The sequence below is a fragment of the Thermobia domestica genome, chromosome 10 (assembly GCF_964235325.1).
Source record: "Thermobia domestica chromosome 10, izTheDome1.hap1.1, whole genome shotgun sequence".
In the NCBI taxonomy this organism is placed as follows: domain Eukaryota; kingdom Metazoa; phylum Arthropoda; class Insecta; order Zygentoma; family Lepismatidae; genus Thermobia; species Thermobia domestica.
Genome location: NC_137463.1, coordinates 211,496,163 through 211,568,251, shown reverse-complemented (window position 1 = coordinate 211,568,251; position 72,089 = coordinate 211,496,163). Strand labels below are relative to the sequence as shown.

The window sequence follows — 72,089 nt, the reverse complement described above, 5'->3', positions numbered from 1 at the left end:
TTTCAATGTTTCGACTTACAGCGTCCTATTTTCATCGATAATGAATATTTCAGGAATGTTTACATCTTGTGTCTTTATCTTGATATCCTAAGGAATTACTTGTTATTGTACTTCTATACAATGAATTGCTAATAGGATTTTGTTTTAGGCATACGTTAGTTAAATCACAATTCGAGATGGCGAATGTGAATGTTACGATAAATATACATGTGTCATTGATGAACATGTTGAAGTATACTATTGCAGACTTTGTGGACATTACGGAAGTGCCGATGAGCATCCATTACGCCCAGGCTAGGCGTTTGTTTACGATGGAATTTTGCATCATGAGAGATGATTGCATTTATAACATGCCTATATATTGTTGTCATGCATTGTTGATTTTGTGTTAACAAAATTTTACTATCCTATTATAAGCATTAGGGGTTGGACTTTAAGAATTTCCTTGGAAGTATTCAAGATCACTATTCCTTTACACTCTTATATTTTGTTTTGAACATGATTATGTTCTACTGGCGTCTTGTGTAACATCTCACTACCCCATAAAGACTAATGAATATTCTTTTGTATGTATTTTTCGATAATGGTTAACTAGTTTACTTTAATAAGACTAACGAACTGTTTAGATGGAACCTGGCATCTTCATCAGTTAATGGATGAGATTAGTTAAAACGATTCAACGAGATATATACGTACTGGCATGCGAACTCGTAGAGTGTTTTGGATACACTTGGATGAAGAAATAACTCGTAAATGTTTTTCAAAAGAATTCTTCTTTGTTGAGGGTATATATATGTGTGTCTTACCCATATTTTGGGAATTTAAATTTTTTGTTTACTAGTATGCAAGATTTTGTGTTCTCAGTTCACACAAAATTATCTCACGAATGTTTATTCGTCTAAACCTTCATTCAGGATTGTTAAGATTTAACATCCGTGTACAGGTGAATTAACCTATATTTTACGATTATTCATAATCTGATTAATAAATCGATTTTTTTTATTCTCTTTGAAGTTAACATACTCACTCGATATATTCCAGTATTTTGAAAATATTTAGTGTTTTTTATTATTACATTTTATCTATACTTGTCAACTTTTATTTAAATATGTTAACTATTCAAGCATGAATACTTTTGAGAAAAAAAAAACTGACGAACTAAATATAGATATAAAAATAAATAAATAGAAACAAAACTATATAGCCCTATAAACATTTTCACATATACAGGTGAAACCACGTGTTCGTTTTCACGTAATCAGTTTAGCCCAAAGTGTTATACGCATCACAAACAAATAGTGAATATACCAAAGCATATTTTAAAGCAAATGTTCACAGTGAAGCGAGAATATTTATTCTCAGTGTTGAAAAAAAAAATAGAGGTTTTCACTTATGTGCTATAATTGTCTTCGTACCCCATAACCCCAATTGTCAAGAAGACTGGATTTCACCGATTGGAACTTTCCTCGCAGAAGAAAGAAGAAAGAAGAAAGAAGACATCTGGATATGGAATTTTCAGGAACATCTCATGGAATCTGGAATCAACTGATAGTCATGCATCTGGATCAACAGTGTTCTAAACGAAATAAATAGCCCTAGTAATTCATAGTGAGAAATCAATATTATTTTCGTTATTCACTGCGAATAGTATTCATCGAAAACAGTGTTACCAGTGTTTCCCCCCATAATCCTCCATACCCAGTGAACCAAGAACAGTGTTGCCAACTCCTTATTTTGGAAAAGAAGCCACAACCTCCAAACTTGTTTCCCCATGTGTGTTTACTCAGGATTCTCAACACATTACTTCGCCAACTCGTAATGTGTTGTTCCCATTCGGATCGCCAAGTTGTGACCGTCTGCCCGGCCACAAAACTATGTTTTTGGATGACCAGTGTATTTCTTTTTAAGTTTTATTCATGCAACGAAATTATTATTTTACTCAACTAAAAGCTATTTCTCTTTTGGTGAGAATTTCAACTCGTTCTGTGTATGCAGGTGTTCTTCAGTCGTTCTTATCGCTTCTCACGATAGAACAAAGAAGTTGTTGTTTTCCAATGCAACGCTCATCGTCTCAACAGAGTATTTCGTCGTAGCAAACTTATTTTTTTCTTTCTGTAAAATAGTTTCCAACTTATAGTCTTCGTCACCATGACTGTTTTGCATATACGTTTTTCTTAATTACATTTATTAACATTGGGAATATTTTTGGATACGAAGTTGATATTGTGTGTGAATGATATTGTATTTATCGTGTTCTCATGCTTTCGCATTACGTCATCCGTCCTACCGTGAGAACAAATGTTCCTATCCTGCAGGAGTCGTAGGTGGGATGACTCATACACACAGTTACAATCGTTCACTTTTTTTCCACTGAAGAATTTTACCTATAACAGCAGTGCATAAAAATCTATAACCATGGGAAGAATTTATTAGTTAAGACTGCTACACTTTTTCAACTATTATTTCAAAGCTTCTTTCCCACGGGATCAAATTAAATGTTGCCAGTATTCTTTATTATAAATCGACACATTGGCAATGTCTATGAATGCGGCAAACATTAACATTCCCTTTATTATTTTACATAGTGCATTGTCAACCCTGAGTATCGAACTTGGGTTATTCCCAAGTGCGAGCAGAAGCAAGAAGTTAGCAAGGAGAATCCGTTGTAGGAAGAGTGTGGAAAAGTTTGCTGGAGAAAAAGGCAGTACAAGACATCGTATAGAAGGATAGTATGAAGAATTTTCAGTGCTACATTAATATACATATAGGATGTGAAACAAGATAAATACCTTCTGGAGATGTAACGTCTTTTAGGAATCAAGATACCTCTATCAGCAGTATTCCCCCTTTTTCCCTCGTCATTATCACATAGTGAAAATCTTAGCATAATACGAAGAGTGAATATATAGTGCTAGTGATATTCAAACAAGGGCTATGTTTCTAGTGTTCATATAGAGTGTGTGCATATTTACATTTACCATGCAGTGTTAAAAGTTTATTCTTCATTTTGCTTATTCGATTGCCGTAGAGCAATTTCTTCTGTTTAAGCATTTAGCTCTGCCAAGTGAGAATTTTGTGTGTTGTTAATATATATATATATTTTTTGTTCCGTACCCACATATATCTATACTCAATAAATTGGAATTTACCTAAGTAAATATCACCGTCTTCATTCATGTGTGTGTGAATTCCCGCGAGCAGACGGCTTGCCAGTTACGTGTATGTATGCGTGTGCATACGCAAAAGTAAGTATAACACAACTTGAGTCTCAAAAGCATCAACGTGGCTCATGTCAAATCACTGTTCACATTTCAACATTATCAATCTGCGCCCAACAGAATATGAGCCTGGACCAGGATTGTTATCAGCTGTTTTCTTAGGGAGTTCTTCGTGAGCCAGCACCCAAGGGAAACGGTAGGTAGCAAAAGTTAGTACAATCTATGTTAGACCAATCGTTCTGAAAATGCTTAAATAGGGGAACGTCCGGTCCAGATGCAAACGAAACACAACACTTGTCAAATACACATTTTAAAACCAATTCATAAATGTAGTGTCTACAAGGAAGGTATAGATCATTTTGGAGCATCTGCTCTAGCAGAATGAAAGCACCGTTCCCATGACACCTATTGTAGGGAATAGTGTGACAACAAACTGCCTGCACGAACTTTACCAAGTTCCATTCTTCAAGCTAATGAACTGTATTGGAAATAATATGTTCGTTCTCCTCTTCATGATGACAAACTGAGAACACCAATTAGCCTCTCATGAGCATCTCCTGTAATAAATATTGATAACCCGTCGATAGTCTCTCTACCAGTCAAATTCGGCAGTAGTTTACCGTCTCATTGCACAACTAACGCACTTGATGCACTCCAAAATTGTTTTTGTTGTCTTATGCAACTTCGCTACGGATTTTCTCTCAGCATCGATGCATATTTATTACTAGTTCCTTTACCTTATGGCCTAATGTTTCTGTCGTCGCTGTCAGAATATGTATTCTCGTTCTATCAGTGGACTTGTATCGATCAAGAGAAGCAACCTGTCTTGGAGTTTTAAAATTAGTTTTTCCCCTTTTACATCTCTTGCAGGGTCCGGGCGCACACAGGCACATATTTACATTTTATCTTACATACTCAACTGGGTTTTCCTATTCATTTCTTGAAATGCTTACCTCCGTTTATTTTGATGTAAAATTCATACAAATCATTTTCAGAAGTGCATTTTTCTTTTGCGTTCCTCTTTCTAATGAAGCCGCGCATATCCCTCTTGTTCTTTTCGAGCCAAACTCATGTTTTTACATTTAGTTGTGTAAGAGTTATTACTTGTGAAAAAGAGAAATATTTTCACAGGTAATAATTCTTAAACGACTAAAGCTATCTTTAAAATAGTGCCAGATTTATCTTTCTGGTGAAACGTCACCCAAAACGATATGCCATATGACCCTCTTCCTATTTGAAAATTTTGATCTGAATCCAAGATGGCGGACTTCAAGATGGCCGCTGTGACAATACTATACAACATTAGATGTGTTTCTTCCTCTAGTTCCATTATCCAGGGTATTTTTGCGTTCCCTTAAGCCGTTTCTAAATTACAAGATTTTATTCTAGATTTTTCCCATATATTATGAACTGTAATCGGATTTAAAATTTTAGGTCGCTTGGGGCACCATTTAACATTATTCAATGAAGTTAATTTTTTCCCTTCCTTAATTTAGTCCCATATGGAACCTTTTTAGAGGGTGAGTCCAAAGAAATTAGGAAATCAAAAATTAAGGACCACCCTAATATATATATATATATATATATATATATATATATATATATATATATATATATATATATATATATATTGTATATACGAACACTGTTAGATGTCAGATATCCTGCAACGGTATGATGTAACATCTAACAAGGAAGGGTCACGCAGTGGCTCCGCTGAGATCCGAACGAGACAATTGTGTTTGCATTTGAAATGTTATAACTATATGAATCCCAAAGTTATACGTGCCACCGGGAGGAATATCGTGAGTTACAACATATTTTGTAATGTAAGAACTACAAAAAAATTACATGGCAGAATAGTTTGAACCGACTCATTTGTTCGGAAACGGTTGGGTAAGTGGAAAACTTGGCCAACACGTATCCCATCATTTTCAACGACAACCTTTTTGGGGTAAAAAAAACTTTGTCCCAGGGTCCTCCGCAGGGTCCCAGACGGGGTCCAACTCAAAATTTTCAAATGGCAAGGGGGGTTAAGTGGCACATCATTTGAAAGCTGTTGTAAAATGAAAGAAAATGCAGCAGGTCTCGACTCTCTACAACAACCCTGTGCAAAATGGCGACGGGTCAAAGTGTAAACAAAAACTTAATTGAAAAGTCCATGGTCACCCCTATAAATCGGAAATGGTGAGACAAATGTGGAAACAGAAAAGGATGTGTGGTATTATTTTCAAAGTATAACGATTTAAGTGAAAACGTCTTGTCCCAGGGTCCCCACATGGTCCCAGGTGGGGTCCAACTAAAAAATTTCAAATGGCAAGAGAGGTAGGACATCGTTCGAAAGCTCTTGTTAAGTGAAAGAAGATGGAGCACGTCTCAACTTTCTACGACAACCCTGTCCAAAATTGCGGTGGGTCAAAATGTAAACAAATTGGAAAACAATCCAAGATGGCCGCTTAAAACCTATATCGAAAGGATAAGCATACCAAACTGCTGAAGCTAGGAAAACAAATTTGGCATTAATTTGATTAGTAAGTGACTAAAATATGCAAAATGTTCAAAAACGCGACATCTTGAGTTCAAAATGCCGCACTATGTATCGAACGCATATCCAGCTCACATCACTGGTGTTGGAGAAGTGAACGTTTATGGTTAATAGTCCACAAAATATCAAAGAGTATAATCTGTAATCCAATATGGCTGCCAGCGTGAAAAATGAGTTTGTATATAAACATGTTATTTCTTGGAATACTGTGACCAAGCCAACAAAGTTTGACGCAGTTCGATGTACTGAAATGACTTACATATGTTTGGTACTACTTGCCAATCTTGCAAATGATTTTTTTTATTTGGTATTGTTTGAAGTATTGAGATCAAACCAACGAATGACATACAAATGTAACCATCACGAATACGTTACAATAGAGCCCCCAACTTACTGGTGCAGCAAGTTCTTTCTGTATGAACTACGTATGACAAAGTTAGAAAAATACCCGAAGGTATTCAACTTTTTTTTTCTTTTTTTTACTATGAGTATGAAGTCATAGTTGTGTATTCATCGCATATTCGTTATATTCAAGTAAATAATGCCGAGAGAACCGTGACGAAGTGCATTAAGAAGAAACCATATATATATGTTGTTACCGAATGAAATAATAGTTGAAGTGAATCTAAATTCAATTGTTGTTTAGTCTTCCTAGTATTTCTAAATACATAATAGAGAAAAATAGAGATTTAGATTTCTACTGTTCTGAATGACAGGTTTTAAGCACCTTGGATTCAAGGTGGCCATATTTTTCAATTAAGCTTTTATTTACATTTTGACCCGCCACAATTTTGGATAGGGTTGTCGTAGAAAGTCAAGACTTGCTCCATCTACTTTCATTTAACAAGATCTTGCAAACGATGAGCTTCTTAACCTCTCTTGCCATTTGAAACCTTTTATTTGGACCCCACCTGGGACAAGACGTTTTCACTTAAATTGTTGTACTTTGAACATAATGCCAAACTCCCTTCCTACTTTCAAGTCTCACCATTTCCGATTTATAGGGGTGACCATGGACTTTTCAATTAAGTTTTTGTTTACATTTTGACCCTCCGTCATTTTGCACAGGGTTGTTGCAGACAGTCGAGACTTGCTGCATTTTCTTTCATTTTACAACAGCTTTCAAATGATGTACCACTTAACCTCCCTTGCCATTTGAAAATTTTGAATTGGACCCCGTCTGGGACCCTGCGGGGGACCCTGGGACAAAGTTTTTTTTACCCCAAAAAGGTTGTCGTTGAAAATGATGGGATACGTGTTGGTCGAGTTTTCCACTTACCCAACCGTTTCCGAACAAATGAGTCGGTTCAAACTATTCTGCCATGTAATTTTTTTGTAGTTCTTACATTACAAAATATGTTGTAACTCACGATATTCCTCCCGGTGGCACGTATAACTTTGGGATTCATCTAGTTATAACATTTCAAATGCAAACACAATTGTCTCGTTCGGATCTCAGCGGAGCCACTGCGTGACCCTTCCTTGTAAGCAGGAAAAGTATGCTCCATGGTAGTTCATGGATAACGTATGCTCCGTTCTGATTTCTATAATAAACATAAGTATTCCGTGTATTTGTACAATATAATGCTGTCCTGATAAGGATTTTTCTGTGCATAAGTCCCCATAAACGTTATTTTATGTCTCAAACGATATGCTATACAAAAGCACAACAGCGAGAAAGGCAATTGTGCCCATAAACCTTCTCTACGACTCATACGTAGGTTTACCCATATGATAAATTTCCGCGCTGAAACTAACTTCGCAGCTAAAGAATCAGTATAGAGTATAGAGTATATTACGATACAAAATTCCATATTTTCGGTATATTGGACACATTTTAGATTTGATAGTGTTCTGGTGAAATATTTCTGACTCTGATTTCTTCCATATTTCTAAGACTGTCTAATATCTTTAGTTAATGCATCCGTAAAATATATACTTACCTAATACTAATAAGTTTCCATCATACGGAAAACAATCAGTCCTTATTTGATTCTTTTGAAGTGTAAATCTTCATTATTAGTAGGCCTACACAATGGATTTACAACATAGCTAAATCAACCACTATAATTAAAATTAACATTTTGTCATATATATATTTATTCCAAATAACAATAAGAGAAATTCTTATGAAGATTTGACTATTTGATTAAGTCCAAATTGGAAATTTTGTGGCTCATAACTCAGGAACTGAAGGTCTGGACACAATAATATTTCATACTAAGCTCGCCAAGTACTACCACAAACCAGTGGCGGATTCAGGGGGGGGGGCGATTGGAGTGATCGCCTTCCCAGAAGATTAAAATTTATTATATATATATGAATAAAACTCGTCCCAGAGTTTGGAGCTCTTAAATGTAGCTTTAAGTAGTAGTATCACAACCACCGACCCCCCCAAATGTCCGACCTGGATCCGCCCCTGCCACAAACCATGTTAAATTTGGCAAAGAACGATTCAGTTTCATTTAGGGGTGCTTCAGTACTCAAACGAATCCCATAATTTTTCTGGGGGTGCTCATTACCCATAAAAAGCACAGAGGAGAAAGATAAGAAAAGAGAAAATGAAAGAAGGAAAAAGCAAATGGGGGAATATTCTTATCTTTCGCCGTATTTTCTTAATGATAATAGAGCCATTTTTTTCATAAAGCGGAGAGTGATGAATATAATTTTGAAGAGAGACTTTACCAGAGATGAAATTCCATAACACTGAGGATCGAAAAGTGCCAAAATCCTTATCACTGTATTTATTTTCCTCGATGAGGCGACGATTCCATTTTTAAATTAGAAATTGATTGAGGGCTTCTCCATGCTATTTACAGCTAAAATGTCCCACACTACTTACGTCGCAAGGACTTTAATTTTTTTGAACTAACGGCAAGCTTTTAATTTCATATTACTGCATTGCGTACATGCGCTTAATTGTTCTTCTATTTAAATAATTTTATTTTGCTTTCTTTCCTTTTAAAATCTATAAATCCAAAGGATTATATTCAGAATAACGTGGCAAAAACTACGAGAGGGAATATACACCCCACATCCACAATTTTGAACTATCAAATTAAACACTCTGATTTTCAAAACTCGGCGCTCCTAGTTTCATCAATCGCGTACGACATACAATGTGATTAGTTGTATTTTTATATTGTGAAATCAAATGATGGATAATAAAAGTTATTGTGTTGGTCAGAATATCGGCATAATTTGGCCAAGGTGAAATTCTGATTGAAATTAGAAAAATTGACGAAATGAACATATATATAATACTCTTAATTATATAAAGGCAACCAAAAAAGTTATGCCGCTTTTTGTGAAGGTTTGTGTTCAATTGTTCCTCACATCTTGTGTTGAATGCGAATGGGGATAAGGCGGAGGTCAGTTCTTGGTGTGGGTATATCCAACGTACTACCTGGTTGTGGCAGTTCATTTACACCGTGAACTTGCGTAAGGACAGAGTGAACATGGAACCTCCACAGAGCATCATAAGGGCGTGCATGCTGTACGAGTTCGAACTAAGGTCAAACGCCACAGCAGCGGGGTGGAAGATATGCCAGGCCTTTGGTGAAGGTGTTATGACTACGCGGACAGTGCAACGATGCATTAACAAGTTCAAGGTTGGTGACGAAACACTCAAAGACGCACCACGTACCGGAAGACCAACACATGTTAAAAATGAAGATCTTCAGGTAGCAATTCAGGTGATCAGTGGCCAGACATGTGAGAAACTGGGACTACAATTCAGTGTGAGTGGAGAAATCATTCGGCAGCACCTCTATCAACTTGGAAAACACAAAAAATTGGATCTGTAGGTCACACATGATTTGACGCCGGCCAGAAGGCAACGCGAGCAGATACCTGTGTTTCTTTGCTGTCTCATCTGAGGAAGGAGCCACTTCTGGACAGTGTGTTGACATATGTTGAGAAGTGGTTCCTTCACGAAGCTCCACAACGCCGTCATCATTGGTTACCACCTCAAGAATCGGTTCTAAAACAGCCGAAACCAGCACTGCACCAGAGCGGCATTGTGGATCGGGAACTGCTACCAACTGGTCAGAGCATCAGTGCGACTCTATACTGTCATCAGTTGAGCACTGTTCAAGAGAAACTCAAAACTCTGGAGCCAGCATTTCTGAATCGCAAAGGGGGTTCTCCTGTTACAGGACAACGCTAAGCCCGATGTGGTTAGCACGACCTGCGACACCATTCTACGCCTTGGATCGGAAACACTATTGCACACGTCATACTCTCCCGGACATTGCAGCATCCGATTATCACCTGTTCCATTCCTCGGACAATCACGTTAGAGCATACCTGTTCTAATCCATAATAGAGATGCAAAATACACTTGATACCTTCTCCGCTTCACAGCCCACCAAGTTTTACCGCGATGGAATCCATGGCCTTCCAGAACGTTGGCAGACGGTCGTAAATGCTGATGGGGACTATTTTTGATCTTCCAGGTACATCTTCGGTGACATATTGATGCTCGAAGGTGGTGAAGGAAAAGCGTTAGAACTTTCTTGGTTACCTTTATACTATATTCACTATTTAGCGAGGGCAATTAACCAAAATACGAATAAACTGATTTGATGATTAACCATGCAGAGGTGAGTATTTCTTTGTAAACTTTATAGTGATTTTTAACATCGCCCTCACTCGTTCTCGCCATCAAAATATATTGCCGCCCTCACTCTCAAACTAAATTCTCGCTCTCACCTTTACTTGTCCTTGCTCTCAAAATAATTTCTCGCTTACACTTTCGCTTGCCCTCGCCCTCAAAATATGATCTCGTCCTCACTTTCATTCGCCTTCACCCTCACCTCACTCACCCTCACCCTCATTTCCTGAAAAGTTCAGGAAATGATAGTGAGAGTGATCTTCACGAGGGAAAATAAGTGAAAGTGCCCATCTCTGTAACTTGGCTGTATGTAAAAACAAGTAAGTTTATCGCGAAATGATGGGAAAATTACTACCACAAACCCTTACTATTGCCAAGAGAAGAAAGAAAAATGGGCAGTAGGGATGGTACCGAGATCGAGACGGCCTTTTATTTACCGAGACGAGACCGAGACCGAGACGGAGCTCTATACATCGAGACGAGACCGAGACGAGACTTAGGTCAGTCTCGAAAGTCTCGGTCTCGTCTCGAATATTGATATAGACAACTATTAAGATTTACCTTTACTCAAAATTTCTTTCGTTGCCGTATTAGGTAATATGGGAAGAGTTGACTAATGTTCAGTGGCGTATTTAGGGGATGGCTATCGGACTGAAGCCCCTCCCGAAATAGATTTGTGATCATTTTTTCGCATTGCACGTACAACACAAATATTTCTTACTCGTTCTCAAGCCTCTCCCGAAACAAAATCCACTGCTGATGTGTATAGTCATCTCTGTCTCTCTCTCAATATATATAGAAGTAGGATTGAAGCCCATTTTATACAGTGTATAGCTGAGCATCAAGGGGAGGTATAACCCCTTTAACACTCCCCTTGGATCCTCGCAGTATATCATATCTAATATAAGTAAAAGAAAGTTTGTTTGTCTGTGTGTCTGCGTGCCTGTCTTTCTGATTGTCTGTGTGCGGCCTGGAGATTACACGAGAGTCCAAGAGTTACGAAATTTGGGTGACAAGTATCATGTCCCAGGCCTCAGACCAAGAAGAAGCTTTTTTTTTTTTTTTTTTTTTTTTGAATCAGGAGGGGCGTTTACCGGGACATGTAAAAGTAGTAGAAAATGACCGATATTAGTGTCGAATACATAGTTATCGCAGTCGCTGAGATCAATGACGATACTTCCATTAACGACGACTTTCAAAGTCAGCTAGCTACCAGCGCATGCGGGCCGTGGTTCACTTGCGGGGGAGGGGAGTACCGAGACGTAAAAATAATACAAAATGACCGATATTAGTGCACTGAGAAAAATCCATTATCCGGACAGCGGTATATTGTACAAATACAAGGATTCGTTATGTTTACTAAGGAAATCTGTACGGAGCGTACTTTATCCATATGCTACACAGGTACTGCCTTTTACCCGCTTAGATATTACATCATGTCGCTGCAGGATGTCTGACTTCTAACAATCTTCTGTATTTTACATACATATACGTATGTTAAATACTTCAGCTATATGTTATATACGTCCATCTGTGTGTGAGATCCAGGCCGCCTATAGACACCTCTTTCTTTCGCCATGGCTGACGTCATTGAACTACCGTCTTTTGCTTGCGAAACGAGGTTGTTTACAAACGGAAAAGAAGAGAGGAAGGAAAAATGCTTGGGTAAGTACACTAGTTAACTATTACTTTAGTTAAATATTCCATTAATTATATATTCTTTTAGTGTAACTTGCTTTAATATAGTACTAAGTAAGTAATGTAGTTTACGAATACAATTCTTACTATTGTAAAACTCGTTAATGATTGAGGACAATGGAATGGGTGAATCTGAATTTTGAGAAATTTTTGAATATTAATGTTTTGAAACATTTTACATTTCAAGGTAGCAAAATGAATGTTATGTGTTTATTCATTCCGTTTTATATGTGACGATTTATTACTTGGTGCAGATTTACTACAGGGCTGCTTAACATAATTGCTAATAAACCGTTTTCAGCGCGAAAATTCCCTTGTGTAGTGAAGATTTAGGATTTAGATTTCTGGGCTTTCGGCATCAATGGCCTTGTTAGCCCGTCGCATATGAGGGATGACTTCCCTCGGTGATCACACTATCCGGGGAAAGGAAGGGAAGAATGGATTGGGGAAAAATGGGGCCGCGGTGGCTCAGTGGTAGAGCGTTCACCTCTGGTGCTTGGGGTCCCGGGTTCGATCCCAGCTCCCGCCAAGTGAACTTTGTGGTGGACAAACACCGTGTGCGTGGGTTTTCTCGGGGTTCTCCCGTTTCCTCCCACTTTCTTCATTCCACCATTTCATACATTACTCATTATCACCGTCTCCTTATCCTAACCGGCATAACCGTGGGACGTTAAACTTAAAGATTTCATTTTTTATTAATCTCAGCATTTTATAGTGTATTCTTAAGCTTAAGGTGATGTATAATTAAATTTTGAATTCAGTTAACTTATTTTGTTTCTCAGATTGTTTTTAAAATGTATGTACAATTGTTTATGTTCATTCTCGAGAGTTTAAAGTGACGTATAGTTATTAAACATAGTATTTAATATTGTACTCTTAACGTGGAAGTGATATACAGTTAACTTTTGAATTCAGTTAACATTTTTCTTTCTGAAATTGCTTTAAAAAGTATGTAAAAACGTTTTTATTTTCTTTCTTGAGTGCTAAAAGTGATGCAAAGTTATTAAGCTTACTACTTTATATTGTATTCTCAACCCTAAACTGATACACAGTGCGTTTTTGAATAAATTGTCAAGTTATTTGAGTGATGAACACTGGTAGAAAATCCTGACTACTACTGGAACATTTTGATTTTAAGGTGACGACTACTGGTGCAAGGATTTTAAAATATTGTTTTTCCTTCAAGGGCTACTCCTTTTTGAATTCTGACTACATGGTCACTATAGGAAGGATCAGTGAGTCTTTCCAACTATGGTACAGCTCCGACAGATTCACGATGCTCAGAGAAGAGACAAAATAGTATGTTTTCAAACTTAAAGTGAGAACCACTGGCGTTTTTACCTTGCTATGCAAAAGTAAGTGAGTACTCCAATGGGGTTCCAATGCGGTACCTAATTTCTGCATTTTAGATATATGGAAATACATGTCTCTAAAATGTAAAGAACTGATTTTTTTAGGGGGGGGGGGAATAAACTATAGGTATGTGGGGCTTGGATACTTGACGCTATAATTCGGAAATTGAATTAAAATATGACTAACGGCTATCAAGATGTTGTCAAATAAAGGGAGGACCAACACAGTTAAGGGGTTTTCGTGTTAGATGCTAAAATTTCCGAAATCGGTCATGGAAAGTTAATAAACACCAGTAGCAATTTCATCTTAAAGTAATTAGATATCTTCATGGGGTGTTAGAACATCATGGAGTCTACCAAAATTAAATTTTAAAAGCTTTTGAAAATATAATCTGACATTTGTAAACAGTATTTGAAATATGTATTTACCCAAAACTTCCAGCTAGTACATCTAACATCTGGAGAAACACTGTGAAATAAAAGCTTGAAATTTCGGAAACAATTATTGGTCGCAACAAAATTAAATAAGATGGTACTTCTATGGGTTAAATCAGTACCTCAGTACAATTTCGATCGAAAGATTAGTTCAGTCCTAGGTTTTCTTCAGGCAATTCCAATGGTTCATCGAGCTGTACAAAAGAATGAAAATTCGCTGTCAATATCTAAGATAGTAACCAAGATAAAAGGAATTATATATTTTATGGCGTAAAAATAGAGATCTTTATATATTTGTACTTTTGGGTCTTTCCTATAAGAAAAAAAAATCAGAAAACTACTGTATATACCTTAATAGACAATTCAATGGGCGGGGACACAGTAGCTTAGTGGTAGGGTGTTTAACTAATCTTTTTTTTTTTGCAGAAACTATTGGAGTATTCACTTAACCCGTAGAGATACGATCATACTTAACTCCCTATTTAATTTTAAAATTAAATAAAAGGAAATATTTCAGTGTAGCGACCCACGATTATGCATTTTAGTCTCAGGGAGATTATGATTAAAGCAAGTGAATGTTGTTGACAGAATTGATGGAATGCAAAGGTGGGAGGAGAGTACCCCGAGAAAACCCACGAATACGATGTCCACTACAAACTGACTTGGCCGTGGATCGAACCAAGAACCCAATACACCAGAGGTAAGCACTCTACCACTAAGCCACTGTGCCCCCGCCCATTTAATTGTCTATTAAGGTATATACGGTTGTTTTCTGAAATTTCTTCTTCTTACAGCAAATACTCAAAAGTACAAATCCATGTGGGTCTCTATTTTTACGACGTCATAAAATACATAATTCCTTATATCTCGCTTGCTATATTAGATATTGACAAAAAATGTTCACTTTATTTCAGAGCCCGATGAACGCTTGGAATTGTCCAAAGAAAATTTAGAGCTGAATTAATCTTTCGATCGAAATTGTACTGACGAGTCTGAGGTTCTCACTTAACCCATATAAGTACCATCTTATTTAACTTTTGTTAGGATCAATAATTGTTTTCTGAAATTTCAAGATCTAATACGCTTTTATTGTATGGTGTCTCTCTAGCTGCTAGATGTACTAGCTGGAACTTTTAGGTAAATACATATTTCTAATACTCTTTACAAATGTCAAAATATATTTTACAAAACTTTTAAAATTTAATCTTGGTAGACCCCATGATGTTCTTAAACTCCATGGAAATACCTAATTATTTTAAGATGAAATTGCTACTGATGCTTATTAACTTTACATGACCGGTTTCGGAAATTTTACCACCTAACACGAAAACCCCATAACTATATGGATCCTCCCTTTATTTGACAATATCTTGATAGTCATATTTTAATTAATTTTCTAAATTGTACTGTCTAATATGCAAGCTCCACGTACCTATGGTGTCGCTTTTTATTTCACCATATTTCGGTAACTGTTAGGCGTACCGACTTGCGGTTTCGGTAAACACACACCTCTAACGTTCTTTAAAACGTTATTAAGACATATTTTAGAATATTTAGAAATGAGAGTTCTGGGAATATCATGGTACCCGAAAACCCCCATCAGGGCGTGTGTGTAGTGTATTTAATTGAAACTACTTTTGAGGTTGTTGTAAGCCCTCGTAATTACGTTTCCGAAACTGCACCATCTAGTACGCAAACTCCACAGTTCTGTAGTGTCGCTCTTTATTTTCCCATATCTCGATATCCATAAGGCTTACCGAGTTGAGGTTTTCGGTAAACAGATGTCAGTTCCTTACATTTTAGAGACATATATTTTCATATATCTAAAAAATACAGACATTAGGTACCCCATGGTAGCCCGAACACCATTGAGGTACCCACTTACTTTTGAATGGTAATACATTTTGAGTTGTTGTTCAGCATCAATAAACACTTCATAGTTTTTCTACGTGCAACCCAAAAGTCCATACCTGACCGAACATATTTTGTCCATTTAATCTCAAAAATGTTAAGATACTTTGTATTGTTAAGTACAACCAAATTAAGCACACTGAATATAACATTTTAAATATTTTCTGATTTTTGTTGCAGGTATTTCGTGCATCAAACCAGAATTCTGCTTGAAAGACAGTCAAAAGAAGCAGTGTAGGTTGTGGCTAAAAGTACGCCCTTTCTGAAGACAGACTCAGTTGTACTTACATTATTTTGTACGAATATATAACCCTAATAAAGATACTGTACTACAAATTATTTCTTTCTTCCATAAATTATAATAAAATATTATCTCTGTTTAAAGAAAATGATAGTTAATGTTAAGTCATTTTAATTCTTTTTCTCTGTAATAAGAACATTATCCCTAGCAATATTTTTTATCTTTGTGCTATTGCGATTGGATGAAGTAAAATTCTATACGAAGCACTATTATTTCAGACATGCATTAATAACTAATGTATTGTTCTGTATGTAAGACAATGTGTATACTGAACATGTCTAGCGAAGGTGTTGTTTTAATACAGAATCTATAACTCAGCTTTTCAGTAGTCAACTTTATTGGGAATCCGAAGAACGAAGTTAAAAAAAAAAAAAAAAAAAATGTTGGACTTACCAGCGTGTGTGTGTTCGAATTCTGGACTAATCCAAATTATCCAGAGAAATCATTATATATTTCTTTGTTGCTATTTCAGATGTATCCTTTATCCAAGTCGTATGAAACGGAGACTTCATACATCGCTATACTTTGTATGAACTATGTTCCGTATTTACTTAATCACTTTGTAACTTTCTCTAGTGTTGACAAGGCCGCAGGTGTCAATCGAATAGTTTAGTGTTTCACTCATGTCACCTTGTGACTAAGGTACGTCCTGTTGGTATATATATGGTACTGGGTTCAATTAGCGATAAAATACATTTTTAGCGTTAAACAAATGCAAAAATCTACACGAAATGAGATACCGTGATCTCTGACTTACGGATAACACCAAGCAACTAATGGTACTGAGTGTGATTGAGTTTACTAATTACTATTTGGCTAAAATCAGTGTTCCTTTATCTATAGTTCTTTTCGTGCTTTGAATTGCAAAGTTTGAAATAACCGTTTTAAATTATTGTGTATATATATCTTCCGAGTAATTCTGAGAATCATTGCTCTTTCTTTAAGCAATGTATGAGACTGTTAAATTGCTCTTTCCTTAAAATGTTGCACTAAGAAGGATGCATCCAGGAAAGTCCAAATTTGCAGAATGTCTATAGCAGGGAAGAATAAATATGTTTAGTCGATGGCTGCACAACGCCTCCGCTGTCACCACGTTGTCACACAGCGAATACAGCGAACGTTTAAGAGTATTCTGCACTTACTATTAGGTATCGGCCTGGGAACTTTGGCGCATCTACCCAGTCTCCTTCTTGGTGTTTCATTTTTAATGGCGAGTACTGAGTAGGAATAATATTGTAAGCGAATGCGTTTCCGGCTGACACCACACTTTTAATTATTGCGACATTTAAAAAAAATACCTGTTAATTAAAATGTACAGAGAAGTTATTTCTGGAAAATTCTATTCAGGCCTCTTGTGGTAACAACTGCACTTTAGTAGAAGATACTATTAAGGAAAAGAATGAGGTAAAATAATCTTTATATCGTACAAGCAATGGATGATAACAGCTTAATAAATGATTGTACGTAAATCTTGTTTGAGTTTGAATATAGGATTGTATAAGGCTGTGCATTTTGCATTATTATTGAGGTGCTGCAACTAACTAACTGCAAACCATATGATAAATTCTTACAGTAATATATCACATATTGATTTACTCTGTATGGAAACGAAAATAGTTTAATATATGGTTAACCTCCTTTGTGCCAGGGGCGGATCCAGAGGGGGGCGATCGGGGCGATCGCCCCCCCCCCCCACAAGAGGAAACTTTCTTATTTTATATATAAATAAACCCATCCATAACAAGTTTGGAGCTCTTAAAAGTAGCAGTATTACCGCCGACCGCCCCCCCCCAGAAGTCCGTCCTGGATCCGCCCCTGCTTTGTGCCCATAATTTTAAAATTAACGTTTGTCACTTTTCAACACTTGACTTTGCAGTAGCTTTCCAACGAATTAGCAGGAAGCTCAAACTTATAGGACACCCTGCAGGTAAATACATTTCTTTGGACAGTTTCACTGCTCCAAACTAAGATTTGAAAAGTGTAGTATTGTTAATTTTATTATTATTGGCACAAAGGAGATCAACCATATTTTAAGCTATTTTTGTTTTCATACAGAGTAAAACAATATTTGACAACATTACAGTAAGAATGTATCATGCACTTTGCAGTATGTTGCAGCACTTTAATAATGGTGCACTATACGTACACTCTAGATCCTGCATATGTCCGATCCATACATTACAAGAAGGCAATACGTATTCGATACAGGTAAAATCTGTATATTTCATATGGACAACCTATTAGCTATATACATCCAATCTATACATTACATATGGCCAACCTGTACGCGACATACGTATAATCTATATGCTGCATGCAGACAGTCTGTAAGCTACATATATGCATTCTGTATGGTGCATACGGATATTCTGTATGCTGTATCTGGACAAGCTGTGTGCGACATAAGGAAAATTTGTATAATACATACGTACAATACGTATACTGTATCTAGTCGTACGTATGGGGCACAAGTACAATATAGATGCTGTCTCGGGGTTGAACGCAAGAAACATACGTACAGAACGTATATTGCATACTTCTTGAAATCATGCTCCGTCCTGATAGTCAGTGTATGTCGTCATTATTAACCCACATGCTACATACGACCCTGACGTCACAAAGCTAGATATCACCTCCGTATATACTTGTTACTGCAGATGACGTCACACGAATGACGTCATTGCACTTATGCAGACAGTACGTATAATACATACTTTTTCAGCTATACGTTTGCTGCAGGATGTTATATACGGTTGTACGTTAAGTCCAGAAACTACAGGAATTACGAATGTAACCTACGTTTTTAAGTATGCCACCTACAATTTTTTTTCTCAGTGTGTCAAATAGTTTTCGCGTTTTCTGAGATCAATGGTGAAACTCCGATCGCATTAACCTCCAAATTCACCCCATTCAGCTGCGGGCCGGAGTTCACAGTAGGGATACCAAGACATGTAAAAGTAATCCAAAATGGCCGATATTAGTGTCAAATGTATAGTTTGTGCGGTCGCTGAGATCAATGGTGTCATTTCCATTAACGATGACTTTCAAATTCAGTTACCAGTGCATGCGGGCCGGGGTTCACCTGCTGGGGAGGGGGTACCGAGACATGTAAAAATAATACAAAGTGACCGATATTAGTGCCAAATACATAGTTTTCACGGTTGCTGAGGTAGTGATACTCCCACAGGCCTTGACTTCCAAATACTGGTCCCATGCGAAAAATGGGTATTTCATCAAGTTATATATAATAGTCATATATATTAAAAATGCTTAATTTTTTTTAACATGCTGTGTGAAATATGGAAGGGGAAATTCTTCTAGATACTCTGCAATACCACTAGATAAACAAGCAATGTTGCCAACGCAACATAAAGTTGTAATTTCTCAAATTGCACTACGTTTGATAATACATATTTCTGTTCAGTTAATTTAGTTTAGCGTGTGGGTTTTCTCGGGGTTCTCACGTTTCCTTCCACTTTCTTCATTCCACCATTTCATTCATCTCTCATCATCACAGTCTCCTTTAGCCTAACCGGCATAACCGTGGGACGTAAAACTCAAAAATTTCATTTCATTTTTTAATTAAGTTTAACGCCTCCTTCAGCAGCGAGGTTATGAGACTGAACCTACTGATTAACGTTGAATCTAAACCACATGAGCTCCCGCCGGGAATCTAACGCCATAGGCTAACTGCTTAGCCACGAAAGAGCTCTACATATTTCTAATTTAGATATTAAATAAGACCATAATACCACATATTATGGTATTCAGTGTAACAAAGGACAATACATATCACTAACATCAACATTTTGGAGATCTCTAAAAACTCAAATGGCAGGAACATTATAACATTAGTGTTCAGTAGTTTTAATTACAACAAGTCTCAGTTACATTATTTTAAGCAGTGTTGCGAACTTAAATAAATTGCTAAATATTATTATAAATATAGTGCAAATAACGTAGCTAAAGTGCAAAATGTTTTAAAATTACTCGTAATTTGTTTTATGGTGCAAGAATGTTTTCAAAACACGATGTTTTTCATAGTCTTTGATGTCAAAGTTTTCGTTCCAGCAATACATGTAAAAGCAAATTGTAACTGAAATTAAACGTAACTGACAACTTTTCAGTAGCACTAGTTGTTCTCCCTAAGCCGTAAGCCTGGTGTATTTTTTTTAGATTAAAACACTGATTTATTAAAATTTTAATTACACCCTAACTGCATTTTATTTGTTATAGTTTGACCACCGACTACCTCAAACTCGATCCATATCATATAGCTATATGCAATTATTCAAAAACTTACAGTTAGTAATACACATTGTGTTGATTTTTTTTTTTTTTTTTTTTTTTTTTTTTTTAGTTTAATGTCTCACGATTATGCTAAGGCGGCTAAAGGAGACGTGGAGTTACTAATCATAGTGGAATCCGACAAACTTCGGTCGTTGAACATTACCGCCACCGGGAATCGAACTCGGGACCATGCGAACCAAAATCAAGCGTACTACCCATTACAGCAAATGGGGGTTCTTACATTGTGTTGATTTAAATAATTGAGTCAGTGTTGCCAGATCCGAAGATCAAAAAGTAGCGTGTCTGTGCTCCAAAAGTAGAGGATATGAACTATTTGTAGCCCAAATATATAGAAATGAATTATTTGGCAACTAATGACTGGTACTAATGAAATAATGTTTAAAATAGACCGAAAAATGTGATGGACATATTGCAAAACGAAATTATGATCGATAGACGAAAACAATTTTAGATTGGATACCACGTGACAAAATTAGAAACCACTGGGGAGTAACCTGGAAAAGAATTACCCAAGATAGATAATTGTAGAGAAAACTTGGGAAGACTTCATCCAGCAGTGGATTGATAATGCTTGATTATGATGATGGTGATGATTTTATATCGAGATCTCAGAGGTAAACAAAACCAAGTCATAATTTCGTAATTTTACAGGAGAAGCGAAAAACCGGTTCCTTAACTAAGATCTATAATACTTAGGGATGCACGCGAGACGCGAGAAGTCTCGTCTCGTCTCGCATTTACGAGACGAGACACGAGACGAGACTAAAAATTTTATGCGAGACGCGAGACGAGACTAAACCATGCGAGACGAGACGCGAGACGAGACTCAGTTAAGTCTCTCACGAGAAGTCTCGCGAGACTTCTCGCAACATTTATGAATTACATGTAATTATATATTTAGTGATTTTACATTTATTGAATATTCTAAATTGAGCGTTAATGCCTCCAGGAACAAAAAAGTGATTGGGGCAATAGACATTTTATGAGATTTATTATTATTCAAGGTTGATTTTCAGAATTAAAGCCTTCTTTAGTTTCTAAACATCATTAAAAAAGTAAAGCTTTGTAAATTGGAAATTTATTACAACAACATGAATTTAGGACTTTATTTTGCGACACAAATACATACACGCGGGCGCGCACGAATACATGAACTTCTGTTTTTTGGTCTGAAAAGCGAATAAGACTCCCTATTGCTGCAAAATGTGATATTTCTGTTGTTTTTGTCTTTTTCATATTACTACTAGCGATTTATGTTGGGGGATGGCGGGAAAGTCCCCTCTCGTCAAAGTTTATCCCGGGTCCGGCTCGCAGAAATAACATGATATTTTTACATGGAATAAGTATTTTCTTTCTATATATTTATCAAAAACATCCCCCTCTAGTTCGGAAGTTTAATTTAAACACTGGTTTGGTAGGATGGCCCTATAGGTTTCATGCGAGATGGTAGGAATGGCCCTATATCTGTCAGTAATTTTATTTTCTAGATCTGGCAACACTATATAAGTTGAAAGCGAAAGTTGATAAAATGCGATAATGCAACATTGCTACAAGCGCGAACGAACCAAAAGAATTGGGTGGTATTGTGTTGTGAGGAGTTCTTTTGTTGTCTACAAGCTCTTTTGGTGGTATAAAAACATCTTTATAATGGAAAATCGCCCTTCAAGGAAACAACCAAAACGTGTAAGTGTTGATAGTGGCGACGATATTTTAGAAGAGCCAAATATTGCTGGAGACCTCTAAGCTGGAAAACAATGTTGGATCCAGCAACAATTTATGCTGGTTTTGCTGTAAATTATGCTATTAACCCTTTGGGGATCCCATGGTACAATCTGTACCATACGGGGTGTTTCATGGTACATTACGTTATAACTCTCCTATTTGAGCTTTTTCGTCCGGGTTTTTTTTTTTTTTTCAAGTCCAGAGGCATTGTAGAAGACCTTACGTATGGTTTCACACCTTCCTGCGTCGAGACATACGAGGTGATGACGTCATAATTCTAAAATATATATTTTCTTTTAATATTGCGGGGCCGGTCTATGTTCATTATTTTGTGGCGGGCTTATTTTTACACGTAGAAGATTGAAATTTTGCACAAACATTCAGTCCACCGAGTAGTATTTACCAGATTTTTTTTCATATTTCTGCGTTAAAACAGGGGGGATCCAGAGGGTCAAAAAGTTGAAAAAAGGGATATTTTTACCCAAAGATCCCGTTTTCCCTCATTTTCCCGCCTTAGATACATGATGGAGACAAGTGAATGGCCGCCTGAAAGGCAGTTCTATTCTGAAGAGAATGATGTGCGACACATGACCCTAGGGTAATTAGGGAATTGTCAGGGAATTTTTATGAAAATATACTTCTGTATAGGGGAATTTTGGACATTTTCGGTATTATTTTTTGCGGGCTTATTTTTGCACCTAGAAGATTGAAATTGTGCACAAACATTCAGTCCACCGAGGAGTATTTGCGAGATTTTTTCGTACTTCTGTGTTAAAACATGGGCGTACAAAGCTAAACGTTGAAAAAGGGACATTTTTACCAAAAAATCCCTTTCACGGGATTTTCTCGCCTTAGATACATGATGGACACAAGTGAATGGTACCGCCTGAAAGGCAGTTCTATTCTGAAGAGAATGATGTGCAAACCATGATCCTAGGGTAATTAGGGATTTCTCAGGGAATGTTTAAAAATTTCCCTCTGTATACGGTAATATTGGACATTGTCGGTATATATTTTTTTCTGGCGGGCTTACTTTTGCACCTGGAAAATTGGAATTGTGCATAAACATTCAGCCCACCTAGTAGTATTTATCAGATTTTTTCAGATCTCTGCGTTAAAACATGGGGGTGTAGAGGGGCTAAAAGTTGAAAAAAAGGATATTTAGACCCAAAAAATCCCTTTTTTCAGGATTTTCCCGCCTTAGATACGTGATGGAGACATGTGAGTCATACCGCCTGAAAGGCAGTTCTATTCTGAAGAGAATGATGTGCAAACCATGGTCCTAGGGTAATTAGGGATGCCTCAGGAAATTTTTTACCTGAGATCATGGTGTTTTACGGTAATTTGGGGCATGGTGGAAATTCCTGATAAAATTACTATTCAAGATAGAAACTTGAAATTTGGCACACACATTTAGTATACCAAGTACTATTTATCAGATTTTTTTAGATGGGTACGTTCACACAGGGCCGCTCCAGAGGGGCCCAAATTGCGAGAAAAAATTCCCGTATTTTTCCCTTTGACATCATTTTCCCCGCTCCTGGTATATGGTATGAGCATGCATGTGGTACCATTTGAAAGCCAGCTTCATTCTGAAGAGAATGAGGTATGAACCATGATCCTAGGATAAATAGTGACCATGCAGTAGCTGCTTGACTGAAAGTCTAAAAAATAGCCCAAAAAGCCGGGTACCGGAAAGGGTTAATTTTGACGAAAATTAATGGTCCAGGAATCAAATTCCAGCACAACTTTTCTTTTAATTTGGAGCGGAGGGGACACAAGTTCGGATACCATGTTGAACTTTAGGTTCCGTCTCCTTAGGATGTTATGAACATTCATCCCATGGAAAGCAATGGCAAACCACCAAGGATTCAGCTTGCCAAGGGACTTTTAGGTCAAATACCTGCCTTCGGACAGAATATCACATCATCATTCATTAACAGCCATAGAATAACACATTGCAAAATTTTCACCAGAATATATGCGAGACTGCGAGACCATGCGAGAAAGTCTCGCGCGAGACGCGAGACGAGACTCAAAATTTTATGCGAGACGCGAGACGAGACTTCACATGTGCGAGACGAGACCAACATTTGAGGCTGCGAGACGAGACGAGACTTTTCCATTTCTCGTCTCGTCTCGTCTCGCGTGCATCCCTAATAATACTGTTTTTCAAACTATACTAAGTAGTTACAAAGTAGTAAGATGGCTTTAGATTTACATTATTACACCACTAGAAAGAACATAGTCAATTAAAAAACGTATTCTAACTCAATTTGACCAAAAAGTGACTTAACATAGTCTACCACTAATGTTCATATATATATATATATTGACTATTTAATACTTCATGTTGCTGCAAAACTACGAAAATGAATACAAAAGAAAACTAGAAAGTTAAGAATCACTCGTTTTGGCGAGAGAGAGAAAATAGATACAGCTAGCTCGAATTACCTATATACTTATATAATATGTATGTTCATGTTTCGCAAGTAATTTTCAATCAATATAAAATTTCAACATAATGAACGCACGATTGGTTTTCTCGAATAAAGATCACATGCACCGCTAAGAGCTCAGGAATAAGCTTAATCTATGTTACGGCAGTGGATATACGTATGCGTATGTAATGCATTACAACTTTAGGAACTTGTATAAGAAACAGAATGTACTTAAATTTAGACGCGAACTATGCGAAACATCTGACTCTGAATCTAACTTGTTTCTTCATGCAACCCGAGGTCACACATAGTAAAGATGAGTGCCGTAGCTCCCACCACAAAGTTCAGGAATTTCGTGTTATAAGGTGTCAATTAAACACGTAGATGTGAAACGGTAATAAATCATTTGATCAATTTTAAACAAAATATATTGTAGTAATAATTTACCCTATTTGTTCAGATAATGAACGTTATATTGTTTTTAAAATGACAGTCAAAACAAAATGTATTGGATAATAAATGAGAAATTGTAAAATTTCAATTTCGGTAGGATTAAATACGTTCATGCTGCTATGTGTTGCGTTATCCGTTAGAATGTATTGAACAATTCTTATTCTAAGGAAGGAAATAAACTACTGTATAGTACTGAAGTTAATTTAATAGAGTTTAATTGTATAGGCAGTACTGAGGCCATATAAGAAAGTCTTTTGCTGAAAGTGAAATATGGATTACTATTAGAATTTTATCCCAGATATGATATATTCACTGATGATTGAAACAAGAACACAAGCATGGAAGGCATCAGCACTAGCAAATTAGCTCTGAAGAAGTACAACATACTATAATTCTAAGTCAAGAATAAGACCAAAAATAAGAAGCAGAAACGACAGACTTTACAATAATAATAATTTTACAATTTTAATTTCACCTACTTATTTCGAGACTTTCGAGACGAGACCGAGATTTGGCCCTCGAGACCGAGACCGAGATCGAGACAAGCATTTGCTGACCGAGACGAGACCGAGACCGAGACGGCGATTTTTGACTCGAGACGAGACCGAGACCGAGACAGCTATTTTTAAACCGAGACGAGACCGAGACTGTACAAAGTCTCGTCTCGTCTCGTCTCGATACCATCCCTAAGTAACAGTAGCGGTTGGCGGAAGTATTGCGCCCGTTTTCAACATCAATGCAATATCAGACGTGGACCCACAGTTTAAGATCTGAAGTATCGTAATGCCTTCAAATTTCAAGGTTCATGCTCGATTCAAGTCAGGAATCGATTCCAGGACCCCGAAAACTAAAGTCGCACGCGCTCGTACTCAAACAGATAAGTGGGTCAGAATAGCAGTGACATCAGATGATTTCACATTATTTGTGAGTTGTTTTTAGATACAACACTAGATTGTGAAAAGTGTCTATTTTTTATAATATGGATTGTTAAACCTTCTTATTTTTTTCAACTACTCTAATATTAATTGTGAGTGTGTTACTAGAATTTTAGCTTCTCTTTTCAGCACCAAGGCTGTATGAAACATGGACCTAAAATTTCATGAGGAATCCGAACCACTGTGATACGTTCAATGTTTTCCCGCAGTGAATAGAATTCGGGACAATCGATACTAAAGGCGAATGAGGTAGCCACTATACCAGCTGCGAATTCAAGACATCATGGCCGTTATTATCACGATAAATTAATTGAGAATTGACTTTTCGGTTACTCATCTGGGAGATAATGATCTAAAATGCAGATGTTAAGGCAATGATAATGTTAGGATTAGTATAGTGTTGTCAAAATTCTTAAAAAAAAAAAAAAAAAAAAAAAAAAAAACGTTCTTATAAACACAGTCATAAGACTGCAGTTTTGAAAGACAACAAATGAATCACCCCGTGAAAAGTGTTTGAGAAACACTATTATAAAATATTTTTAATACCTTGTGCGTTAGTACTGAATTGAAATTCTTAATTTAATGTCTCACGGTTACGTTACGCTCTTTAATTTAAAGAAGATGAATGGTTAACTACTGTGAAAGAATTAGTGAAATGCTACTGTGGGAGGGAATGGGAAAATTCATGGATACGATATTTTTCACTACAGAGGCAAATGGGCATTTGAGTGAACCAGGGACTCTTCGCAACAAAGGCGAGAACTCTATCACTCCAATAATCTACCTTACGAAGAAGTTCTTTACTTCAATAACTGGAAATTTGCTCTGTTGCAGGTACCCAGAAGAAATCGCGTAAAACATTGTTTCTTCACTTTAAATTAACATGCCAGCACGGTGGCTGAGTGGTAGGGGTTCACCTCTTGTGCATGGGGTTCCTATCCTAGCTTGCGCCAAGTGGGATTTGTGGTGGACAAATACCATGTTTATGGGTTTCCTCGGGGTTCTCACGTTTCCTCCCACTTTGTTCATTCCACCATATTTCTACGGTTGCCAACTGGCCGGAAATATTGCTGTTATTTTGATTAAAGCCGGTGACCGGTGCAAACTTCTAACCAGCCCGTTTATGACCGGTTTTTTCAAACTTGTATCTAGTTCGAAGTATACATTTAAAAAAATAACTTTTATGCTGTAAATTGAAAACTGTCACCTTTCACCATCTATCAACGAATAGTATATTTTGTTCATCTGCTTACATAATTTTAAAGAGATGACTGGGACTCTATCACGGAAAATTTGAAATTTACTTGTTACGAACTTTATACATTAAGGAATACATTTCATTTCTCAAATCCAAAATTGTCACGTAAAGATTAATTTATTCATTTGTTTCGATAATTTTAAAGAAGTGGTAATAAATACAATAAAATGATCAATGCCAATTTCAGTTTCTCATTTATAGTAAGGATGGCCAATTCTGGAATTCGGAAAGTGAAATTTCCGAAATCCGGATTCCGGAAAATTTTGGCCATCCCTAATTTATAGCACAATGTATCTATTAAGCTTATTAGTGAATGTAGTAAGGATATGTAGAATACAGGTGCTAATGCATTTTTGTTCACGATAGTATTTTCCTTCCCATGGGAGGGGGGGGGGGTGTCCGAACAGAGATACTTCACACTTAGACCTATATCATAGGGAATTTTGAGAGTCGGTTCTTCTACTTTCCATAGTTGGCAACCCTACACATTTCTCATCATCATCATCTCGTTTAGCCTAGTCAGCATAAAGTGGGACGTAAAACTTAAAGATCTCATTTAATTTACTACAGTTTAAATTTTAGTGAGGAGCCAAAAAAAAAAAAAATGAAGATGAACTGTCAGCTAAGCTAGCTTCCCGCTTTGATAATGAAAATGACAAATAGAATGCGGACAAGAAGAAACGAATTCTTTTCTAGCATGAGACTTGATTATGACGAATGTTTCATCGGTCTGTTATCTATAAATATGTACACGCAACTGTAAAAAGAGGGAGGGAAGGTAACACTTCTTTGCTAATAAAACAATATATAGAAACTGGCTGTACCGTCCAATTATAGCTGTGAAAAGAAAAAAAAAAGAGATTTATTTTCGTGCATTAACTGTTCATGGAGCATTGTTTTAAGAGGTTGTCGTGACTCATATAAAAGCACCTACCTCAAAGGAGTTTCACAATTTCCTTGGTGATCGTTGGGGTAGGACGCACGTGTGTTAGTGTCTCTCCTCTTGTCTCCATTCTGAGAGATTTTCATTGCGTTCCTAGCCAACATAATGTGGCAGGCAAGTACCTCTTGGATTTTGTGCATATAGTAATGTGGTATATCTTTTAGTGTAAGAATATGCACAACACGGGATTTTTGTGAATATCTTTTATTCAGTGAAAATGCACATCCAATAGCGAATTATTATTGTTACTTTATACTGAATTGAAGTGTGTGTATACTGAACACGAAAAGATTTTGATGATACTGTGTTGAAAGTTTTGGAACTGTGTTTGCCAGGCTCTGTTTTACTGGAGGGGAAGTTCTTTCCATGTAGCGGAAGCGGAATGGTTAGCAAGTTTTAGTATTCTGGATTTAAGATCGGGTGGGGAGGATAAGGGCTCAGTGCTAGAGTGCTTCTCTGGTGAGAGGGATCTCTGGTTGGATCCTAGATCATGTAAGCTTGTAAAAGACACTATCATGTCCTTGGTTCTCATGTTTTCTCCCACATTCTCATTCTACAAAACATTTCTGTCATTCAGTTTCACTACTCTCAGTGCTGTACCGTGGAAAATCAGCTCCCGGGTCGAGAGTATACGACGGCGCCCCCATACATATACTCCAAGTAATTTTTCCCATTTTTTTCCTTTCTTCTTCCAATTTTTCGGCCCCTTACTTCGGCGACCGGGGCCGTCGCCCCGATCGCCCCCCCGACGGCACGGCCCTGTCTACTGATCTGCCTTCTTTAGCTTAAAGTGTACAATTGTTGGATGTTCAATTAATCTTAAAGAAACGTGATAAGTGATATGTTTTTAATGTGAATATTTAGCTTAGTTTAGGTATTTCGATGATAGAACACTTCGTTCTGGCGTCTCTGGTTCATGGTTCGATTTTAGTGAGTAGCACCGATAATGTCTAAGCAGATCCTGTGGTTTGGGAGGATCGAATTTAGTCCTCTCTCAAGTTATGAAACTTGATTAACATAGGGCCTTTTTTTCTTAGTTCTCTAGCGGAGGGGTGTGGCGAAGAGTCGCTTCACCGCCACTAATCCTAGCCCAGGTGAGACAATTGATAAAAGCATTATATCCCTGTATCTTTCAGCTCTTTCTCTTGCCTAACTATTGTTTCTGATAGAAATATGGTATCCATGGATGGGTTTTCTCGGGGTACTTCCTTTTCCTCCTACATTCTCATTGTACCCATTTTTCTATCATCATTCACTTGCCTTAAGAAGCCTCATCCCTGCGAAATTAAAATACCGCTATTTTTACAGTAATTATGTGATATTTTCAAATAGATAAAAGATAATAGAAATGTGGAACAAGAGCGCCCTAGACAATATCATTTTACATGAGATACCGTTATCGCGACTCACTTATCTGCTTTCGATTTCGAGCCATTTTGAAAATCGGCATTTATTTTCGCGTTTCTAAACGGCTGAAAACAGAAAGCCACTAGGTAAGCTGTGATAACGGTACCTCACGCAAAATAATATTGTCTAGGGCGCACTTGTTCCACATTTCAATTATCTTTTATCTATTTGAAGATATCTCATAATTAGTGTAAAATTAGCGGTATTTTAATTTCGCCGGGATGAGACCTCTTAATCATCAGTCTTCCTTTGACTAACTGGCATAATTATGGGATGTTAAACTAAAATATTTTACTTCATTTCATTTTCTTATATAATTTTCTTCGCCCCATTGACTTTTCGTTGCAATTTGCTTCATTTATTATTATTTGCTTAGTAAGAAATGAAATCGAGCATTTTTTTTCGATTGGCTCAGTATTTCGAAAATTCACCGATATTTTGGAGACATTTCCAGCAAAAGCGAAAATTTTTAATATGAAACTCAAGTAATCCATATTAATTTTTATTCACAATAATAAAATTTAAAAAAAATATTTGCTACAAAATGTTGCAATAGAGACATTTAATTCAATATATATTTTAGATAATGATAAAATGAAACCATTGCGTCACGTTGCTTTTTTTCAACTTTTGCAAGCAATTTTGTTCAAATGACGTGATCATTTGTTTCTCGATTGCAGGTAGTATTTATCCTTTATTCGTTTTAGCAAATCATTGTCATAACTTCAGAATAGGAATTAGAGAATTTTTCCACCGACAATTTGACTAAATTCAAGCTTGAGCTTAAATTGTCTGTAACTCAAGAACTAAAATTCTGCACAAAAAAAGAAAGAAAAAAGAAAAAAAGAAAAAAGAAAAGAAAAAATACTTCGCATCTGTACTAATTAAATATGGTCAAGGTAAATGTGGTCAAGATCGGATAAGTTCCATAAAACCTAACAACCAAGGCAAAATTTAACATTTTTGCTGCTCCCGACTATTAAAAACATCCCACGCCCTTAATGTTATAAAATAGCAATGTAAAAATATTGAGATAGTTAAGTAAATAATCAATATTAAAATGTATTAATAAGCGTTGAAAACTGTAGGTAATTCTGGAAGTTAATCAAAATGATAAGTTTATAAAATTACTATAAAGGAATAGATTCACAACGACGAATATAAATCATAATGAAAATGTGAATTACCACTTTATAGCCAAACAGATTCCTCTTACATAATACTTATATAAAGATGTAAAAAAAATCATGTTCATATGTGTGTGTATATGTAATACATTTATGACTCCTGCTTGGCGTACTGACTACCATGCTTGCATTTGGTGTGCGTGGTCCCGGGGTCGATTCCCGGTGGGGTACACTTGAACGAAAAAGTGGTTCCGATTCCACTATAATCAATAGGTCCACGTCTCCCTTGGTCACACAGGCATAGCCTAATCATGGGACGTTAAACAAAACAAAAAAATAAATTTATGAAATTTTCAGAACTGGGTTTATGAAAAGTAAACTAAGTATGGTAAAAATTTGCCACCCTGTAAAACTTTCTGCCCTGGGCCATGGTCCATATTAGCCCATCCGTAAATGCGCCTCTAGTAGTAATCACTATTTTATTTTCTTTTTATTTCTTTTTCTTTTCTTTTTTCCTTTTCTTATCTCTTCTTTTATTCCTTTCATTCTTTTTACTTTTCTCTTTTTTATAATTTCACGTCGCTCATATCCCAAATTAGAAATATCATAACTGTGAAGCAGAATGCCTATCTAGAGAAATATTCCACGAGAGAATTAACCTGGTTTAAGGTCTACTATCACACCAAGTTTGGTTATGATAAAATGAGTTCTATAGATTAGCAAACATTGTTAGTGCCATCAAATCTAGGAGGCTCAGATGGGTAGTTCATTTGACCAGAATGGAAGAAAGTAGGAACGTTTTCAAAGTGTTAACTAGAAATCCAATCTGGAAACGACCATTAGGAAAACCTAGTTGCAGAAGAGGGGACAATATTAAGATGGATCTCACAGAACGAGAATACAAAGTAGAAACTGGATCCAGTCAGTGGAGAGCTTTTGTGAACGCGGCACTGATCTGGGTTCCATAGGCCATAGAGTTATTTCCATAGGCCATAGGCCATATGTTAGATAGATCATAGCGAATACTGAAATGTTTTAGTGAAAAAGTGACTAAATTCAAACCTGAATTTCCATAGTCTATATAACTCTGGAATTAACTGCCGCAAAGAAAGATATTTCACATTAGCACTAAACAAGATAAGATCTACCTTTGTACTAAGTTTGGTTAATATGGAATTAGTTCTGTAGGTTGTAATAGTTAGTGAAATTTTATGCAAAAATTCAACTAATGTAAGGCTAAGTTCCAGCTCTGATAATTGTAATCTATATAGCTCCTGAACCAAAGCTCACTAAAAGAAGTAAAATTTCACAAGTCTAGTAAACAAATAATGATTTTTTTATGTGATCTCCACGAAATATACTATCCTTGAGAGTGAATTTTAAAAAAATCAAACGAAAGTCGAAAATTTATGGAGAATATCTTTAAATTTGAAGTACACAAGATGCCTATAGATTCTTCTATCATCTGAAAGATAGTTTGAATATTTTGGTTAAAAAAGTATTTTTAATTTTTCTAACAAACATTACCTAAGGCTTCATTCTAAAATTAGCCCATACTCCATCCCCAAAATTAGATCGGGTCACATTCCAGCTCAGTCTCTACCTAAAACGTAACCCACGCTCCATTCCGAAAATTAGCTTAGGTTCAATCCTAAAAATTTGCTAACGCTCCATTCGGAAAACCAGCTCAGGCTAGAAAAGTATCTTAGGATCCATTCTAAAAATTAGTTGAGGTTTCATCCCAAAAATCAATTGTAGCTCCATTCTAAAAGTTACCTCACGGTATAGCTAACGTAGAAGCTATCTTAGGGTCTATACAATAAGTTAACCCATGCTCCATTCTTAAAAAAAAAAAAAAAAAAAAAAAAAAAAGTTAAGAATCGATTCTGAAATTCGACCCTTTCCTTTGTTGATCTTTCTCTGAAATATTGCTTCTACTTAATATTTTTAAAATAAATATATAATTTTTATTTGTTTCCGATGAATGAGCTATAATGCTCAGTTCTAAATTACTTGTCTTTTGAGTCAAAATTCAACAGTTGAGTTCAGGACAGTAAACGGCATATACCATGGATGTTAAATGTATTTTAGGTACTCCCATTTCTTACCAGTTCTTCATTCATTTCTAATTGCTTCATGAGGGCATCAGTGAAACAATGGTTTCGTGACTTTGATTTGGGGTTCGAGTCTGTCTGTGCGCCATGGCTGGATTTTTAACTGAACTCGTTCTTTCTGAGTTCGTGACTTTGTTGAGACCATAATCTTGAAAAATGGGAAAAGGCCAAAATAAGTGTGAGGACATTTTTTGAAAACAAAACAAATAGAAAGGTAAAAGAACGCTTTTCTCTGGCGCGTAGGATCCCTGCTTCGATCGCAGCTTACGCCAAATGAGTTTTTATGATGGACAAACAGTGTTCTTGGATTTTCAGGGATATTTCGTTTCTTTCATTACCGTCCTCTTTAGCCACGAAGCATAATCGTGGTATTAAACTAAAAACATGAAATAATTCCTCTTAACTTGGCGTCGAAATTGTTCAAGAATAATTGGGAAACTTACCCCAATTTAGATTTCTTTCTTTCTCTTTTCTTCTTTTTTCTTTTTTATTACATATTCATCATAAGCAAATAACTGACTACGATATACTTCGTAAACATTATTTGAATATTATTGAAATTCCAAGTTACCAATCTAGGCTCACGGCTTAACCATATTGTCGAGGTTAAAATTAGTCAGAGGAAAAAGAGTGACTTCATTTTATTGTTTTTTAAGTTAGATATTGCATACCTTACTTAAAAATTATAAGATTTTCAACATATATTCTAAAGATATAATTTCTTGAACATTTTTCGATATTCGATATTAATGAAACAGGGCAGGTGTTTGAGATCTAAACTTTATGTTATTGTTTGATGTTGAAGTCAAATTCAAGGGAATGAATTTATATTTTTAAAAAAAGAAAAAGAAAGAAAGAAATATTTCCAGGAGATTACCAAGCTTTGAGAAATTCTGTTATTTAGAAGACTTACCAATTTATGTTTTGTGTTTGACATTAGTAAGGGTAAACATGATTTAATTTACTGGTTGAGGTTGAAATTGCTCAGAAGTGTGGAAGTGAAATTATTTCTCACTTGAAAGAAATTTTTACTATGAATTTCGTAATTGATTTTCTGATTTGTATGAGAAGTATAAAAAAAAAAAATTAAATCTTTTAGTTTAACGTCCCATAATTATGCCCTTTGAGGTAAGGGAGACGATGATTAAGGCAAGTGAATGATGATAGAAGAATTGGCAGCATAAGAAAGTCGGAGGAAATAGGAGTAACCGGGTAAAACCCGAGGACACGATTTTGTACATCATAAGTTTACACGACCAGGATCGAACCAGGGACCCCCACACAGGCGCTCTACCACTAACCTACTGTACTCCCATTACAAATATCAAGTATTTCATTTAAGACATAACACTAACCCAATTGTTTGGTGTTGAAATTAAGTACAAGGCGTAAATTTAGTCATCTTGAAAAGCATGTTTAAATTTTTTTTAAAAAATGCCAAGAAACGGCATGATGTACTTTGTCTAGAGATTCCCAATATGATCTTTTGTATGAACTTAAAATTAACTTCGATTCTGGATTTTTTTAAATAAGAAGAAGGACTTTTTACCATAATATAAGATTATTAATTAAATATTAGTTTACAGAATATAAACAAAATCGTTTAATTTTAGGACTTGGAAGTAAATTCGAAATTGTTCCACCATAGAGATCTTAAAAAAAAAAAAGAAAACGAAACAAACTAAAGTTAAAAATTTGGCTCGAGTACATATGATCTCTAAGTGAGTAACGGGATGAACTGTCTGATGGTTAGATATCTAAAAATTACTCTTTTGGTATCTGTGTCATAAAGCATGTGAATTCCCTGATTTTTTAAAAATCTCTTCCTTCCACTCACGAATATCATATTTTGTACTTCCCTATCGTCAATCGAAAGTAAAAATGATCAAAAAAAAAAATATATATATATTAGTACTACATACGAAGTTACATTTAAGGTACGTGATTGGTTTTACTTACTAGACAAAGTGTGTTCTAAATTGAAGACAAGTTCTAGACTTTTGTAAATAATAATAATAATAATAATAATAATAATAATAATAATAATAATAATAATAATAATAATAATAATAATAATAATAATAATAATAATAATAATAATAATAATCATCATCATCATCATCATCATCATCATCATCATTATGACGTTGTGAAAACCCCACCAAATTCTCTATCGTACACATTTTTTAAACCCCAAGATACAAACGTAAATTAAAATATTGAGTGGATAGTTTTTCTAAAGAGTGTGACATGTGTTTGTTGTATTGATTTAAAATACCGAATAATGAGAGAAACTTATTTCCTTTCAATAAGTTAGGAAGAAATTAAATGTTTTATGTTTTTCTTTCTTTTGTTTTACGGACCGCGTTTTTACTGTTTAGACCAGTGGTCGCCAAACTTATGAAGCTTCTAAGATAGTATATAGTTTTTAAATTCTGCTGTGAGCTACCAACCAAAAGAAGTACCAACTTAAAAAAAAAAATCTTATATTTGTTTACTGCCTATGGAGTGGAGGAATCAAGGTTAGCCAACAGAAACGTTAACACGATCCACCGAAAATGTCCTCACGAGCTACTACTATCACTGCATTAGACTATAGATGACAGATTATTAATGAAAGTGAATGATTGTGAAATTAAATTATTTGTGCTCTCCCAGCGGGAATCGAACCCGGAGCCACTTGCACCAAAGACACACGTTTTAGCTACATTTTATGAAGTTTACTGCTGAATCGAACATTTCTCAGTTACTTGATTTATCTACGTTTCCTGATTTCACCCTTTTTACCATTTTCTGCTTAAGACGACAGGGACACAAACACACAAATATCGTGGACAGTTAAAAATTCCACATATGCTCTTCCAACGGGTGCCGAAGCCAGGACCACTTATACACTAAAGGCGCATACATTAGCAACTAAAAAAGCAGGAAAAGTATAAATAGATCAAGGAAGGGCTTCGATAATTTTGGGATAAAAAGATTGATTGCACTATTTTCAATTATTAGTTTAAATAAACGATAAAGCAATTTACTTTGAAAATAGTAAATCAGAAATTATTGGCCAACGAAATTTTATTACAGGGATTATTTTTAAACATGATTGTACTAAACTTCATTTCAAATGTTTATATTGAACTTCTTATTTGAATAGCTATTTCAGAAGTTTTTGAACTTCTCCCTCTTCTCTTTTTTGCAGGCATCTCTCGCAGCCTTTTTCCTATTTGTCATCAGCCAGGCAGTTGGTAGGGCCTCCGATTTCGGTAAGATTCTGTTATATATATATATATATATATATATATATATATATATATATATATATATATATATATATATAAATTTTTCATCATTATTTCCAAAATTCGCTTTCTGTGCAATGAGTAGAGGAAATGCATCAAAATTGATACCTATCAATAAAGTTAATTGACAGACCTTTCTTTTTAGACTATTAGATGCTGAGCCAAGACAGCCGGCTGTGCATTAGGTGATGTAGAAGTTCTTGAAGCCTGTTTATATTAGCTATAGTTATAAGGGGGTTATGTGTATTTGATTTCTGAGAAAATCTTTGTTGATCTACTTTCAAAGGGGCATCAATGTAACTAATGAGAAGTAACTAAGCAATTGATGTCACAGGATTATATATATAGTTTAAATTTTGCAGAATTGAAATCATGTTGGTATTTTTGCTAATCTTTGAAGGAAAATCATGTCTAAAATAGGTGGTTAGAATGTTCTGTAAACCGATACACTTGTGTTTACTGATCTGTAAACCGATTTGCCTATAAACTTCGCTATGATATAGGACCTACACACCTGTGCAGTATAAGTGTCATGACCGGCGGTGTTGTATGGTGAGAAAAGTCAATCTGGTGACACAAATAGTCCATCACATAAAGCTATCTCAAGACCAAAGAAAAAACTGCTATTTAAACAGCAGACGTCTCAACATCCAATGAGGAATTATTGTACCAGAGAGTGAAAATGCAGCTTGAAAATGTTGTGAAACATTCTATTAGCAAGACAGCAACGAAGTGACAATGAAATGAAGTGAAATCTTTAAGTTTTGTTTCCCATTGTTATGTCGTGCAACCTAAAGAAGATGGACATGATGAGAATGAATGAAATAGTGAAATAAAGAAAGTAGAATTAAACGGGAAAATTCCAGAAAACCCAATCATATGGTGCTTGTCCACTACAAAGCTCACTTGCCGCAAACTAAGATCGAATCGGGGACCCCACGCTAGAGAGGTGAACACCCTATTATCACTGAAGAAATGAAGTAGGGTGGATTCAATGCGTATCTTGTGTACCATGGGCACACACTGACTATGATGGTGCAGGGAAAGACCTTCATATCTGCGATTATTTGCAGATTGACAGTAGACCAATGAAAGCAAGTTGCACAACATATTTGAATTGTTAAATTCTTCCTACTTTCTATTATTTTATTGTTTATTATTTTTTAGTAACATTTGCTTATCAAATTGATTACTTTGACTAATATTGCTTACTACTTCCGTTTTAGACCAACTATTTAAAAAAAAACATGGAAGGTTATAAGATAAATAATAAAATTTTTAAAGGGATTTAGTTTTAGTATTTTATTTTTGTCATAATATCCAGTAGATATTCTAGGTAGCCTATGCAGACATTCGGTCTTGTTTTCTAAACGTGTCATTTTTTCAAACATATAAAGAAATAGATCCCTGCATATCAGTGTGTATTATATTTTATAAATTAAAGTTATTATAAATTAGAATAAAGACCCTAGTTACAAGAGTGGATGTGTATATTCATTCTGGACCTACAGTTCTAATATACGAGCCAAAAATAAAATGGTACATCGATTTTGGTGCTTCTCTACTTGGGACAATAATTGAACAGGAAATGTGGGGTTATTGAATTATTATTATTATTATTATTATTATTATTATTATTATTATTATTATTAATAATAATAATAATAATAATAATAATAATAATAATGCATTAAAATGCATTCAATTTTGCGAAACAGGAATTCAATATTAAGAAGAGCATACAATCTAGTATAATTTATACGATCCCGTAACTATTATGTAAATTGGGTAGTAGCTGGATGAGCAATTAGACAAACAGAATGGTCATCGCTGTTTCTATAGTAGCAGCAACTGGAAAGACAGCATATAGTACATAAACTATGATCAACTTGCATTATGTCCTGTTGTGTGATTTGTATAATAATCCTAGCATCATAGATGATATGTCCAATAGTGGGAAACCCAATAGTTACTAGCTCACTGGTTCTCAACCTTTGTAAGTCTAGCGCCAACCCCTGGGTGAATGCTGTTTTCTTCAGCGCCTCCTATCCTTTTAACCTTATCCATCCATGCACAAGGCTGAACGTAGGACTTGGACGAAGCAGTCTAAAACCAAAAGATGACATCAATTGTTAAAATCAGCGTTGGAAAATCTACATTATTGGTTGTGAAAAAATCTAAACTTTTGATAATTTATGAAATGCACAACGCCTTTCGTCCAATAATTATTATGGCTTTCTTATTATAAATATGACTTTCTTATTATAATAAGAAAAATGTTTAACAGTTCATAAAATCTTAAATGCCTCCTAAATAGTCTATCGCCCCTCCAATTACACACATTTGATCTTGCACCTCCTTTGGAAATTAGAACGCTCCTTGGAGGGCGTTAATTCCCACGTTGAGAATGAACATTTGAAAAGGAATTGAGTGTCCTAGTAACCCCTACAAGCGTTCTTGCTTGTCTATAGATCCTGGGATCGATTCCCGGTGGATGAGCCTTGAAATTCGAATACTTAACGGTGGTTCGGGTTAAATCTTAAACTGTAGGTACACGTCTCACATATCCTTGGTGCTGAAAAGGGGCACTAAACTTCAACCAACCAAACAACTAATATGTTACTCCTACAAAAGCAATAAAATTTCACTTATGAAGTTCAATATTGGAACTGTTGGATAAAAGTGGGCAAATTATTGACTGACCAACACACAGTTTAAACTATTTTGAAATTACTATTTTCAGGCCATGACGTCAGTTAGTTTATATAGGACCTTCAAGTGTACTGCTAGGAATCCCACTTTCGGCCTCATGATTTCGATACTTGGGACGAAATAACATTCACAAATTTTTGCTATATAATCACATGAATTTTTCGATGTCAACTAAACTCCAACTAAGTATACGCCATTAAACAACATATATTACTTTGCATTTGAAAGGTTTAGAACTACGAATCACTCCATTCCTATCTAGGTTTTCTCATGTTTTTCTTTGAGAAACTTTAAATATAGCCTCTTGTAAGTTCTCTCTTAACATTCTTACCGAAGTTTCATTATTACTTCATTGGAATGTTAAATATTTCCAGGGCCAAACCTAAATTAGAAAAAAAAAAAAATCCAGGACCTGCCAAAAGGCAGAATGCTTAATAATAATAATAATAATAATAATAATAATAATACTAATAATAATAATAATAATAATAATAATAATAATAATAATAATAATAATAATAATAATAATAATAATAATAATAATAATAATAATAATAATAATAATAATAATAATGTTAAATAATTTTAGAGCTATACTTGATATTTTGTTCATAAATAAATAATCATATGTGACTACCGACACGACTGTTCCGTTCCGGAAATTTTCGGGCTGGGTTGTGAGGGAACGTGTTACTAGTCAAAAAAAAAAAAAAAAAAAAAAAAAGCTTGATTTCAATGTTCTGCAGAGTAAATCGTTTACCAGTTAAGCTAACATTGAAGTGTCTTCTCAGTTCATTTCTTAGCGTGCAAATAAAAGAAAGTGTAAACATTTAAAACAATTGAACCTTTTTATTACTTCTAAACCAACCCAAAAATAATTATAGGAAATATATAGAGCTGTTTACTGTATTTAAAGGCAAATTTTTATCTTAGCAACAATAACGAGAAAATTTACACCAATATCAAAATTCTTTAGGTATAATATTTTCTTTTCATTTGGCATTGTAAAAATTCCGCAACACTCACAGTGTAAACACAATATTGTAATCAAGTAATTAGCGTAACAGCTCCTGATATTTTTAGCTTAATTTGAGTTGGTTAACCTTAACTTCAATTGACTTGCCGACTCCCATCGGGTAATTGACCGCCTTTAAATGTCAATTTACATTAAATTAGAATAAATTAATAAATAAATTAACACAACCTTCCATTCAAACAAGACATTCCCTCTCCTCATGTCACTCCTTTTTCTTCTTTGTTCCACTCTGATGCTTGAGGAGTGATTTGCTTCACTGCTCAGAAATGTTATACGACAAAGTGAACAGAAATGGCGGAACGTATTAAGACCTATCATTATTCAAGCAGTTATACAATTTAAAAGATTTTTGAATTTACAGTTTCACTTTCCAATTCTTTATATACATTTCTTGGTATCAAAACAAACACACAATGACTCGTTAACTTTTGTCGACACGGTTTAGTGCCTGTGTATTGTTTTAAGTTATCAATAGAGGTCACTACTCAATAGTGAATCGTTGTGCCTATCAATAGAGGCAAGTGTTTTCTGTGAGCGCAGTGATGCCAACCTCTGAGTAAAATCACATATTGTGGGAGTTTTTGACAATGATTTCTCGAAATGAGATAAAGGGAATTTTCGTTAAAATTGGCAGGATTTATGTAATTTTTCATAGGGTTGATGTGCCGGTCTTCGACCATCCCCTAGTTGCCGACCACTTTTTACTTAAAAACCGTATATTGGGCTAATTTTCCGATAAAAGAGCATGATTTTCTGTTATAATTGAATTGCAGCTTATTCTGTACCAGTGTTGCCAGACGAATGAGTTGGAAAAGCAGGAGATTCAAAGATAAAAAACAGGAGAAAGCAGTAGACACATACAGTGGTGGCGTTTGAATGTAAACCGGGGAGGAGGGCAATAAAATTTTCCATTATTAAGAGGGCAGTAGTCAAAACAAGCAATCCAGAATTCATTTCCGATGAACTACGTTGAGCAAATGAAAGGGAGAAGTCCCGATTTATATTAATATTATTTGATACACACATGTGTGAAGTAAAACGTAGTGAAAGAGGAAAGTGGAGTGGGAAAACGTCTTTTCATGCACGTAGCGATAACGTAGCTATATGGTACAGTCACACGTGATCGTGGCGTAAGACGATTTCTTGCTGACGATCGTGGAGAAACGCTATAAGCCACTCTTCCAACCCAAGTCCCAATCTAAACAACATTTACTTGTAAATCTTATAGAAAGTCATAAAAACGCTAACCATAATGCATATAGAAGATGACGTACATTTGTATTCTTTGGATTCATACTAGCCTATTAGGGATGGTATCGAGACGAGACGAGACGAGACTTTGTACAGTCTCGGTCTCGTCTCGGTTTAAAAATAGCTGTATCGGTCTCGGTCTCGTCTCGAGTCAAAAATCGCCGTCTCGGTCTCGGTCTCGTCTCGGTCAACAAATGCTTGTCTCGATCTCGGTCTCGGTCTCGAGGGCCAAATCTCGGTCTCGTCTCGAAAGTCTCGAAATAAATAGGTGAAAGTAAAATTGTAAAAGTATTATTATTGTAAAGTGTGTCGTTTCTGCTTTTTATTTTTGGCCTTATTCTTGACTTAGAATTATAGTATGGTGTACTTCTTCAGAGCTAATTTGCTAGTGCTGATGCCTTCCATGCGTGTGTTCTAGTTTCAATCATCAGTGGGTATATCATATCTGGGATAAAATTCTAATAGTAACCCATATTTCACTTTCAGCAAAAGACATTCTCATATGGCCTCAGTACTGCCTATAAATTAAACTCTATTAAATTAACTTCAGTACTATACAGTAGTTTATTTCCTTCCTTAGAATAAGAATTGTTCAATACATTCTAACGGATAACGCAACACATAGCAGCATGAATGTATTTAATCGTACCGAATTTGAAATTTTACAATTTCTCATTTATTATCCAATACATTCTGTTTCGACTGTCATTTTAAATGCATAATATAACGTTCATTATCTGAACAAATAGGGTAAATTATTACTACAATATATTTTGTTTAAAATTGATCAAATGCTTTATTACCGTTTTACATCTACGTGTTTAATTGACACCTTATAACACAAAATTCCTGAACTTTGTGATGGGGGCTACGGCACTCATCTTTGCTATGTGTGGCCTCGGGTTGCATCACGAAACAATTAGATTCAAAGTCAGATGTTTCGCATAGTTCGCGTCTAAATTTAAGTACATTCTGTTTCTTATACTAGTTCCTAAAGTTGTAATGCATTACATACGCATACGTATATTCACTGCCGTAACATAGATTAAGCTTATTCCTGAGCTCTTAGCGGTTCATGTGATCTTTATTCGAGAAAACCAATTGTGCGTTCATTACGTTGAAATTTTATATTGATTGAAAATTATGCGAAACATGATATATAGGTAATTCGAGCTAGCTGTATCTATTTTCTCTCTCTCGCCAAAACAAGTGATTCTTAACATTCTAGTATTCTTTTGTATTCATTTTCGTAGTTTTGCAGCAACATAAAGTATTAAATAGTCAAAAATATATATTTTTTTTCCCTGTATGACTTTCGTTAAATTTTGGATCCAATTTTATCCTACCTTACCTAGTAAATTTATACAGTATATATATATATATATATATATATATATATATATATATATATATATATATATATGAACATTATGAACATTAGTGGTAGACTATGTTAAGTCACTTTTTGGTCAGATTGAGTTAGAATATTTTTTTAATAGACTATGTTCTCTCTAGTGGTGTAATAAGCCTAAAGCCATCTTACTACTTTGTAACTACTTAGTATAGTTTGAAAAACAGTATTATAGATCTTAGTTAAGGAACCGATTTTTCGCTTCTCCTGTAAAATTACGAAATTATGACTTGGTTTAGTTTACCTCTGAGGTCTCGATATAAAATCATCACCATTATGATAATCAAGCATTATCAATCCACTGCTGGATGAAGTCTTCCCAAGTTTTCTCTACAACTATCTATCTTGAGTAATTCTTTTCCAGGTTACTCCCCCGTGGTTCCTGATTTTGTCACAATTTCTTGTATGTTGACATTTCCTAGGCTGTTTTTGTCACGTGGTATCCAATCTAAAATTGTTTTCGTCTATCGATCATAATTTCGTCTTGCAATATATCCATAACATTTTCCGATCTATTTTAAAAATTATTTCATTAGTACCAGTCATTAGTTGCCAAATAATTCATTTCTATATATTTGGGCTACAAATAGTTCATATCCTCTACTTTTGGAGCACAGACACGCTACTTTTTGATCTTCGGATCTGGCAACACTGACTTAATTATTTAAATCAACACAATGTAAGAACCCCCATTTGCTGTAATGGCTAGTACGCTTGATTTTGGTTCGCATGGTTCCGAGTTCGATTCCCGGTGGCGGTAATGTTCAACGACTGAAGTTTTTCGGATTAAACTATGATCAGTAACTCCACGTCTCCTTTAGCCGCCCTAGCATAATCGTGAAACCTTAAACTAAAACAAAACAAAAATCAACACAATGTGTATTACTAACTGTAAGTCTTTGAATAATTGCATATAGCTATCGAGTTTGAGGTGGTCGGTGGTCAGTGGTCAAACTATAACAAATGAAATGCAGTTAGGGTGTAATTGAAAGTTTAATAAAGCAGTGTTTTAATCTAAAAAATACACCAGGCCTAAGGCTTAGGGAGAACAACTAGTGCTACTGAAAAGTTGTCAGTTACGTTTAATTTCAGTTACAATTTGCTTTTACATGTACTGCTGGAACGAAAACTTTGACAATAACATTATAAGTAGCCCAAAGACTATGAAAAATATCGTGTTTTGAAAACATTCTTGCACCATAAAACAAATTACGAGTAATTTTAAAATATTTTGCACTTTAGCTACGTTATTTGCACTATATTTATAATAATATTTAGCAATTTATTTAAGTTCGCAACACTGCTTAAAATAATGTAACTGCGACTTGTTGTAATTTAAACTACTGAACACTAATGTTATAATGTTCCTGCCATTTGAGTTATTAGAGATCTCCAAAATGTTGATTTTAGTGATATGTATTGTCCTTTGTTACACTGAATAATATATGTGCTTTTGTGGTTTAATTTAATATCTAAATTAGAAATATATAGAGCTTTTTCGTGGCTAAGCAGTTAGCCTATGGCGTGACAGACCCGGGTTAGATTCCCGGCGGGAGCTCATGTGGTTTAGATTCAACGTTAATCAGTAGGTTCAGTTTCATATAACCTCGCTGCTGAAAGAAGCGTTAAACTCAATTAAAAAATGAAATGAAATTTTTGAGTTTTACGTCCCACGGTTATGCCGATTAGGCTAAAGGAGACTGTGATGATGAGAGATGAATAAAATGGTGGAATGAAGAAAGTGGGAGGAAACGAGAGAACCCCGAGAAAACGCACGCACTAAACTAAATTAACTAAACAGAAATATGTAATATCAAACGCAGTGCAATTTGAGAAATTACAACTTTATGTTGCGTTGGCAACATTGCTTGTTTATCTAGTGGTATTGCAGAGTATCTGGAAGAATTTCCCCTTCCATATTTCACACAGCATGTTAAAAAAAATTAGCATTTTTAATATATATGACTATTATATATAACTAGATGAAATACCCATTTTTCGCATGGGACCAGTATTTGGAAGTCAAGGCCTGTGGGAGTATCACTATCTCAGCAACTGCGAAAACTACTATATGCATTTGACACTAATATCGGTCATTTTGTATTATTTTTGCATGTCTGGGTACCCCCTCCCCAGCAGGTGAACCCCGGCCCGCATGCACTGGTAGCTGAATTTGAAAGTCATCGCTAATGGAAGTGACACCATTGATCTCAGCGACCGCAAAAACTATACATTTGACACTAATATCGGCCATTTTGGATTACTTTTACATGTCTCGGTATCCCTCCTGTGAACTCCGGCCCGCAGCTGAATGGGGTGAATTTGGAGGTTAATGCGACCGGAGTTTCACCATTGATCTCAGAAAACGCGAAAACTATTTCACACTAATATCGGTCATTTTGTATTATTTTTTAGTCTCGGTACTCCCCTCCCCCGCAAGTGAATCATGACCCGCATGCACTGGCAGCTGACTTTGAAAGTCATCGCTAATGGAAGTATCATCATTCATCGCAGCGACTGCGAAAACTATGTATTCGACATTAATATCGGTCATTTTCTACTACTTTTGCATGTCTTGGTAAACGCCCCTCATTCAAAATTAAAAAAAAAAAAAAAAAAAAAAACGCTTCTTCTTGGTCTAAGGATTGGGACATGATACTTGTCACTCAAATTTCGTAACTCTTGGACTCTCGTCTGGTCCCCAGGCCGCACACAGGCAATCACAAAGACAGACACGCAGACACACAGACAAACAAACTCTTCCTTTTACTTATATTAGATATGATATACAGGCAAGGATACAAGGGGAGTGTTAAAGGGGTTATACCTCCCCTTGACGCTCAGCTATACACTGTATAAAATGGGCTTCAATCCTACTTTTTCTTTACATTGGGTAAAATGTCAAACTATGCTTTAGCCCCTCCCTCGATCATATCCTGGATCCGCTAGTATATATATATATATATATATATATATATATATATATATATATATATATATATGTTTAGAGAGGGAGAGCGAGAGACAGAGATGACTATACACATCAGCAGTGGATTTTGTTTCGGGAGAGGCTTGAGAACGAGTAAGAAATATTTGTGTTGTACGTGCAATGCGAAAAAAATGATCACAAATCTATTTCGGGAGGGGCTTCAGTCCGATAGCCATCCCCTAAATACGCCACTGAACATTAGTCAACCGTTCCCATATTACCTAATACAGCAACGAAAGAAATTTTGAATAAAGGTCAATCTTAATAGTTGTCTATATCAATATTCGAGACGAGACCGAGACTTTCGAGACTGACCTAAGTCTCGTCTCGGTCTCGTCTCGATTTATAGAGGTCCGTCTCGGTCTCGGTCTCGTCTCGGTAGATAAAAGGCCGTCTCGGTCTCGGTCTCGTCTCGGTATATAAAAGGCCGTCTCGGTCTCGGTCTCGTCTCGATAATTCGAGACGATACCGAGACGAGACCGAGACTAGTCTCGGTCTCGGTACCATCCCTATAGCCTATATACAGTAAAGCTCTATAACTATATGCTCTATAGAGGTTTGTGTATTATAACAGAGAAATTTCGTCTTTTTATGTGAGGAAACATTGAAAATTCAATATTAATAATAATATATTTCTTCAACTTCTCGAAGTAAGGAAAAAGCAGGAGATTGTTCACATTTCATTTTCTTTCGCAGTAGATCAGTAGAACGTAGGAAAAGCAGGAGATCTCCTGCAAAATCAGTAGATCTGGCAACACTGTTCTGTACGAATCCGAAAGATACTGTCAAAATATCTTGCAGGTGCATTGGTAATAACCAATCAAATGTATTCTTACGGAAGAAGCACTGAGTTATCGACCGCTTTAATCTGTTGCAAATGGGAACGACAGCGCTCGGTTTTTCGTGCTTTTCCGCAGTTTTATTGCACCAGGTAAGAAGTGCCATATTAATCTGTTGCATGGAACTGTAGAACACATTTCAGTAGTAAAATTTTAGCGTAACTGAAAGATTTGAGGAATAAATCGATAAAATGTAGTGGTCGGACAATGACTTATGAAATGTTCTTTGTTAACTAGTGCTCGACCACAGGATAGTCGAGAACTGAAAATTTGTAGAAACGTCAATAACGACTAACTTTCGATTCATTTGCATGAAATGAGTTCCAAGTTACAAAATCTGAAGTTATAATGGTGTACAAAAACATTTACTAGTGTTCGACCACTACTTTTCGTAATACATCTGTACTGGTCGAGGATTAACTTTTTTTTTTTTTCAGTGTCCGATCATGCTTTGCGTTTATATTTTCTCAGAGAATTCTTTGATTCAAGCATTAATTCAGTGACCAATTTACATTTGTATAGGCATCTGCGGAATCTTATTGTTAGTAACTGAATATTCACCGAATAGCAGTGGTTCAATGGTAGTGGTCTCTGGCAGTGTTTCTTCCAGACACTTTTTTTGGGGGGGAAGCAGTGCCCCACCGGAGCTCTGAGAGTACCTCCCGGACGAGACCAAAATAATACATCTATAATATAATAATAAATAAAATAGTACCAGCAGTGTCCCCCCGGAATACTACGTGTGCCCTGCCGAAACATTTTTTCTGAAAGAACGACTGCTCGGGCGTTAGGCTTCGGATAGTGATGCGGAAATCTACTGGGGGTTCGAATCCCTCTGAAGAGCAAGGACGCTTTTCAACTGTCCTTGATATTTCTTTGTTCATGTCCCTGTCATGATTAGATTATTCCAAATTGGCGCGTTCAGCCTTAAAGCTGAATGTCTCGGTTGAGACTAACTTTAAAAAATTGTAGGGCGTTGACTTAGCATTCGGGAGGTCCTGCGTTCAATCCCAGGGCCGACCATCCTGACTGAGGTTTTCCAGGGTTTTTCCTCAGTCACACCGGGCAAAGCTGAGATGATACTCGCTAGGTAAAGTTGTACTTTAACCTTCATACTGTAATTAAAAACACATTAACCGAGTAGTGGTCGATGACTAAACAGTATGCGGTCGAACATTAACGAAAAGTGGTCGAACACAAGAAATCCAGTTATTGGTGTTTCTAAGACTAATATTAGATAAATGGTATAAGTTATCTCAGATATTTGGATAAAGTATCGATATAATATAGATTTAGGAACACATGTAAGCTAGTTGCATCCTCGGACTAGTCGTTCCACTCAGTGAACAGGCGATTAGAGAGCATACAAAAATAAATTAGGTGGTCGAGGACTGGCATATTTACCCTGTATCTATTCAACAAAATTGTCTATGGGCAAGAAGCAAACAAATGGATCTTGAATGAAGTTGAAATTAATGTCAACTCTCAAATTTTGCTAGTATAAAATGCATGTTATTGTTGAAGTGATTCATGCAGTGACTTGTGAAAATCAAAAAACAACCGCTAAGGAACGTTAATTGTACTCTGGTATTTAAAAAAAGAGAAAGAGAGAGAGAGAGAAATGAAAGAAAGAACAGAATTAACGGAAGAAAATAAAACGAGAAACGTTCATCTTCCAAATCATTCCATACGAAATGACTGAAAATGAAGTTTATCTAGTTTTATTACGTCCAATAGAAGATTATGACAGAAAAGCGTGGTGGAGATACTGTTCTCAAAACTATGTACTTATTTTCATCAACATTTTCAATTATCTCTTTCAGTTAAGGAAAATATTTGTTCATAAAAATGTTTGATAAACGTAGACGATCAGAATTTTTGAATAATTCACTCGTATAATGAAGAAAATGGCCGATATACACTTTCACTGTTTGTGTTTTCTAACTTGAGAAAATTACGTTATTAGTATAGCGTGGGAAATTCAAGGACAAAATGGGAATTTCTGCCTCTGGAGATGGAATTTTATAACGTTTCAGGTTGGCATCACTGACAACGTGACAAGATGGTACCCACATATTGTCAGGTTATTAATGAAACATTTATTTGTGAACTATGAACAAAATCGCCCAAATCGTTTTAGAGAAAATCGTCCGAACATAACTTACCCCCAAAAGAGTACTTTACTATGTAGATTCTTAAATGAGAAATCACACTACAGTGTAGTGTTCTGAGTAAAATATATACATATTTATGAGTTATTTCGCAATTGTCGATTTTGAGAAAATCGCTTAGAAAAAATAATAAGCCAGAAGAATAAACAACCCAACCTAGAATTTTTCTAGAAGAAAGACTTGTTTCATATTACATTATGAGGTTATTAATGAAACATTGATTACTGAAATATGAACAAAATCGTTGCTTTCGTTTTAGAGAAAATCGATTTTTTTTTTAATTTTTACCCTTCAGTAAACTTCCTTAATTTTTAGGGGTAGGAAGACAGTTTGAAAAATGCCCCTAGTGAATCCTATAAAAACTTTAAGTTTAAAATTTGGTCTCGCTATGTGCAACGGTATTGGCTTTAGGCAAGTGAACATATTTACATAGGCACGGGCGGACGAACAAACAGACGAAGAGAATCGAAAAGTCTCTTTTCCCAGCATGTAATGACCATGAAACATGTTAATCCATTGAAATCTCAGCGGGTTGAGACAATGAGAGGGAGCCTTGTTAGTGAGGAAAAGGGAGTGCAAGAATGAATTTATGCGCAGTAGATATGGCGATGACAATTGCGACAATCTGTGTTGTAGAGAGGAGTTTCCTGATCACATTCATGGAGTGCAACAAGATGATAGACTGGTGAATATGCGTAATGTGGTATAGCTGGAATTTGACTTAATAGTTCATGAAGGATCGGGTGAGCGGCGTTGATACGGTGTTGAACGTAGCGACAGCGGAGGTGGGAAAGATACTGTAAAAGAGTACGGATAGTTGTACTTCAATAGACTTCTTCTGTTGGAGTTGAGTTGATTTTGAGTTTAACGTCCCTATTCAGCAGCGAGGCTATATGAGACGTGGACCTACTGATTATCGTGGAATCCGAACCACATAAGCTCCAACTGGGAATCGAACCCGGGCCTCCCACGCTAAAAGCGCGTACCCAACCGCTTAGCCACGGAGGAGTTATTGTGTTGGAGTTCCTGCAGGTAGTAAGTAGGCAAGGCGCAAGACATGACATTCGAGGAGCTGTAATCTGTCGTAGAACTTTGACAGAGCGAATAACCAGGCAATATTGTCCGTGAGTAAGAGCAGGGCAAACAAAGACCTTGTATGTATAAAGTAAGAGGTTTGTACTTAGGACCCAGTTGGTTCCTCGTAAACCGCGCAACAAATACAGATGTGAAACAATCTAATATATTGTGATGAAATTCGTTGTACATGTTGTATGGAGGTCTAATACAGAACTTTGGTTTACTCATCCAGGGCGATTCAGAAAGATGGACCCGAATTTAACCCTTTCGAACATGATTTTTATTTAATTTTTAATAAAAATTTGGGGCAGTTAAAAGAAATGTAACCAACACAAGTCAAGTTACTATGTTGACAGGATTATCAAGTATTCTTGTAGGGTACCAGATGTTCCCAACTGAAATATTTCGTTATAAGAATGAAAAGTAACACGATAAACTACATGCCTATTGGAATTGACATAAAGATTGGAATGGTTAAATTATTGTATTTGCCCAATCATAAAAGAGTAATGAATGAAACTGTTTCAAAACAAGCATCTCGAACTTTCAGTAATTGGCAGTAGATAGGTACTTCTTCTTCTATGCTATTTTCAGTTGGTGGAAAGACGACAAGACCGCAAGGTGAGGCATGTTGTGTATTGAAGTTAAGCAGAACGGATTATTTTATTAATTTTGCGTTGCATATTTCGACAGTGTATGTTCCGCCAATACCAAATATTAGTGGTCACTGGTACCAGACATTTAAGTACATAGGCTGTTCATTTAAACAGGAAACGTTTTGGTAGTTGTCGCATTTCAGGGAAAAATTTGCGAAGGATTGAAGAGAGCCTTCAGCTTTGACCATGCACCTTAGAGAAGATCCCGAAGAGGACTGAAGAGAGCCTTCACCTGTAACGGCACGTTTCAGCGGACACGCTGAGGAGGATTGAAGAGAACATATTGCTTTGATACGCAAGTCTACTCGTCAGTCTGTTCAGTATTTAAGACCCCTCATACAACTCTTCGATATGAGTTATTGAGTCATTCATGTCGTAAATGGTACAGGTTTCTCACACAGATAATAGAAGAAAACCATGTAATTGATGTGATCATTGGAGCCCCGAGATTTCCAGACCTCATACTCTTTGGTTCTTGCTTTGTGGGATTATGTAAGAAAGCGAAAATGAAATCTTTGAGTTTTACGTCCCACGCTTATGCCGGCTAGGCTAAAGGAGACGGTGATGATGAGTAATGAATGAAATGGTGGAATGAAGACAGTGGGAGGAAACGGGAGAACCCCGAGAAAACCCACGCACACGGTGTTTGTCCACCACAAAGTTCACTTGGCGGGGGCTGGGATCGAACCCGGGACCCCAAGCACCAGAGGTGAACGCTCTATCACTGAGCCACCGCGGCCCCCTATGTAAGAAAGCGTGTTTCCGTTCTTTTTTTTTAGTTTTCTTTTCCTATCTTTACTAGAAAAAACATGATACGAAATACTTTACTTAATACACTAATCCACAATTTACGAACATTGAAAGCAATGGGCAAAGTCTAGAGCAGCCAATGAAATTCCTAATTTTAAACTAAATATTTTGAATTTACTGTAATAAAGTGTATATTCAGAATTCCAGGTATTTTACACTGTCCGATTGGATGGTGCACATGACTAAAAGTATAATATATAATATACTCTAGCCACAAACTAAACCAACTTTTCTTATCAACAGTACACCTGCCAAAATGACATTGGGACCACGTGCAAACTACCAATGACAAGAATGTTTCCAAGAGTTACTCATTTGCTGCTGATACCAGGAGAAAGAAAGGATACAGATGTGTTCTTCTTTGGATTAATATCTCCCGTAGGTCTTGCTCTTAGAGGAGGAAGATCATTTCTGTTTGTGTACAAACTATACTATACGTCGCAATGCAATTCTTGATATTACCCATTGCAAACATAGTGACGGACATTATAGACAATCGGCAACACTGGACCGCCGTTGTCCCCTTTCACATTATTAAAACGAGGGATGGGTGTACTATTTTAATATTTTAGTAGTGCCCTACGTTGTAGACACTGGCTTTTTTAAAGTTAGAGGTTGTTGCTACTTGTTACCGCTAAGCTATTTCAACCCCAAATAGTGTGAATAATTCTTAACTCTTGACGAAAATAGACGTCATATTTCATCTAAATCTTTTAATAATTTTCTTCTAGCATAGAACAGTGATATACAACACAAAGTAATAGTATAAACTTGCTGGAAATTGAGAGTTTATCACTCTAAGTTTTTTTTTAATGATTCTGGATCTATTTTCCTATTGCTATACTTTTAAAGTTTATTAATAATGTGTAGTTATTATAACATAGCATTGCAGTAGAAAGACTCTAAGTTTTCGAATATGTCGACCAGTCTTCGCTACTTGCTCTTATTGCTTTCAAAGTGTTACCTGTTAAATACTTTTTCCGTTTAGAAAGTACGAGAATCAGTGTTCTAAAGTAATGAGTGCATATTAATTATCTAATCACTATGTCAAAATAATTTATTTGTGTTCCTTTTTATATTTCACAGGATCCGAACCAGCAGCAGTGGACACTGGATTTGAAGCTAATAAGCTTTACAATCAATATCTGGATCAGGAGCCACAAGAAATAGTGTACTACTTTCCAGAGGAGAGACATGAAGACACAAGCACTGTAGAAGATTTAGCTACTGATGGGACAGAAAACATACCACAGTACGAGACAATCTCTGGTAGTGTTGTTGATGATAATGTAGAGCTTATCCCAAGAGGACGTTGGAAGAGAAGTAACCGTAAGCCAGCTGTTGTGTACGGGTCTCAAAATATTATATATGGCAAATATATATCAAAAGTAAATCATCAAGCTGATACATACAATGGATATCAGGGTGCTCACGTGTCTGAACAGACAGGAAGCAATCAAGTAGCTGTAAATACAAAAAGCCTTGATTCTGATGCTAGTGTGTATAGCCAAAGCGGAGGAGCTGATTATCAAATAGCTCCTACACAGAAAAATAACAACTATAATTATCCGACACAGATTCAAGAAGAAGCAATAAGGCAAAATTACTACGGAGATAATCCTAATCAAGGCGGTAGCCCACATGGAGAACTATTGTATGGTTCTCAAAATTACGTTTACGGTAAATACATAAGCAAAGTAAACTTCCAAGGTGACGTGTACAATGGCTATCAGGGTGCCCATGTTTCGAAACAGTCCGGAGATTTAAAAACCCAAATCTCAGCCAACGCGAACACCCAATTGGATGAGTACGATGATGATTCACTTGCACAATATCAACCTTCAACAAACCTCAATTCCTACCAAGGGTTAAAAAGAAATGCTCAAACAAAAAATAACTACCGAAGGCATTCAAGAAGAAGAGTACCCGCGGTGAATACAAAACAAAGCGATCAATAGTTCTAAAATTATTTTACAAGTCATAATGAGTTACGCAGTCACACTCAATTTTAATCTTCAAGATTCATGTTTAATGATAATTTTACAATAAGGTCTCTCTTTTTTTACAAGTAATCCATTTGCATGAATATTTTCTTTCGAAAATAAATCTTAGAAGTATTGAATGCAATTATGGATCAAATCTGAAAAGGAGGAAGTATCACAAAGTAAATTCTTCAGAGAAGTGTAGGAATCCTTAAAAAAAAAAAAAAAAAAAAAAAAAAAAAGCACCAAAGTAGGTACTCAGGCAAAATTGTAGTCGGATTTTGAAATAGATTTGTGGCACTAATGATACAGAATTATCCGATCCAATCAAAATAGCAACGAATGCAAATTAAATTTTCAGAATTTAGGTCTTTCTGAAAATAGTTTAAAATTAATAGACTTACAGTCGGTTTTGGAATTTGTTAAAAAGTACATATGATGAAATGATGTAAAATATGAAATATATATTATCGTCTTACTGTAAAATTATTTTCAAATTGCCAAACTACTATATTAATAACAACTTAATAGAAAAGCGTGCAACTATTATTAAAGAACTCAAGAAAGAAAATCTCTCTGGTCATAATATTTTTGCAAATGAATCATTTTTAAAATCTTCGTACTACCTCATAAGCTTTGGGATAAGCTAGTCATTACATTACTATCAAAACCCTACTTGATAATACCATAGATAAAATAACTCGTACATCCTTGAATCACCGCTATGAAATGACTGCTGACTTGTTACAACCTAACAATATAGATTGTTGGACAATTACAAGTCATTTACTTTGTAACATTGTTGTATTATCTGAAGAGTTCACATCTATATTTCTTTGTTTCATGTTCATATATATTTCATCTATTGTTATGATCACAGTACGATGTATACTTTTGATGAATAAATACGATTTTTTCTTCATTCATTCATTCATTTTCTTTGTCTCCGTCTTTTCCAATGTTTATATGGGGTCGACGTTCCCGAATTTAATTTTTCCTTCACTCTTCTCTATCGGTGTCCTCTATTATTGATCCTCTCTCGCTCAAAGCATCTTACATCTTGTCCTTCCATCTCATTTTTGGTCTTCCCCTCTTCCTTTTTCTCGAGACGCGGTAGCTCAGTGGTAGAGAGTTCATCTCCGATGTTTGGGTCCCTGGTTGATGCCAGCTCGCGCCGTGTGGACTGTGGTGGGCAAACACCATGCTCATGGGTTTTCTCGAGGTTCTCCCGTTTCCTCCCACTTTCTTCATTCCACCATTTCACTCATTTCTCATCATCACTGTCTCCTTTAGCCTAACCGGCATAACCGTTGGACGTAAAACATAAAGATTTCATTTTATCTTTTAAGCTTTCCAGCTTGTTTACCCCACATAATTGTCGTCTCTCCTGCATGTCCCAGCCATCTCAGCCTCCACCCTTGAAAATTTGTATTCAAATGTTCCACTTTAACAATGCTTCTTATATATATATGTATATGCTTCTTATACATAGGTTCAAAGTTCGGTAAGACATGGCAAACTCCGGTCCCTGGGGCATTTCTTGTAAGTTCGCAAACAAGTAGAAATCACAGAGAAATTGGTCTAGGCTAGAGAGCATTAGTTTCTAAACCTAGCATTGCCAAATTTCTCCACTGTAAATATAAGACGATTGTTGTAGGAAAAGAACAAAGTAGATTTCTAAACATACATGTAAAAGGTACGTTATTTTGGCACTTAAAAATATATTAAATTTACCTTAAACTCTAGTCATGTGCAACAAAAACATAGATTAGTACCAAGCATGAAATTATACCTCTTCTGTCATTCAGTATTAGAATTGTTTCACATCTATTGCGTACATTATACGTAGAAAACTTAAATGCTAGAATTCACTGAGGAATGTAGTGGATGATATTTCATTCTTTCTAAAGTATTGACTTTAGATTTCGATTTCGAGATGGAAATTAAGGTAAAATTATATACAAATTGTAATGTTACAGTTCACCCATGAAGCCAACATTGTCAATATTCATTTTGGCATGGCATAATAACTTGAACTGTAAGTATTAATAAGTAAATACAGGACACATAATACAATCCTGTACATAAAGGACGCCCAGCAACTATACTAAAATCTCCGAGCTCAATTTGCGCAGAAAATTTGTTTCTTGAGACATGTATAGGTGGGCATAACAGTCCGTCAATGAGTACTAATTCATATGGGTCTACCGCCACTACTAACATTTTCTCAGCATATTTATTAGTTGTTAGAAATATTTCCCATTCGAAATATGACACATTTACGAGCTCATAAGACGTTAATCAAGGAAAATACTTATTGAGTATTTCATTATATAAGAAAATAAGTGGACACTAAATATTACGTCAATATTGTACGTTATTTCTGGCAGCTTAAAACGTGTCAGTTATGTATGCTAATCAAAAGGTTTCATCACTTAAATACTTGTAAAGAAAAAGCAGGCCCTTTGATCTAAAATTCGACATGTTATAATAACTTACTGTTATTCTTTATTTACTAGTAATGGAGAAGGAGGTTCAGTAACCACAATTTGATTTAGAATGTAATCGATTTCAAGTCCTATATAGACCAGTCGAATTAAAATTTTCTTTTATAGCTCTCGTGGACATATCAAATAATAACCTTTTCTTCAGAGAATTGTTCCATTTGTTTTCCTCATAAATATGCTAAAAGTCCCCACGTATCTGAAATGTGCTGAGGCTACCATTTTGAAAATAAGGTGGAAGAAGAGGCCTTCATTCGGTTTTTGGCTGGTTTCTCTGAAACAGACACTTTAGAAAGAATAAACTGGACCAATTCGAAAGAGAAGAAATTGTTGTATCAAACAGAATATTTAAATTCACCCGAAGATTCACATTTTACCAGAACTGATGGCCACTTTCTCGGACCTGGAAATTATGGTTTTATCGACATGTTGAAATATTTTTAGGATTAACGGCCATCATTCTTCTCCAAATGATGTTTTTTTTTTTTTTTATCATGAAAAGTAAATTTTACGGTATTTCTCGCTGCTTGAAGATCTATGAAATGGTTCTCCGTTCCATTAGAACTACTTCTACTGCTCAAGCTATAGTTTGGGTTTCGTCATTTCTTATAATAAATACAATAACCTTATTTATTTCCTTCTTCAAAATGTTCGTACGGTTCTGTTGTTAATACGTAAAAGACCTGTAAATTGAAGGGACACAAGTGGTCAAGATTCTTAACCAAACTATGATTATTGAAACCAATCACGATCACTTAGCTACAAAATGGCACCAAAGTGTGGTATAGCGTTGAATATCACCCTGGGGCCAAAAATCCGGGGGCCATAGACTAAGTCATTATGAGTAAAGATACAAAAACTGAAAAGAGAGAAAAGTTGTTGGGAACAGGTACTTTGAAATAAAAAAAGGTGAATCTTTCCAACCACACCAGCAGTTTGGGCACCACTGTGGTAAGGCACAGTATGTTAAATGAAAAAGCAACGTGGCCAATTCAACAGCCTGTTCCCTTGGGCCCTCAAAATAATAACAATACAGCATAGTTGGAGAAGGATTCGAAATGCTTTAAATTTCTTCACACAACAACGTAAATGTTTCCCTATCAATTTTGCGTGATCTTACGTTCTGTTCGGATGGCTCACTGAAGTTTTAATGCCTCATCCAAGGTGAAAAAGTTGATTAATTTAGCCTCATCAAGAAACATGACAGTAATAAGTACTGTACCAGATTTATTTATAAAAGAGATCACACAGTCACTTGGAGATCCCCCTATGGTCAGGCAGAAAATAAAATAGATCATACGTTAGTAGATAACCAGCAGAGGAGGAGTATACTAAACACGAAATTGAAGTGTGGAGCCCATAGCGACTCGGGTACTATCTTGTAGCAGCAAAAGTGAGATACAAAATCATTAGAAATTTGAAATCTAACCTGGAGGAAATATCTAGATAGGAAACCGACAAACTAAAGAAGGAGCCAGTAGCCCAAAGACCCAAACGAATTAGAACACAGAATATGAGAGATTAGGACCAGCACAATAAAGAATAAATGATCAAATGAACTATGGAAAATACTGAAGAAAGGAATAACCAAAGCAACACTAGGAGAAAGAAATACGTCCAAGAGGAACGAAGGTTCGATGAAGTATTCCAGGATGCTTTGAATACTTAAAGTCAAGGAAGAACCAAAATGCTGACGGACAAAAAGAAAGAGAAAGCAGAGAAATATAAAGTAGTAAGACAACAAGCAAAGAAATTATACAAGAGGAAAAAGAAAGAACTTACGGAAAACAAACTACAGGAAACTCAGCACTAAAAAATACTCAAGCCACACTAGAAACATTTGTAACGAAATTGAAAGTATCAAGAAAGCTCCAAACCTCTCTATACAGGTATAACCACATCATGAACACAAAAGGAAATATAGTCAGTAACAAAAAAAGACATCATGGGATGCTGAGCAGATTACAACAAAAATACCTCTTACGCACCAGCAGACTAAGCGGAAATACAAATGAATCAACTCAGACATCGAAGTCTGACCATCCAAAAATCCCGGATAATGAAGAGCATGAAATAACAGAATCAACACTAGAGACAATAAACATTGTAATACAGAAGATGAAAAACAACAAAGAACTAGGTATCGACTCAAATAACAACTGAGATGCTGACAATAGGTGGAGAATCTTTTGCTGAAATTCTACAGAAAATAAAGGTAAACATATGGAATGACTCTGAGCCAACTCGAGATGACTAAAAAGTAGGAGTAACGAACCCGATACACGAGAAATTACCAACTTTAATGCCGGAATTATCGCGCCATCATATTACTCACCATCTACACAAAAGTGCCAAAACATTAAACAGAAAAAGAATGGAAATATTCTACGAGAAAATAATAGGTGAATATCAGTGTGGGTTTAGGAAGAACAGATCAAAATAATAGACCAGTTATTTACAACGAAACAAATAATAGAAAAAATCTGAGAGCAAACTATCACAACATATCACCTATTCATTGACTTCTGTACAGCATACGACAGCGTTCTGAGAAACGAACTCTGGAAGGCTTTACACGAGCTAAGAATCCCCGACAAACGAATACACCTGTGCAAGACTGCAACCACAGAAGAATCAGTCAAAATAGAAAAAAAAAAAAAACATACGTCCAATAAGTCATGTGTTAAAAACGGAGTCAGACAGGGAGATGAACTTGCTCCACTAGTATTCAACCTAGCACCCAAGGTATCGATGAGGAGAACTAATTAGAAGCGAAGGGATAGTCTTATAAATAACAGCTATGAATCATAGGTTACGCGGACGAAATGGACATCATTGGCCGGAGCTTCAAGCTCATTAAGGAGTCATTCAGCAATCTGGAACAGGAAGTATGGAAAATGGGGCAGGAAGTAGAAGACAAGACAAAATTACTAGTCATTTCCAGAGATAAAGGTATACCTAGAAGGCTGGAATCAAACTTTAAAACAGAAGCATACTATTTTGAAATAGCAAAATATTTCACCTATCTAGTAGTAATAATAACAACAAACAACATAAATTAAATATTGGATAAACATAGCAAACAGGGTATACTTCACTCTTTACCGACCCTCCGATAAAGAGTAGTAAGCAGATAACAAAAGCCGAAATTTACAGGACACTAATTAAACCAGTTGTCGTGTTTGTTTCAGGGTGCTGGATATTTCGAGAAAAACAGATCCTACCTAGCTTTGAACGGTAAATCGTGTGGAAGATTGTTGGATCATCAAAACTAGGAGACAACCAGTATAGAATAAAGCGTCTTTTTAGTACAGACTATTAAATCTGTACGCCAATGAAGATATCATTCATACTTTGAGAAAGTCTCCTGTTCCATCCAACTACCATGTCAATGATTTCCCTATCACATATTCTGCTAGTCATTATGATCTTGATGTCATCCTTGATTCAAAACTCACATTCTCTGACCACATCTCCTCAATACTTAAGAATTCAATGCGCATGTTGGGACTTGTTTATCGATTCACTGAACTACGCACTATTTCGTCATTAGCAACTTTTTATAAAACTTTAATAGCACCCAAGATCGAATACTGGTCTCCCATATGGGCCATGGCAGCAACTACATATCTCTCCAGAGTTGATTCTATTTTTAATTTCTTTATCGCTATAGTCCGTTTCCGTGTTCCTGCACTTCGAATATTAACTAAGAAGGAACTCTTGTGTCATCTGAATAACCAGACACCGGAAGTACGTAGAATTACCTGACCTGAAATATCTTCATAAAATAGTGAGTGGAGACTTCAGATCGGAAATATTACTTCAGGAACTATCCGTATGTGTCCCTTCCCGCATCACCCGAAATATCCACCTATTCCATCTTACCCGTCCTAGGTTGGCAATTATACAGAGATCTTTTTTTTTAACAGAATACCGAACTGTTATAATCAAGTAACAACTGATGTGGACATTTTTTTCAGCTATTCGGTGTTTGATAGAGCAATTAAACGAGTTTTGACGGAATAATATTACTTTTACACTCTTTTTTTTTTTTTGACACTGTTCTATGTTGTTGTTATTGTTGTCTTGTTTTTCCTTTCTTTTACTGTGTAACTTTTCCTTGTGTAAAATGGCAAAGTTATGCTGTATCTGGGATTTTTTTCAATAAATAAATAAACCGACTGAGGTGGCTCGGACGCCTTAACAGAATAGACCAAGACAGGACAGCAAAGAGGATATGTGAAAGAACAGTGGAAGGGAAACATTAGCGAGATCGACCGAAAAGTAGATGGTGAGACTCAGTCGTAGCCGACATGAAGCAGGAAAAAATTCAGAACTGGGAAATAATGACGAAGAACATGCATCTAGGGAGGCAAATCTTACTGGAGCTCGAGACCCGTTTCAGAGTTATAGAGACATTTGTTCAGTTGCGACTAATTTGCCTCTATCTCGGGAATGATGCGCTTCCGGACACTTGTTCTTATTCTTATCCGGAGTGTATGAAATATTATATTCTAGTCTTATTGGTCGATGCGGGTATGGTATCAGGAATCAGAATCTTTGGTTAATTCATTGAGTCTAAAAATACGATAACTCCTTACTTCAAGTATTAAGTAAACAAACTGTGATGGCTTAGCTTTTATTTATTAACTAAGTCTGCTTTGCTCTGAGGTGAAAAATGACAGACTGAAAGCATAAGTTTACAATGTTTACAAACCGTTAAATGGTAAAAGAAAAAGATAAATAAAAATGATACTAATTCACACAATATTATGGTGTGTTTTAAACACATAATGCATATTAATTTAGCACATCTATTAGAAAAAATGTCTACTGCAGTAGGAGGGAAACAATTTAATATGATATATAGTAATATTATTTAAAATACATATGAATATTCAGTGCAGACTGAGAATAGATCGTCATTAAAATAGTAATTTCACAATTAAAATGAGTAACCGCATATGAAAGAGGACTGCATATGAGATTTTCCCGCCGACGGAGTATTTCTGCACAGTGTGGAAAAGCTGTGTGTTTTATTTACAAGATAGTGTAGACTTACTAGTCTCAATCCATGACAAATGCTATAGGATGGTTAAAATTCATATGAGTAAGTGTATAGGAAAGTCAACTATATTAGACATTATTTTTCTCCGAAGGAATATTTTCACAGTGTAAGGAAGCTCTATTTCGTTTACAAATGTAGCTTTACTATCTTGAAACCCGTATTACTATAGGAACATATGTGCTATAGGAACTCCTATCATCACGCGAAAACTGGATTAAACATTATTGTAAATACAATACACAAACATTAATTTGTTCTACAGGATGTCTGGAAAGTCATGCAACCCAAAATTTGAAGCATTAGTGCTCTTAAACCATAAGTGTGAATGAAATGAAACTGTTACTACATTTCGTTTTACATTATAGGAGAATACTACATTTTCTTTTCAAGTTTCTTGTTTGTTTGTAAGACTCGAACCATAGGATAGTTGGTGGTGAGCAACATCCGTTGACACCATCTGATACGCCAGTATTTCCATAGTATGCCATAATGCCGGTAAACATGTGCTTTTATGACATCCCATTACCACAGCCGTGGGATATCTGCTCTTAGTGCCAATGTGTCGTTGTCTTTTCCCAACAATACATTCCTATGCAGCCTACCCATTAATAGTCCTATTTATTCTCAAACAATGCCACACTTATTTCCAATTAATGGTTTTCAACGTTTTTTTTTTAAATATCATCACCTTCGATTTTTTTTTATACTTTCGCGGGCACAAATGTTGAAACCATTCCCATAATTTATTATATCCATATTTATAACTACATAGATAGGCTTTCCAGAAGGAGCAATTTCATTTCAATCACACTTATGTTTCACAAACTCTGGCGCTTCAAGTTTCGAATTGTTCGATGTTCCGGACATCTTGAACAAAACCTAACCTGTCAAACAAATCTAACCCAACCTATTCTACCCTACTATACTCTTCCTTTATTCTATTATACCGTAGCACACGTTGGTGAGTATTGTTTACATTAGTATTGTACTCATAGAACCTTAGTTCTGATCCATATTATTAATCTGTACTCAATTATTTGGGCATGCGCAAAAACAAACTAAAAAAGACCAGAGTAGAATGTTCTAGCTAGAGAGTCATTTAAATTCAGAAAAGTATATTATTTGACGCGTAACTCAATATACAGTAAATATCTGCAAGTTTTGTTGAGCATTGCTGCCGCAGTTGTCTTTTTTTTTTTTTTTTTTTGTGCCTCAAAATTTTCTTTTAACTCATTATATAACCCATTTTTAACTATTTTAACTAAGGCTTTGTGATGAAAAATAAAATAAAAGTCTAAAAGCTTTTCGGATTACACAATCTAATATTAATGTTTACATTCTAAAATTTCGCGGTACATCAGTGTGTCGCGATACATCGACTGGGAATCACTATTTTAGATGATCATTGAAAGAAAGGAAAGTGAAAAAAATAATAATTTTCGGCGTTAAATTAATAAACTGCACAGAATATTCTTTACCTTATAAGTGGAACATTACAAACGGTAGACCATTCGGATTTTCTTGTGACCTCAAACATATAGTATTTGATAAGTAGATCAATGTGCAGTTTATTTCACTTTTCGCTCATAAGCCCTTCGCTAATATTCTCGTTTGAAGTTGATACTGAGTCTTCCTCTAACTGCTTTCTACGCGTATAGAATGCTGCCTTGACAAAAATCTCACTGTACGTAGGAACAGATGTTACTAAACGGCGTGACAAACATCTTGGTATTTGAAGGCGACGCTCCAAGTTCCCTTTAAATGCTGCTAGCAAATGAGAGGCCTGCGGTATTGCCGCGTTTATTTTGTACACATTCACTTCAGTCTATTCCCTGCCACCTGATCGCGCTGTGGTTCGTCTGCTTAGCCAAGTCATACTCGCACCCTTTTACCACTTGGCAACGTCGCGTCAGAGCTTGCGTTTTATTCGTTTAGCTGAAATGCCAAGATGTCTGTCACAGGCTCTAGTGACCCTCCCACAATTACCAAGAATCCTTTCTTGTGCAACGGAGAGATTGTGAGTAGTGAATGTAAGATATTTGTTGAGGTAGTGACTTACTAGCGATAAGTGAACCAAACTAAATAATGCACGTGTTACAATTGAAATATAAATGCAAATTCCGAGTGAACTTGTGTAGTTCAGCTCTTGTAAATAATTGTAGACTTCTCAACAATCCAAATTAGTTAAATTTACTTCACTTATATACCGGAAAAGAATATGGAACTATGAAGATGAAACGACACAGAATCAAAATTGCTTTAAAATTCTTAAACCATGAAGACGTTACAATAGGATTAGCATATAAAGAGAAACCACTTTCGCTTGTGATTCATGATTCAGTCAAATGCTCTGATTCTTGATATCATATACAGTCATTATGAAAAGGCTGAACACACTATTAATTTTTCAGAATTTTTGAAATAAAAGACGGTAACTATTTACTTTGGGCAAGGCAGTGATATCCTGTCAGTGCATAGTATTGCCGAACGAGCATTAGCGAGTGAAGGCGGGTTAGAGCCCCGCAGGGCACGTTGTTTTCTGTCTTTCCTTCTTGGGAACTGTAACTATAATTGCGGGAACCGGTTCAGATGACTTGGTTATTGTCACTGCCTTGCCTAAAGTAAAGACTTACCTAAAAAACACGCAAAAGCATGTTTATTTAGCTCCTTTTTTTAAAATAAACAACATTGTTCGCATATGCATACGAAAATTCATGGTGTTGTTGAGATCGAGACAAGTTTATTGAGAAAAGCTGCTTATCAATAAACAGATAACTAATGTAAAGACAATTATTGCCACGCTATGTTTGATTATACATTGTTTCAATGAGAAATAGCACTGTGTGTATGAACCAGGGCCGGCGCGAGAGGGGGTCAAACCGTGCCACCGCCCAGGGCGGCAAGTCTGATGGGCGGCAAAATCTGAAAAAGAAAAGAATGCAGGAGCGGCAAAATGTGAGAAAGAAAATAATAAAAGGGCGGCATGTGAAAGTAGTGCCCAGGGCGGCAAAACTTCTAGCGCCGGCCCTGGTATGAACGAATGTTAAGGAACAATCATATGGTATTCAATCGTGTCGTACTATGGGCATAAAATTGGATGCAAATCTATGACATGCGATCTTACTGTTTTCATTTGCGTGAACAATTTCAACAGTGTGAAGAACATGCAAATACTTAAAAATTCAAAAATGCGGAAAAGAAATTCTTAAATAAGGGTATAAGCACGTGTGCAATTTTTTTTTTTTTTTTTTTTGAGAAAAGAGACTTATTCTCTGCAAAAATAAACAAAATAAAATAAAAATTAAAAAATAAAAATCGCATAGTGATCGGGCGGAGCAGTGCGTCGGACTCTTGAAAGATAGTTACAAAGTTATGTAAATATTACATGGAAACGCACTGATTGTCCAAAAATAACTTCTATCAGAACAAGTCGACTGAAAGAAAAAACAAACAAGCAAACGGAAAGAATTTAACCGCTCCAGACGAACCAATAGAACTATGGAAGAGTTACGTCTAATCAGTATTAAATAGGATGGTGACTCAGCGCCTTCAGATCTACTATCTTGGGATTGGATTGCGGCAAAGAAACCATTCTTCCAAGCAGGAAACATTACAAGAGAGTATTCCTGGCCAAAAGAATAAAATAAAATAAAATAAAATAAAGACTGGAATGACCAGCAATGGAATAGAGTGCTATAGACCGACAAATCTAAATTCCAACTTCCAATGCTATAAGTTTTTGCTTCGTTCTCAACCGCTTTCATCTTGACCGTGCTTTATCTACAGCAAGGCACGGAGAAAGTATCGTCAATGTCTGGGGATGCTTTACAATCTACCAGGTTGACAATTTAGTTAGAATTGATGGAATAGTTTATAAAAGTGTTTCACAGCGTTTAAGTGAGATATAGAATACCACCAGGAAAGTGGTTTTGGGACACTAACTTTGTACTACAACATGATTACATGATCTCAAACAGTTAATTGTCTGCAATGCAAAGAAGACACTTATATCATCAACAAATGAAATTGTTGCTACAGTCAGTGGATTTGTTATCCATCGAGCTCTTGTAAGATGAATTGGCTGGACTGTAAATAGATGCCAGGGAATGCTGAAAGTCTTTGGAAGATTTTTCAGAGCTACTGGAATCGCATAGTTTTGCACAACTTGCATAAATTAATCAAACCTGGGATTTGTAAAAGTCTTATCAAAGCTAAGGGTTGACGTTTCACTGAATGCAAACATACTCAATAAATTTATCTCAGTGGAAACGGGTCCATATATTTTCTTTATATGATCAACAATGTTTATTTTACAGAAAAAGTCTAACAAACTAGATTTTGTGTAGATATATGCAGGCTCGTATCCAGGGAGGTCTAGGGGGTGCCCCCATAAATTTTCGCTGTCCCCCAAAATTTTCACGATAGGTTTGCAAATGAACTATAATATGGTGATGAACTATAATATGGTTGGATCGGGCTCCCATAACTTCAGCCTCCCCCTCTACATTTTTGGACTGGCTACGTCCTTTTTGAGAATTCTGACAAATCCGTAATGTGCTCAGATTTTTGATAATGACTATATATGATTGACCAATAAGATTATACGATACTACCATTGTATGCTCAAAGGTTTGGGATCGGCAGATGTGCATCAATTATCACTTGCCTGTGAAATGTTTCGTTCCATATAGTTGCGAAGGTTTGTTGACAGTCGTCTGGTTAGTGCTGACAGACTGATATAGTGCAGTTATTCCGTGTGTTGTTTTTGTGGCAATAAATCTATTGCAATGCAATGGAGTTTGCAGTTGACGAGCTTGTAAATATTGTGTTTAGTTATGGAATGGTTAATGCAAATTGCCATAAAGCGGTTAGGTTACACCGTGAAGGATTTCCATAAAAAATGAAATCTTTCTGTTTAACGTCCTATGATTATGTAGTTTAGACTAAGGGAGACGGATGACTAAGCAAAGAGAATCACGACTAGGGATGCATACGAGTCGAGACATGTCTCGAATCTCGACTCGACTCGAATGTCTCGAAAACCTTTCTATAATTTTTAATATTATTTTGAAGAAAATACTCATTCAGAAACACTCGGCACGAGAATTTCGGAAACTGCAGGACTTCAACAAGTGTCTTCAAAAAGTGGCGAAACCAAGGGGAAACGACATCCAAACATCGAGGTGTTGGGCGCCTCCCACCTCATTACATATGTCGGACGTTGTAGGCTGAGCAGACTGGTAAAACAGAACAGGCAGCGAACTGCGTCGGAACTTGTTGCGGAGAACCACAACATACATAATTCAGTGCAACATGTAAACCTATACCTCGGTAGACCAACCCTAGCTCCTACCTTCAGAACTTTTTTTTTTTCAAAGGAGGAACCACCGGACAACACCGAAATACAAGTTTACTTTTGCACTACGGGTAATGGAGCAAATTCTACTTTCCAAAAATTATAGCTTTAATTCCTTTATCTTATTTCTAAAAATGCTTTTTTTTTTATACCCAATCTGTGGGGTAAGGATCTAAGCTACTTCGTGAAATTGTGAATTCCCAAAATTCAATGTAGTTAACAATTTATTTGAATAAAAAATAATAGAAAACAACAATAATAAATAGAAATATATAACGATTTAAATTTTGTATATTAATACTTGTTAACTTGAGCACTTTAATAGAACAAACAAATCCAGCATTGGACTGGGAACGAATAATTGGTTCAATCAAATTAAACGGAAAATATTACACAAATGCTTACTTTTTTTTCACAAAAATTATTTAACAACTTCTTTACCTGTTGTTGTATGAAATCCTCCTTCAAGATTCCGATTAAGGAGAGGGCAAGCAAGAATTCTTAAAAACACTCTGACTTTTTTTTTTCCTGAAACTATCATAAAGCTTACCTTAAGAGAAACAGTGAACAGAGTCAGTGACTGAATCCTCTATAAATTTTGAATAAAAATAAGAATGCCAAAAGAGATTAACATAGAGGACCCTTTCACCAACTCTCCCACCTCCTCTGTAAGTCACACATAATAATTCAAATAATGAAACTTCCAAAGATATCAATAACTTATTCGCGTTGATTAGGACAAGACTTACTATATTAAATTGTCACTATTTTTCACCATTCATTTGCCATATTTCAATCTTCAAAAGCACAAGTTTCAAACAAAGTAATTACTTTCAAAAATCAGTCACTATAACTTTACGTATTACGTTCCCATTCTTAGATTTTTTAAAGAACCCATTTTCGAACTACATCACCCTACCTCGTTCAGCAGTCAACAGGACGCCGTCTCGTGTTTTGCACACAGAGGAAGCCTTCCCGATGACGTCAGCTACACAATCACGCAACCTGACTCGGAAGAGAGCCATTACGCAGTAGCTTGACAAAACAGGGTTGCCAGTCTACTTTGACGGAAACATCGAAAGGGGGTTTCATTTACAATTAGATAATAACAATGATAATAATTAATCGTAACATATATAGTTCCCTGGGGTCAGGGGGATAAATTTTTAAACCATAACAAAGATTAATTATTAGAGTTGTACATTACCCCAATTCCATTTTTTTTCTTTCAAACCTCATGGTCGTTCCTTCTTTACAATTCATTCCCTGTCACAGAAGTACATGGAATTAACAGTGACGATTACAAAACGAGGACAAACACAAGGATGATGGATGATACTCTTTTCCTGCAGGAATAAAATGAAACATAAAAAACAAACACCAAAAGTTCCAACAATCATAGTACAAATTAACAAAATATCATCACTTAACATTTTAATTGCTTATATTACCTCTATTTTCTACATTTCCAGCTGGGACATATTCTTTACAAAACCTAACATGTCGTTTAATTCTAATTTGTGGGTTCTCAATGTTTTCTAACCAAACAGTATTGGGTGTTGGCTTGCTGAGGACACGGAAAGGCCCACCATAAATTCGCGCGATTTTAGGATTAAAATGCTTTTCAGCAGACAATTTTAACATCCGTTTTACCAAAACTAAATCACCGATTTCAAGGTTTACTGGTACATGTTTTTGCGAATAAACCTTTTCGCTATGTTTCCAGGATCTTTCAATGTTATTACAGATATTTTCGAACTTCTGGTCTTTATTTTGATCGTCATCTAAAATCTCAAGATCCATCAACCATTTAGCATCCAAAGGATGAAAAAACTTCCGTCCCATAAAAGCTTCACAAGGTGCGACCCCAGTACTCTCGCTTTGGCTCATGTTGATAGTAAACGCTATCTTTGATAGTAAATGGGCCCAATTCCTTTGACTCTTATCAACATATGCCTTGAGCAAATTTTTCACCGAACGCACCGTTCTCTCCGATTGATTCGGAGAAGGGTTATATGGAGAGGTCTTAATCCCCTGAATACCATACATATATAAGAATTGGCTGAAGTATTCTGAGGCAAAATAGGAAGCGTTGTCACAAAGGATTTTCCCTGGAAATCCGTAGCGCAAAAACAGTTCAAGCAATTTAGAACAAATAATTTTTGATGTTAAACGTCTCAAAGGTTCTAACATAATAAATCTGCTGAAAGAATCAGTTACTACTAAGATATATTCGTAACCTGAGCTTTTAGGAAGACGCCCCGCCGTGTCAATATGCCAAACATAATTTGGATGTTTAATTTTCCTGGAATAATAAATTCCCATTGGTTTCGAACCACTTTCTTTACAGGTTTGACAAATATGGCACCTTTTTATATATTCTTTTATGTGTTCAACCATATTAGGCCATGTATACCTAGAAGATACTTTCGCTATTGTTTTTCTCACACCCATATGACCACCATTAACCAAAGGCTGGTGAGTATACTCAATTATAGAATTTATTAAATTTGGAGGAATAACTACTCGAAAACCATTTCCACCTTTCCCTTTTGTTTTCTTCAACAGGATATTTTGTTGAAGTTTATATTGGCTTACCTCTTCCTTTCGTTCTAGCTTATCAATAATCTCTTTCAGATGTGGATCTTTTCGCTGTTGTTCTGCTAAGGGTTCACTGAAATTAGGATACTTCCAGAAATTGAAAAATGAAACATTTACATTTTTCCCTCGATCTTTTACCACTTCTACTACATTTTCATCTTTGGTATAAAACTCCAAATAATTTCCAACCCTGGACAGAAAATCCGCGACAGTATTGATCATACTCCTTATGTGAACAATTCGGAATTTAAAACGAGCTATTTTCTCTAGTAAGGTTCCATAACGTCTCTGGCGCTTATGATTGGTTAAAAGCCAAGTTAAACTTTTAGAGTCCGAATAAACTACAAAAGGATTATGTAAATAGTATTCAAATTTTTCCAAGCAAAGGCATAAAGATTTCATCTCCAATTCGTAAATGTTCTTACTCCAATCTGATGGAGGAATAGCTTTTGAGAACAGGGAAACAGGTCGTAAGTCTCCATTTTCATCATATTGTGAAAGGACCCCAGAAAAATGACGAAGACTAGAATCGCAATGAATTACGAAACTAGAGTTCATATCAGGGACTCTTAAAATCACATGCTCACAAAAAGCTTGTTTTAAATTTTGAAGAGCTTGATCATGAATCTTTGTCCATTTAAAAGGATGTTTAGTAGACCTCAGTTCTTGTAATGGTGCTATTAATTCTGAATACTTATAAATAAATTTAGAATAGAAATTAAAGAATGAACAAATTCTATTGACTCCTTTCCGATTCTTTGGCCGCGGTATATCCTTAATCGCCTTTACTCGCTCAGGATCTATACTCATATTACCGTTTTCAAAACGGAAGCCCAAATACTTAATACTAGTCTGAAATAAATGCGTTTTCTTGGGAGAAATTGTAATACCCCATTTCCTGAGACGAGATAATACCTCTTCAACCAGTTTTTTATGGCTTTCAACATCCGAACTGAACAAAATAATATCATCAAAAAATATTTCAAGATTTTTACCAACAAGATCATGGAACACCTTATTCATAATATTACTTAGAACGAATGGAGAAACTGTCAAACCCATGGGACAAGCTGTAAAACGATAAACCTTATTCTTGGTTACAAAAGCAGTGTAATTTCTGCATTCCTTAGACAAGGATAACTGATAGAAGCTACTTCGGATATCGAAAATTGAAAAAATCGAATGATTTGAAATGCTAGAAATCACATTTTCCATATTCGGAGACGGAAAACTTTGAGCAATTATTCTCTTATTGATTTCGCCATACGCCACTACGAGCCTCCTACTCTTATCAGCATTTGTAACCAAGAAACAGGGAGATGTAAAGGGGGAATAATCAATTTCTTCTACAATTCCCTCTTTAACCAAATTCTGAATATATTCCTCAAGTTCTTTTTGTTTATTAGTGGGGATTTGGTACGGCTGTTGACGAATTGGAGTGTTATCTGTCAACTCAATATTATATGTAAAGTTTTTAACTCTTCCTATCTTCGTTGTGATAACATCATTAAAGTTTTCTACTAAATTATCAACATAATTTTGTAATTCAGGATATGTTTGTAAAAGTTCTGATGAAACAGTATAATTACCTTTTCTTTCTTCCCTTTCGGACACCTCCGGATGTAAAACTGAATGGTCAAACTGCACCTCCAATTCCGGATCAAAGGAAACTCCAACTGCGGCATCTCTCCTACAAACACCTGGAGCCACAGAAGTCGGCAGAGTAGACGTTGACATTCCAATAGTGTTTGAACAATTTTGAGTAAGCCTAGGGCGAGGTAAAGTTTTCGGCGAACCAAAGGAGCGTGCTGGTTGCTGTCCACTGACCTCTTCCCTAGAAGTAGATAGGGAAGAGCGAGGAGTAACTGCTAATAACGAGGTTTCTCGAATAGGAACAACTAACTTTCGAGATTGGACCTTATAAACTCCATTGGAGATGTCAATAACGGCATTAAATTTTGAATGAAAACAGTTCCCTAGCAAAATGTCAAAGTCTGTTGCTTCAACTATGTAAAAGTTTTCTGAGAATTGTTGTCTTCCCATTTTAAAGTAAATTCGAACACGTTGATTTACCAATACTTGTGTGTTTCCTAATCCAGTAGTCTGAACACTTACATTTTCCACTTTAATTTTACACTGTTTCTTCAATTGCTCAAAATACCGTTTACTAATATAATTGCAAGTACTACCAGTATCCACTAAGCAATTTACACACTTCCCTTTTATATAAACCGGTACAGTAATTAGTTTATACAAAAAGGGGGTATTTTCCAATAAGTTCTCTCCTTCCCTTGACCAATTACAGTTTTGAACACTATCCTTTACACATGTCTGACTATTCCCACCATTATGATCAACATTACCAATTAATTGAGGGGGGTTATAGTAACACCTTTGAGTGGGTTGCCTTGATTGCATAATTACCTGATCTCGAGTATTTTTAACACCGACCATAGCAGACGATTTCCGGGATGGTACCATATCCCGATTTCCCCTAACAGATGTTCGCAGTTTATAATAATCGGCCTTATACCTATGCAACATATCATACCTAGTTGACAAAGACATTAATTGCTCAAACGTATGAGGCATCCCATGTTCTACCAAAAACATATGGGCAGAAGGACAGACCATGTTACATATTAAATCACACACAGCATTTTCGCTAAAGGACATGTCAAGGACGTTAATAATGCTTAATTTAAAATCTGCAAATTCAAAAAGCGTTTGATCTTCACTCTACATTGTGTAAAAATATTTTGACATGAACTGGGTACGAGCAACAGTAGAGATAAATCTGAGCATAATTCTTCTACAAATAGTTTGCCACGAATAAGAACCACCGATAAGGACCTGTATCATTTCCTGAACTTCACCTCTAGAACGTGAAAGACAGGCAATGAGAACCAAATCTAAGGGTAAATTCTTACTCCTCACAATACTATCTAATTTCAGTAGAAATTTAAATGTTAGTTCCGTATTAGAACCATCTATAATAGGAAGTGAATTTATTTCATTAATTAGAGCTCGATAAACACCATCTGAAGCTTGTTTACTGAAATTTAAAGTCAAATTATTTGAAAAGGAAGTATTTTGAATAGTACTCCTATTTTCATTACAGCCTCTGGCTCCGCCACTGAAATTTTGTTGGGTTAGTGGTTGGCTAAATCCACCCCCACGTTCAAATATTGGGTTTTCAAATTCATATGAGTACCCCAAAAACTCATCACTACTTGTACTAGAGGTTTCTCCCTCATTATTATGTCCCGAAGGAAAATTTAAATCTCTGGCCCTCCTATCGTAATTCTGTGCCATATTCCTAACGTCCTTCACAAGACAAATATATAGTAATGAAACCAAAATAATACAAAATGACCCCAATGTTTGGCACATAAAATAGTTTGCCTCAAACCAGCTGAATTTCAAACGTTACACAAATTTGGGGGGGGGGGATTCTGATAAGATCCTTCCCTCACACAAAATTTTTGGAAAGCAGCTGTTGACTGCTGAACTTTTAAATTATATATGTTGCGGAGAACCACAA

General features: G+C 35.8%; 1 protein-coding gene across 1 annotated transcript; it reads left to right on the top strand.

Moving 5' to 3' along the window:
* The first annotated feature begins 28,143 nt into the window (after nt 1-28,143).
* On the top strand, nt 28,144-53,935 carry LOC145662164 (uncharacterized). The gene is made up of 3 exons (XM_081727499.1): nt 28,144-28,252; nt 35,983-36,046; nt 52,121-53,935. Exons 1-3 carry the CDS (start codon nt 28,244-28,246, stop codon nt 52,990-52,992), a joined length of 945 nt encoding a protein of 314 aa, XP_081583625.1. The 5' UTR covers nt 28,144-28,243; the 3' UTR covers nt 52,993-53,935.
* Nucleotides 53,936-72,089: the final 18,154 nt, after the last annotated feature.

Coding starts and splice junctions, on each gene's coding strand:
- LOC145662164 (XM_081727499.1), top strand. Junction 36,047..52,120: donor TGGTAGGGCCTCCGATTTCG/GTAAGATTCTGT, acceptor TATATTTCACAG/GATCCGAACCAGCAGCAGTG.